The sequence below is a fragment of the Sciurus vulgaris genome, assembly GCF_902686455.1.
Source record: "Sciurus vulgaris genome assembly, chromosome: 16".
Classification (NCBI taxonomy): domain Eukaryota; kingdom Metazoa; phylum Chordata; class Mammalia; order Rodentia; family Sciuridae; genus Sciurus; species Sciurus vulgaris.
In genome coordinates, this window is record NC_136477.1 from 62,103,404 (window position 1) to 62,175,492 (window position 72,089).

A 72,089-nucleotide genomic window follows, 5' to 3' on the forward strand; every position below is an offset into this window, starting at 1 on the left:
GTCACACGCTGCTCTTGAGCTTACAGAATTCCCAGACTTTAGCCATTTCATACCACTGTTATGGCTCTACTATTGCTCAACGTGTGTAAGTTGATCAACTTAAAGGATAAAATTAATTTATTTTTAAAAGCAGCATCACATAGTTGCTGGTGGGATTAGTATAACCACTCTGGAAGTCGGTACGTGGGCTCCTCAGAAGACCAGTCCTGAACTAGGTACGACCCAGCTCTACCCTCCTTGGTGTTTATACTAAAGAACTGAAGTCTTCCTGCTACCTGATCCTTGCCAGGTTTATAGAAGCTCAATTAACAATAGCCAAACTAGAATGGATAAAGAAAATGTGGTACATATACAATGGAGTTTTATTCAACCATGAAGAAAAATGAAATCATGTTATTTGCAAGAAAATAGATGGAACTTACATTAAGCAAAGTAAGTGAAACTCAAAAGGTCAAGGGTCATATGTTTTCGCTCCTATGTGGAAACTAGAGAGTGTGGAGAGCAAATGAGCCCCGGGCATCAGCTGATCCTGCCACGTCAGCAAAGCCAAGCCGGGGACACATTCCTTGCCAAAGGCAAGGATGTTATTAGCCTTGACTCTGGGCTCTGACACTCACAGTGACCTGCATCCCGGGACAACGTGTCCTGGGGGTAGCAGGAGAATTGCAGAATGGTCTTCGCACTACAACACTGCTGGAAAATGTTTCTAGTTCTGAAAGTTTTTAGTGCACATGGAAGCCTCTGACAACTCACACGCCCTGAAGAATTCACAGTGCCCCTGTAATTTAACCTCCTGGTGATGAGACCCTAGACGTAAACTTGCAGAGCTAGTTCTGGGTCACTGCGACTCCCTCAGAGTGCAGGTTTTTCCACCTGACCCCAGTTTTTTGTGAAATCGTCTCTGTCTTCTTTGTCTCTGTATTTTTCCTTCACCTGCTGTTGCTGCTACTGGAGAATGCTTTGTGGATGCTGCAAGAGAGGAAAAAGGAAAAGGTGGGGGGAATCTCATGAAAGCCAAAGCCAGGGCGGGGGCTGGAGCTTGGTGGAAGAGCGCTTGCCTAGCATGTGTGGGGCACTGGGTTCGATTCTCAGCACCACGTGTAAATAAATAAAGCCCCATGGACAACTAAAAAATATTTTTTAAAAAATCAAAGAGAGATCAGTAGAATAGAGAAAAGGAACCAGGGGGAGGGAGGAAGGAAAAGGAAAATACTGAGGAATGATATTAGCCCATTAGTATTGTTATATTGCATTCATATATGGATATGTAATAGCAAATCCCACCATTATGTACAACTATAATGCACCAAGAAGAAATGTGGAATGTGGGCACGGTGGTGCACACCTGTAATCCCAGTAGCTCGGGAGGCTGAGACAGAAGGATTGGGAGTTCAAAGCCAGCCTCAGCAACAACAAGGAGATAAGCAACTCAGTGAGATCCTGTTTCTAAATAAAATACAAAATAGGGCTGAGGATGTGACTCTGGTTGAGTACCCCTGAGTTCAATCCCCAGTACCCCCCCAAAATGTGGGGAAAAAAACAGTGGCACTTCCAAAGGTTGAAGGTAATTATAAAAATAAATACATGCTGGGGATGTAGCTCAGTGGTGCTTGCCTGGCATGCATGAGACCCTAGGTTCCAACCTGTTATGGTTTGGATGTGAGGTGTCCCGGAAAAGCTCATGTGTGAGACACTGCAAGAAGGTTCAGAGGAGAAATGATTGGTCAATCAGTGAACGAATCAGTGAAGGAGTCCCTGATGGGATTAACTGAGTGGTGACTGGAGGCAGGTGGGTGTGGCTGGAGGAGGTGGGCGTGGCATTGGGGGCGTGGCTTTGGGGCGTGGCTTTGGGGTATATATCTGTATCTGGAGAGTGGAGTCTCTCTCTGCTTCCTGATCACCATGTGAGCTGCTTCCCTCCCCCACACTCTTCCGCCATGATGTTCAGCCTCACCTCCAGCCCTGAGGAATGGAGCCTGCTGTCTATGGACTGAGACCTCTGAAACCATGAGCCCCAAATAAACTTTTCCTCCTTTAAAATTATTCTGGTCAGATCTTTCAGTCATAGCAAAAAAAAAAGCTGATGAAAACACAACCCCAGTACCACAATAAACAAAGAAATATGAATCCTTTTGTTAAATAAATTTTTAAGAATACACTGAAAAGAGGACAGTTTCAGCACGCTTCAGTCGAGTGGGGCTGTGGGTCAGTGTTCTGCACCTGAGGCTCTCTCTGCTGAACTGGAAGTCAGCAGGCATCGGTGGTGTAGTAAAGTCATAATTAACACCAAAATGAGATGTGTCCCTTAAGTAAGAGGCAAGAATGGAAGGACTCTTTCAGTAATTCACTGTTATTTAATGCCAAAAAGTTACCTGAGCCAGTGGTGGTGCTTGTCCCATGCACTGGGAAGCACGACACAGTAGGTATCTTTGGCAGATGCTGTGTGCGGGTCCTCCTGGCCCAAGCTGGATATCATCTGAAATCCGTGCAGTTTGCTTGCATGCAGCTGGTTTCTGAACTTAGAGAGAGGGCCTTCTGTGCCCACGGGAGCCTGCTTGGCCTGCACACAGGAGCACCAGGTCTGAGCTATGAAGAGTTATTTCACCCAAGAACAAACATCAAACCAGAGTTGGTGGTCTGGTAACAGAGCAGAGGAAAGGGCTCTGGGGGAGGGAGGAGGGGAAGGAAGAGGTAGTATTGGGGATTGAAATGGAGAAAGCTGTGTTGCATTCGTTTACGAATATGTCAAAAGGAACCCCACTGTGTTGGTCAGCTTTACCTTGCTGTGACCAATATACCTGACAACAACATCTCAGAAAGAAAATATGTATTTTGACTCATGGTTTCAGAGTTTCGGTCCATGGATGGCCAAATCCATGGCTGGGGCCCAAGGTGAGGTGAAATTAGCCAGTCTCCAAAAACCAAAGGTTGGATGTTCTCTCTGATCTGAAATGCGGATGCTAACCCACAACCAGGGAGGGTAGGGAGGAGAAGAATAAAAGTTCATTAGATGAGACAAAGGGGAACGAAGGGAAGGGAGGGGGATGGGAACAGGAAAGACAGTGGAATGAATGGACGTCACTTTCCCATGTTCACATATGAACACACGACCAGTGAAACTCCACACCATGTCCAACCACAAGAATGGGATCCTAATTAGAATAAGTTACACGTCATACTCTACTGTCATGTATATCTAAAAACAGCAAATAGAAAAAGAAAAAAAAAAAAAAACAAAGAACATCATGGGGGAAAGGCCCAGTGGAAAAAAGCTACTTAGCTCCTGGTGGGGATCAGGAAGCAGAGAGACAGAGAGAGACACAGAGAGAGAGAGAGACAAAGAGAGAGAGCACTCTGCTCACCAGGGACAAAATATAAACCCCAAAGGCACACCCCCATTGACCTCCTTCCTTCTGCTACACCCTACCTGCCTACAGTTACCACCCTTTAATCCACTCAAATTATTAATCTATCCAACGGATCAATCCATTGATTAGATCTTCACTCTCATCATCTAATCATTTTTATCTCTGACCATTCCTGCATTGTCTCACACAAGAGTATTTTGAGGGCTGCCTCATACCTAAACCATAACATCCACTATTATATATAAATTAATGCACGAAAAATAAGATTAAAAAACCCAGGAGTGGGTGGATAAATACCCATGCTTCCTTATGCTAAAGCACAGGGCTCATTGCAAGGGTTGTTCTTTGCAGTCTCTCAAAAAGTCGCCAGCAAAATGGAACCTCAGTGCCCACAGCTGCAATTTGCTCACTCACATACCCTTTCTTCCGTTAGGGGGTCTCATTCCCCCACTTCCCTCTCTGTTCTGACTGGGATTTCCTCTTCCAATAAATTGCTCTCACTTAAATCCTTTTCTAAGGGTGAGCTTTTAGGGGACACCACCAAAGAATATGTCTTATGGTTCTGAATCTAAAAGTAAGCAAAACGAAAAAATAAGATAAAACAGGGCTACCTCTGCGCTATTATTTCCTGTTGTCAGATGCAGTCCCAGCCAACTCGCTGTTAGAATCCGCGGTGAATCCAGAGGCAGGCATGGACATGGGCTGACCCCTTGGAAACTTCTCATTAACCAAGAGATGGCAGACTCCTAGTACAAGCCTCGATCCCCAGCTTTGATGACTCGGTCTCATTAGGGAAATTTGAAATTCAACCGTCAATATGGCTTTAGCCATCACAGTGGGTATGGTGACATATGCTTTTCTTTCTGGTCTTCGGACAACTTGGGGAGTGGATGGGAATTCAATTATAACTTACCTTTCTTCCACACACGGAACTGGTTGTAAATAGGTTTTCTGATGATAAATTTAAAAGAAGGCCATCTGCCAGAAAAGTGGGAATAATCGATGATTCGATTTTGCCTAAAACCGAAGGGCTTGGCTGACAACGTGTAGACTTCAGAAAGCAATGTGAAAAGAATTCCATACATATTTTTAGAACATTCTCTGCAGAAGTTGTTCAACCAATGTCATACGAGATCCACAAATAAGACAACAGACCATACGGACTCCTTGAGGCTTCTGATTTTCATTAAGCTTTTAAAAAGTACATCAACAGAAAAGCCTAGAAAATGATCCATCGAGTGCCCATCAACCCCAGCAAAGTTTTTTGAAATCTTAACTCTTCACTGTAGCCACTTTTTTCCTTTTAAAGAAATAAAACATCACAAATATGCTCAAAATGCTGAGCACCTCTATTTCTCTTCTCCTTCTCCAGATGGATTTTATTTTTATCCTGGACTTTGTTTTTTATCATTCCCAAGGATGTTTTAATATTTTTACTACACAAGCAGTATCCTAAACTACATTATTGTTTCTGCATGTTTTTAAACTACAGCTTGATTTTTTTACTTAATGTCACCTTTTAGAGATTTGTCCATGTATACATATGGAATCTTACTCACAACGGCAATAAAACATCCCATTGTACGAATAAACTGCAATTTGTTTTTCCATTTTTCAGTTCATGAGCACTTAAGTTGTTTCCAGTTTTTTCACATAACAAATGATGTTTCTACAAATATTCTTGGATGTGGTTCTTTATACATATGTGCAAAAACTTCTTGTAAGATATAGGCTTGGAAGTGAAATGCTGGGTTATATACTATGGGTGTCTTCAATTTCATTAGAGATTGCCAGTCTGCTGTACAACAGACCCATTTAGCATTCCATCAGCATGTTTGAAATTTCTCTTTCTCCCACATTTGGTATGGATACACTAATATATTTTTCTGCTAACCCAAGGGCTGTGAAAAGTGTTTCATTCTGATTGAAATTTGCATTTTCCTAATTATTATAGAGATGGAAGTTTTTTTTTTTTTTTTTTTTTTGTTTTGTTTTTTGCGGTGCTGGGGATTTAACCCAGGGCCTTGTGCTATGTGAGGCAAGCACTCTACCAACTATAAAATAAAATATATTTTAAAAAATATATTTTAGATACTAATGTTTGGTGCGTTTATATACATTGCAAATATTTTCCTTAGTGATTTTCTTTGAACTTGATTTTTGGTGTTCTGAATTTTAATGTAGTCAATTTGATCGATCTTTTTCTTTACAGTTGTGTATTGCTTAAGAAATTCTTTCTTGTCCTGAAGTCATCCAGATATCTTCTTGCATTGTATTATCAGTTTTTAAATATATATATATATATATATATATTTAGATGTTGATAGACCTTTGTTTTATTCATTTATTTATGTGTGGTGCTGAGAATTGAACTCAGTGCCTCACCCATGCTAGGCAAGCGCTCTACCACTGAGCCACAACCCCAACCCATATTGTCAGTTTTATGGTGTTACCTACAGAAGTATAAAATCTACCTGGAGCTGAGTGTGGTGCCCCACACCTATAATCCCAGTAGCTGGGGAGTCTGAGGCAGGAGGATCACAAGTTCAAAGCCAGACTCAACAACTTAGTGAGGCCCTAAGCAACTCAGTGAGACCCTGTGTCTAGATAAAATATTAAAAAGGGCTGGGGATGTGGCTCAGTGGTTAAGCACCCCTGGGTTTAATCCCCAGTTCAAAAAAAAAAAAAACAAATCTACCTGGAAATAGAAGAAGGGCTGAGAGTTAATTTTTTCTCTATGAACACCCAAGTGTGCCAGCACCGTTTGTTGAAGAGACCATCATTTCTGCACTGCTGTAAATCAGCTGTATTTGTGAGGGCCTAACTTTGGATACTCCAGACTGTTTTGTTGGTCTATCTGACCAAGTATCAACTGCACAATATTTTAATGACTAAATATTTATAATCTTGCTATATCCCAATACAAATATCTCCCTACACATCCCACTTTATTCCTAATTACCTTGGCTTCTCAGAGGTGTTTCTTTTCTACATGAATTATAGGACCAGCTTGGCCAGTTCTAGGGAAAGTCTTGCATGTTACCATAGCAACTAAAATTTTTTGAATTTATTAATTTAGGGATAATTCATATGTTTGGACTTCGAGTTGTTCTTTTCATAAACATCCCTGTTTATTTTGGCTTCGTTTAAAGTGTTTTAACAACAGTTTATCTTTGCTTTCAAGGGGTGTTACACTTCTCAAGTTTCTCCCAAAGGGAGGAAAAGCAGACCCCTCCTCTGATTGGAAGGGACAAGGGTCTGGAAAAGTAGGTGGGAAAATAAATAGTGCCTTGGCTGTTTTCAGAAAGGGCACTTAGCTTTTGTCAACCTCTGGCAAAGATAATTCATATCCCTCTCACATGCAAAAGAGTCTTCCTATCCCCCTTCCCTGTCCTGTGGGCTCACGGCCCAGGGTCTTGTCCTGGGGATCCGTTTCACATGCAATGGAAGTTCCTTAGGTTTGCATCCTCAATAGAGTCTCATGAAACAGCTCCTACTATCTCAAGATCTGCCAACTCAAGTAACAGTTTGCCTTCTCCCTCCACAGGTCACAGGTAATGTTGGTCCAGGCAAAGGACAATGGCCATAGAACTATTTAGGGATATTTAAAAAAAGGAAAAAAAAAGGAACAGCGAGGTGCTAAGAAACTCAGCCTTGTCTCTAAAACACAAAATAGGGGGCTGGGGATGCAGCTCAGCTGATGGATGCTCGCCTCACAAGCACAAGACCCTGTGTTCAATCCCCAGCACAGTCAAAAAAAAAAAAAAAAAATCAAGTGTCCCTGAGTTCAATCCCTGGAACCCCCCCAAAAAATAGTAAAAATAAATAAATAAATAAATAAATAAATAAATAAATAAATAATTTTTAAAAATGGGGGGAGCAGGTAAAAGGAGGCACATAGGATAGGAATCCATAGCAATTTTGAAACTCAACGGTACCCTTTACCAGTTACTTGGTTCCACAATGAAAACAGACTCTACCTATTGGTGGGAAGTGACAACTTTTTGTAAGATCATGTGGGACTGAAAACCCTTCTGGAACATTCAGTTGGTATAGTGATGATGTCATATGACATGGTCAGTCAGTGGGACACACTGGCCCACATCTATAACCCCAGTGACTTGAGAGGCCAAGGCAGAAGGATCGCAGGTTCAAAGCCAGACTCAGCAACTTACTGAGGCCTTGCCTCAAAATAAAAAAACAAAAAAGGCTGGGGATATGGCTAAGTGGTTAAGTGTCCTTGGTTCAATCCCTGGTACTAAATAAATAAGTACATACATACATACATAAAATTTAGTTTCATTTTTTGGGGGGTACCGGGGATTGAACCACTGAGTCGCATCCCGAGCCCTACTTTGTATTTTATTTAGAGACTGAGTTGCATAGGGCCTCGCTAGGTGGCTGAGGCTGGCTTTGAACTGGAGATCCTCCTGCCTTGGCCTCCCCAGTGGCTGGGACTGTAATCTAGCCGCCACTGCACCTGGCTCATTGTTTTTCAAAGACAATTATTGCATAGTGTCTCTTGCTTGAACAAACTCACCTGCACAGAGCCCAGCACTGGTCAAAATAACTCCATAGTCAAGAATTGTTGAAGGAATGGCTACAGATTTCCCAAAAGAGACCAATTTCACATCTGGATTAAAATGGCAATCCTTTAATAGACTCTGAGGCAACCTCTTCTTATTCTCCAATAAAAGCCCTATGAAAAATTGAGGAAAATGTAAAAACTTCAACAATAGAAAGTCCAGTGGGAATAATGTAAGAACCACAAAACCACAATGGGACACGGAACTCACACAAGGGAGTTTATTAAGCAAACAGTGTGTCTCCCTGCAGGGTAAGAGAGAAAATGAGAGGAAAAGAGAAAGGGTGCGTGCGCAGGAGAGTGAAATACAGGAGACAGCATGAAAGCGAGGAGGAGAGAGAGAAGCATGAGAAAAGATGGCAGGATAGCTACTATGAAGCAGTTGAATTCCGCCGGACTAACAGGGAACCAATAAGGGAGAAGAATACTTGCAAGCTGACTGATGAACCAATAGCTAGCCAGGATGTTCGCAGATTGACAAGTGGTTGGGAGGCGGGGAAATGAATGCAGAGTAAAGGGCGGGGGCGCAGCTTTATATTAAATAATTCCCCAGAATGAACGGTGTAAGGAATCCCACAAAAACCACGCGGGACACGGGAAATCACATAATGGAGTTTATTAAGCAAACAGAGTGTCTCCCTGTAGGGTAAGAGAGAAAATGAGAGGAAAAGAAAGGGAATGAGAAAGGGCGTGTGCAAGAGAGAGTGGAAAAGTGAGGAGGAGAAAGTAAGCAAGTGTGTAGGAGAAAAAAGCAAGAGAAAAGATGGCAGGGTAGCCACCCTTAAGCAGTTGAATTCTGTGGGCTAACAGGGGACCAATAACGGAGAAGGATACTTGCAAGCTGACTGATGAACCAATAGCTAGCCAGGATGTTCACAGACTGACAGTAGTTGGGAGGCGGGGAAATGGCTGCAATGGAAAGGGTGGGGAGAGCAGCTTTGTACATCACAAACGGTACCAAGAAAAATCTATGCAAAATCTCCCTGGTGGCAAACTCAAGCTTGGTGATGGCCCAGAGTGGGCCGGAATGGAGGTGTGGATGGAGAGCTAAGAGCGGGTCCAGGCTGGGATGGCTCAGTGGTACAGCGCTTGCCTAGTGTGTGTGAGGCACTGGGTTCGGTCCTTAGCACCACATAAAAATAAAGTAAAGGCAAGCCGTCCATCTACAACTACAATTTTTTTTTTTAAAGAGCAGGTCCAAACCCTAGAGTGTGAGCTAAAACCAATGTTCCTCTTACTCTGGTGGTATAACCAATCAGATCAAAATTTGGTGCTGTCAAATGGTGGTAATCATTTGTTATGTCTTTGAATTTTTGTGGGCTAGGAATTCTTGCAGGGTGGAATTAATTAAGCTCAATTCTGTTCTACAGTGTCCAGTGCCTCAGATGGTAGACTCAAAAACCAGGGACTAGAATCATCTAAAGTCTGGTGATCAGTCCTGGTCCTTGATAGGAAGCCTCACTGGGATGGGCTTCCTTACAGCTGAATTTTGTTGTTTGTTGTTGTTGTTGATGTTGTCAGATATGCATGACAGTAGAGTGCATTCTGACACATCACACACACATGGAGTGTGACTTCCCATTCTTGTGGTTGGACATGGTGTGGAGTTTCACTGGTCGTGTGTTCATATATGAACATAGGAAAGTGACGTCCATTCATTCCACTGTCTTTCCTGTTTCCATCCCCTCCCTTCCCTTCATTCCCCTTTGTCTCATCCAGTGAACTTCTATTCTTCTCCTTCCTATCCTCCTTTATTGGGTGTTAGCATTCACATATCAGAGAAGACATTCTTTGGGTTCTTTGGTTGTTTGGGATTGGCTTATTTCACTTAGCATGATATTCTCCAGCTCCATCCATTTCCCAGCAAATACCACCCATCATTTCATTCTTCTTTACGACTGAATAATATTCTGCTGTGTATATAGACCATGTTTTCTTTATTTATCCATTAATCTATTGAAGGGCACTTAGGTTGGTTCCTTGCTTGGCTATTATGAGTTGAGCTGCCATAAACATTGACTTACAGCTGAATTCTAAGGGAATGTGCCCCATGAGAGAAAAAGAGCTGGACAGAAGTTGTACAGTCTTATACAGTCTGGCCTTGGAAGTCATAGGGTCGCTTTCTTCACATTCTTTTGGCCAAGACAGTTTTAAGTTTTATCCACTTTCAAGGAGAGGGACTGCAGATTCCCCAGCCATTGATGGAGGAGGGTCAACTACACTTCGTAAGAAATGCTATGGAGTGAGACATAAATTTTGCTACTGCACTATTTACAAGATACAACATGCCAGGATGGGTCCTCTGAGCTAGGCTAGAATTCATGCTGGGCTCCTCCCTAACTGGATAGTTGTGGGCTAGTAAATTATTTGAGCTCTCTGTACCTCGGTTTCCTCATGGGGTTGATGTGAAGATTCAGTGAGGTACTTATCAAGCAATTACAATAGTACTTGGTACATATTAAGTACTAAAAAATGTTAAGTCTTACTACATAACATAGCAGGAAGGGTGCTCTGTCCTAAGCCACCCACTTTCATTTTCCCTTCTCTAGTAGGATGGAATAATCTGTAGTATAATAACAATTTACAGGGTGAGAGATAAATAATATTGGCACAAGGGGATGAAGCTGTCAGTTTCATGTACTTCCTGGAGAATCTGAACCCCTTGACCTGGTGCTTGTTCATTAGAGATTTCCAGAAAACAGCTGACTGCAAAGAAAATCCAGTCTGCCACAGATAAGAGCTCCCAGGTTGGACCTTCTGGGTTAGAATTCAAGCTGTTTCCAACTAAGTCTATGTCAGCCGCAGTTTTCAGGATAAGTGAAATCGAGATCCTGTGAAGAAGGGGACAGAGAAAGGGAGAGAAATGGAAGGAAAGAAAGAAGGAAAGCAGGTAGGCAGGCCTCCCATAGCATTTCTGAAACTGATTTTGTGTGGCCCCGGAAAGTGAAATGATAGTGAGGCAGGGCCAAAGGACCTGTGGTCAGTGTAGATAATCAGGTTGGGAAGATGGGGGCCAATTCAAAGCAAAGGAAATGAGCTGGGCGTGGTGGCGCAGGCCTATAATCCCAGCGGGTTTAGGAGGCTGAGGAAGGAGGATCAGGAGTTCAAAGCCAGCCTCAGCAATTTAGCAAGGCTGAATTGCCTAAGCAACTCAGTGAGACCCTGTCTCTAAATAAAATACAAAATAGGGCTGGGGATGTGGTTCAGTGGTCGGGTGCCCCTGAGTTCAATCCCTGGTACCACCCCCCCCCCCAAAAAAAAAGGAAATGAAATTCTAACACCCCCAGAGCACTCTCTCTACTGCCGCCACCTCAACTGGTTACCAACATCTCCAGCAATCCTGCCAGCACAAGGGGGTTGTTAATGAAGACCCCACTAAGCCGCTCCTTTTCTGCCTTTTGGTCACATAGACTGGACAGAAAGAGAGGATCAAGGTCCATAAAAATGCAAGACATCTGTACTCCCAAGACACCAGCTCTGGCCCCCAGCTCCTCTCTGGAGCAGTCTATTATCTCTGCTCTCTCTCTTAAACAAAATGTCTTTTCTAGGCTTACCTCAACATTTCTTGGGTGTTTAATCTTCAACACCCGAGGGAACAGGACCTGACCCTGATTTCCAAGACCAGTATCAATAGGACACTACTACCAGCAAGATTATAAAAGAAAATACAGTTTCCGCCTATAACTGCTGCCCCCCTAATGCGAATTTTTTTTTTTTTTAAATGACCCTAGTGAATGTATTTGCCTGCAAGATTTTTTATGGACATAGGGAAGTTGTCTGTCCATCTACTTGTCTGGCCAGAGGAAACTAGTTTTCCTGGGTGGCGAGATTAAAAGGGACTTTTTACAAAGACTTTCCCAAATGTAGCATCATTTCATTATTCAAATCAATGTGTGTGTGTGTTGGGGGGGGGGGGAGCTCTGGATCCACCGTTGCTGAGCTTCCACTTTAATAATGCTGCTCAATATCAATTATCTAAACAGGCATCAGCATCTTCGTGGGAAGAAATGAGCCGAAGCCACCTCTGGAGCTCTCTGTCCTCAGGAGAATGGACAGTTGGCTGAGTTTCCCTAAAAGCTCAATCTGCAGAATCACCTCGATGGGGAAAGTGACAGAGGAATGAAGAGCTGCATTAAAAGGCCCAGGTAGGAGTGACCATTTCAAAACCCAACATACCTCTCCAGCACCTGTTGGAGTTGACGGAAGGATCCAATGGGTTTTCCAGTAACCCAGCTCCCTGAGACTTAAGCATGGTTTCTGCTAATTCAATGGAACCAGCTGTATCTCACCAAAAAACCGAGCTGGGGGAAGGGCACTTGACAGGCTGCAGATCCAGCCCTGTCTCCACCCTGCCTCTCCCCTCTCCGCTGCTCTAAAGACACACCCAGAGGTCCTGGGGGAGGAGAAGTACAATAAGAAAACACCTGTGAATTCCTTTTCTCTCTTATAGAAGTTTTCATTTGCACTCGCTGACCCCAGGGCACGTCCAGATGGATGAAGGCCTGGGGTGGCTTCTCGTTCTTGGCTGCGTTCCCTTTGCCTATCAATCACTGTCCCCCAGCCTGACAAGCTCCGTTCTTTGCTGCTGCTCATCCTTGGGTTGTTCTGGTGATGACTCTGAGGTCTTCCCCAGATGCAAGAATTTCTCAGTGTTTTTATTCTTCCCACCATCCCAAAGCATGTGCTGGCTGACTCCTGAAGGCCTGGGTTCCCATCCATAGCCAGCCGGTGAGCAGAAGGATCCTGGAGGATGCACTTGGCTCTGTGACCCACTCGCTTTGCCACTGTGGACACATCACGTGACCTCCCTAAGCGTCCAGATCCTTGGAAAGAACTTAATGGTGTCAAAGGACAAAAAGTTAGTAAGGACTGAGTTTAAAAAAGATCTTAATTGGCTTTATTTTCGATTCTAGAATTGGGAAACAAAGCTTCGCTCCGTTAATGAGGAGTAGTTCCAACAGGCTGAGCAGAAGGGCTTGGTTTTATAAACAGAACGGCTGAAAAACGCAGAAACCAAGAACACAGCATTTCTTATTAAGGCCAGTACAGGGAGACAGAATGATAGAAAAATAACGAATTGGTTAACATCATATTACTTCAGGTTACTTTTTGTTAGGATTAAAGGATTAAAGGATGTAAGGATTAAAGCAGAGGGAACTTCTTCATTGTCATGCAGCTTGATTGACTTGTTTGGGAAATTTAGCTGTCATCCCTACATTCTTGACCCAGGTTGGGGAGGAGGCAGGGAGGAGCTGGGTAGCCTACCTGTTCAAGACAGAGATTCCCAGGTCCTTCCCCAGGCCTAGGGAGTCAGAGGTGGCCCAGCGGACTTCTTCTGTCAGCTTTTCTTCAGATGTATTCTGGAAAATTCCAATGCACACTCACATCTGAGAACCCCTTGATGGAAGAAAACTGCATCTGTAATTATCATTAATTATCATTTTTTTGCAGAGGCGGGTACTGGGGATTGAACCCAGGGGCACTCGACCACTGAGTCACATCCCCAGCCCTATTTTGTATTTTATTTAGAGACAGGGCTTGCTGAGTTGCTTAGGGCCTTGCTTTTGCTGAGACTGGCTTTGAACTCTCAATCCTCCTGCCTCAGCCTCCAGAGCCACTGGGATGGGATGATCTTTTAGAAATTTCTTATCTTCTGATGATCCTATCTGATCTTAGAATTTTTTTTTTTTTTAATCTAAGATATCTGATCTTCTCACATCAAATGAACCCGAATCCATGCTCCAAGAGAGCGCTGTCATCTTCTCAATCTCAGTGAGGACAGAGGGAACATAACATCCCCATTCCAGTAGAACGTCCGTGTCGTCCTCAGCGAGCCACCACAGGGAGCCTTCCAGGAGTCACATACGCATGCTGGAGAGTCAGAAGAGTGACTCCAAATCTGAGCTATGCCAGGTGCCGAGGGTCAGTCGGGGGGAGAGCAGAAGGGAGCGAAGCCGGAAGTGAGGTAGACTGCTCTTTGAGAAGCCTCATTTCATTTTGTGACACTTTCCCTAATATGAAGAGCCTGTTCAGGGATCCGTCACTCACTAGGCACTCAGAACTTCCGGATTTCCTGGTTTCAGACACAGGGCAGGTGAGTCTAAAAGAAGATCAGACACAGGACAGCTCCTGAGGGAGGAGATGCCTGGCTCCTAGAATTCCATTTCTCAGGAGGAATTCCATTTCTCATTCCTCAGGAGTTTGGTGGAAGAAAAGAAGAGATTTTTCTCCTCCCAGAGAAAGATGGGGATGCCTTGTAATCCCAGTGGCTCGGGAGGCTGAGGCAGGAGGATGGAGAGTTCAAAAGGAGCCTCAGCAAGTTAGCGAGACCCTAAGCAACTTAGGGAGACCCTGTCTCTAAATAAAATACAAAAAAGGGCTGGGGATGTGGCTCAGTGGTTAAGTGCCCCAGGGTTCCATCCCAGTACCAAAGAAAGAAAGGAAGGAAGGAAGGAAGGAAGGAAGGAAGGAAGGAAGGAAGGAAGGAAGGAAGGAAGGAAGGGACAGAACAGGCATAAATGATCCCCATGAAGGGACCTGCTGACTTGAGGAGATGTCAGGGCAAATCACTTGTGTGTGGTTCATAGTGGGGACACAGCACAGTACTAGCCAGTCTGTTTCTCAAATGCCCATTCCTTGAAGATTTCAGCAGCCTTCTGGAAATGTTTGGCACCTTCTCCACGTGGCAAAACCTAGAGTTATTTTAAGGGGATGGTTCCAAAATCATTTCAAAGCTCTCGGTGCCGATGTTTACAGAACTTCTCCAGCTGCCAAAGATTGAAGCATGGCGGATATGCTCCATGTGGGAGGAGCGCAGGGCGCTGGGAGCGAGCTCTTTGTAGACATCTGATGTGCACCTAGCCTGGGTCCCACTTCCCTCTTCCCACCCTCGTCACCCCATTCTTTCTACTTGGAGGCCATCCTGTTTTGCAGACAGAGCCTAAGCAACTTTTTTTTTTTTTTGGTGGGAGAAGCAGGGACTCAATTTCTCCCATTTCCTTTAAACCCACACAGCTAGGCTCATTTCCCTGACTTCTTCTGCAGAACATGTGCTAAACACTTGGTTCCCTCACGTGGCCTGCTGCCTGGTTTCTGCTCACTTCGGGGGAGGGGCGGGGAATGGAGCCTGAATCAGGGGTAACAAGCTTTGACCCATGGGCCAAATCCTACGGCGGTCTGTTTTTACAGGGAAAAAAAAAAAAAAAGTTCACTGCAACACACCACTCCTTATTGACTTACTGTCCATGGCTGCCTTCAATCTCTAAAGGCAACAGAGACTGTGTGGCCCCGCTAAGATGAAAGTATTTTCTGTCCTGGAAAATGTTTTCCAACCCCTGGTTCAAACAAAGGAGATGTGGGTCTAAGTAGCAAAAAAAAAAAAAAAAAAAAAGGGGGGGGGGATTCAAGAGAAATAGCTGTTGTTTGCAACAGAACAACAGAATAAGGAACATGCATGGATGCTCTTTGACTTACAATGGAACCACCTGATAAGGTCATTGCAACTTGAAAATATCACTTGAAATGCGTTTAAATACATTTAACCTACTGAGCCTCACGGCCCAGCATCACAGTCCACTTAGGGTGATCGTCCTGCCAGGCTGCCTGGAGCTATGGCTGGCTGCCACTGCCCAACATCAAGACTTCCATGCTCCAGAATCACGCCTGGGTTCCAGTTCTCAACCTTACCAGTTGGATAGTAAGATTGGATATCCAGGTCAAGTGACTCCTGGGCCTCCATTTATTTATTTGTTTGTTTGTTTGTTTGTTTGTTTATTTATTTATTTATTTAGCTGTGCTAGGGATTGAACCCAGGGCCTTGTGCATGCAAAGCAAGCACTCTGCCAACTGAGCTGTATCTCTAGCCCTGGGCCTCCATTTTATTCAGCTAGCATCTGAACTGACTTGGGAAAAGATCCATATTCAAAGTACAGTTTCTGCTGAATGCATATCATTTTCATACTCTTGTAAAGTTGAAAAAACAGAGGTAGAACCGATTTAAACCAGTTCCCAAGTGCCGATCAGCTGTGCCAAGCACCTTAGTAACATCCTCTCTTCTTGACTCTCCAAGGGAGTTATTATCAGAGTTCCTATTTTATAGCTGAGGAGACTGAGACCCAATGTTGCTGAGTCCCTTGTCCTGGTCATCCAGCTAGTAAGGGATGGGGTGAGACCTGGAACGCAGAGCCCAAAGTCTTGACCATGAGGCCATCCCACTGACTGGCTCCGTGTCATCAGGGAACCTGGCAAAGGCTGCCTCCCCCATTCACCAGGTCAGTTGTGCCCAAAACCTTGGCACTGACTGACCGCAGCAGCAGTATGACTGGAAACTTGGGTTCTTTTGCTTTCAATGGGCCCAGGAGGCTGCATTTAAAATGCCTGGCTGTGGGTGGGTGGCAGCAGTCTTCTCTACTCTGCCACAATTGTTTTGCTTGGCTCCACGATTAGATTTTCAGAGGAGGCAAACCTAATATTGTCAGTCACATTGCTTTTTTTCAATTTTCAAAATTTGGGACAGGATGAAGTAGATGCATCCAAAATTTAACCCCACGACTGGCATAATAAATAACACTTTTCAATGTTTCTGCATTGGCCTTTCATCCAAAAATCTCAGGCGGCTTTATAAGCAGCTACTATTTACTGTTCTATGACACCCGGGGGACTGTAATGGAGTGTGGCTGCCTGGAGACCTGAAGAGTCCCTTGAAATGGTGTCATTTTCTCTGGTTACAGTGAGCACTTCATTACTAGTTGAAGAAGAAGAAGAAGAAAAAGCTGTGAACCAATTTCTCTCTTTGTTTAGGTTGGCATTTACCTAGATCAGTATTTCAGGCATAGCCTGGGTTCAGATGAGTCTTGCTTATGCTACTGGGCATAGATGAAAGAAAGAAAGGAAGAAAGAAAGGAAGAAAAGAAGAAAGAGGAAAGGAAGAAAGAATGGAAGAAAGAAAGAAAGGAAGGAAGGAAGGAAGGAAGGAAGGAAGAAATAAAGAAAGAAAAAAGAAAGGAAGAAAGGAAGGAAGAAAGAAACAAAGGAAGAAAGAGAAAGGAAGGAAGGAAGGAAGGAAGGAAGGAGGGAGGGAAGAGAGAGAGAACAAATGAACTTTAGGGTAAACTAAAAGCAACATAATCCTAATTCACATCTTCTTAGGATTGATGAGCTCATATGTAAGACTATTAGCACAGACCTGGCTACAAGGGTGGTGGTTCCATAATTAATTTTTCTTTTCTTTTCTTCTTTCTTTCTTTCTTTCTTTCTTTCTTTCTTTCTTTCTTTCTTTCTTTCTTTCTTTCTTTCTTTCTTTCTTTCTTTTTTAAATCCATATATGCGTAAACACTGAGCCATATCCCCAGCACTTGTTATTTTTTATTTTGAGACAGGGCCTCACTAGGTTGCTTAGTTTCCCTAAATTGCTGAGGCTGGCCTTGAACCTGCAATCCTCTGCCTCAACCTCTGGAGCCACTGGGATCACAAGTGTGTACCACAGCACCTAGCTAGTGTTCCTTTTTTTTCAGTTCTGGGGACTGAACCCAGGGCTTGGTGCATCTCTGGCATTTGAGTTACATCCCCAGCCTCAACTTTTCTTTAATAAGGAAGCTGGCCCCATCTTCTTCAGGTTTGTCAACCAACATAAGAAGGTGCATTCAATAAGCCCAACTCAGTACCAACTCTATAGGAGGCACTCTGTTAATGGGCTCCAGAGATAGAAGTGTGCAAGGCGAAACTTACAATTTACATTTATTTATTTATTCATTTACCAGGAATTGAACTGAGGGGCACTTTACCACTGAGTCACATCCCCAGCCCTATTTTGTCTTTTATTTAGAGACAGGGTCCCACTGAGTTGCTTAGCAACCCACTTTTGCTGAGGCTGGCTTTGAACTCACGATCCTTCTGCCTCAGCCTCCTGAGCTGCTGGGATGACAGGCCTACTATACCCAGCTTCACGTTTATTTTAAATCTCATCCTGTTAAACTATCCTTGGCTTTATAATGTACATATTTCATTAATACATGACAGCGCTTAACCACTGAGCCACATTCCCAGTCCTTTTTAAAATATTTTATTTAGAGACAGGGACTTGCTGAGTTACTTAGCACCTTGCTTTTGCTGAGGCTGGTTTTGAACTCTCAATCCTCCTGCCTCAGCCTCCCGGGCCATTAGGATTACAGGCATGCGGCACTGCACCTGGAAAAACTCACCATATTCTATTCCTTAATTCAGGGTGGCAAACTGGATTCCCCAGGGGGGACCATTCACCCTGGCCAAGGGTCTCCTTGTGAAAATGAGAACACAGTTTTGGCCCAATCTGTATGTTTTTGAAGATATGCTGAAAAGTTAACTATAAAGTTGAATGGTTTCTACTACATTTTAAAATTAAAGCTCCTGCAAAAGATATATATATATATTTTTTCTGTCTGATTGATATGATAAGAATTTTAGGATTCGGCCTTCACTCTTTGGTAGGATTTAAACAACTGTATTGGGTAGAAATATATCCAACGCCCTGGCTCCTTAAGCCACACAGGCGCTGAGGTCTCATTTTGTAGCCATGTGCTCCTCCCCTGGGGTGCCTTTGTGGATCCTCTTCCCCGGTCCTGCCCTGCCCTGCCTGTTCAGAACGCTCCTCTGGCTGCGTTGGCTCCTGCTTCCTCTGTGAACTCCATCACCTCTCTCCCCACCCAAACCCAGCCCTGGTTCAGCTACGACTTGGCCAGCTTGGCTCCCTCCACAGCTGCCCCAGCGGGAGCAGGTCAGGGCCTGGTGTGAACTGGGAGGAGATCTAGGAGGTCTTGCTGGGTATGACCTGGGCCCTGTAAGCAGGATAGGGTGGCTGGGGTGAGGTCAGAGATGAGCAGGGGTGAGGGAGGTCCGGATCACTACGGGTCCCTCTCACACCATTTGGACACCAGATGTAGAATGCGGCCTGCCATTTGGACAGCCTTGAGTGGAACCCCATTCCAGGAGGGAGGTATCCCTGCTGTGTCCTAAAGGCCCTACTGAGGCTGCCTCATCCCCAAAGAGGAATCCACCCCTCCCTTGGCAATCATTTCCAGGCTTAACGAACCACCCACCCTTCTTCAGCAGAAACTCTTCCTGTTGTGTTTCTTTTCAGTGGCTCAGGAGGGATGGGGATTGCTGACCTCGCTGGGATAAACAAGAGGGCAAAAGATGGAAGAGTTAAAAGACAGGATCAAGCTTGAGTCAAAGAACATTAACTGGCTATGCGATCTTGATCAAGTTACTTAACATTTCTGTACCTCAGTTTTTCATCTGGAAAATGGGGCAAAACAGTACCTTCAAGAGAAATGGAAGCTCCAAAACAAAAAAGCAATAAAAACCAAAACACTTGCACATGAAGGCTCATAGTATTAATCGTAGTAGCCCCCAAGTGGTAACAACTCAGATATCAATCAGGTGATCAATGGATAAGCTAAAAGCGGTATGTCCATATAGTGAATGAATATGCAACCTTAAAAATGATGAACTACTGATGCATGCTCTAACATGGATGAATTTCCAAAACATGTGCTCAGTGAAAGAAGCCAGGCACAAAGGACCACCTAGGACATGATAACATTAATCTGAAATGCCCCATACGGGCAGAAAGCAGATCATAGTTGGCCAGTGCTGGAGGGAGCGCTAGTACTAATGGGTGCAGGCTATCATTTTGGGGTGATGAAAAACTAAAATTGCAATGACTGGTGCACTTTGTGAACATACTGAAAGTCATTAGATGCATACTATAAGGGGGTCAACTGTATAGTTCGTGAATTATAGTCTCAAAGTAAAATTGAAAGTTTAGATAAGAAAAGGAAAAAAGCCACAACAGGATTTACATTAGGGGATTATTATGACAGCTAAACAATATAATATTCCTGAAGTGTTAGCCAGGTAAGGAATCAATAAATGTTCCATTCAACATATCAATGATAATAATAAATGCATAGTAATGTTGATATCATATGGTATGGTAGTAGGGATTGAACCCATGGGTGCTTAACCACTGAGCCACATCCCCAGCCTTTTTATGTTTTATTTAGAGACAGGGCCTCCCTAATCTGCTGAGGTTGGCTTTGAACTAGCGATCCTCCTACATCAGCCTGCTGAGTACCTGGGATTACAAGGGTGCGCCACTGTGCCAGGTTCATATGGTATCTTATAAAACAGTAATTTATGATACAGAAATATATGTTAAATATATACTATTATAAATAGCAATTATATTAATAGTAATTATTATTTTTTCCTCCCTCCTCTTAAAATTTTGACCTTGGAATGGTCTTCTTATTTTTTTAACATTGACAAAATTATTTTTGAACATTTTCACTATATTATGATCATGTATAGACAGTATATCTAATATACTCTTCTAACTATAATATATCTTTATGAGATTATTACTCTACATTGTTATATAATAATGTGTATTGCAGGCTCTAAGGTACATAATACATTAAATTACATGTGATATTACAGTTACTATGAAATATTATATTAGCAGTAGCATTCACCCTGTGACTGCTCTTTCCCTCTAACCTTTCTGAATTTGGAATGGTTTTTCCAATTCTTTGAACGTTTCCTGGACCCCGTTATATTTGGAAAGAAAATAGCTCTGAGTTTGGAGAAATCAAATTACAATAATGACTCTAATTCAACTGCCCCGCGTAGTTTCAGCCAGAAAACAGAAAAAAAATACCCAGGGCGCTCCTCCAGCTGGGCCGTGCTCCTGGGAGCCCCTGCGAGGGAGCAGAAAGGGGACTCTGACCGCGGGTGGGCACCGCGGGTGATTGGCAGCCGCCCAGGGTTCCCGGACGCGCCAAGGGTCTTGTCCTGGTGGTCTCAGGGGAGGAGGACGGGCTCTGCCCGGACAGATAAAGGGCTGTTTCTTCCCAGCCCCCTCTGGAACGCAGGCTGCCTTTTGTAAGGGTCCCAATGGGGACTGCCCTTTCCTCGCAGCCCTTGCAGGGAGCGCCAGGGCCTGCAGCGCAGGTGTCTCGTTTTCATGAAAATGGCAAATCCGAGAGCCTACTTGACCTGACAACAAAGACATCATTGAAACCAGGTGTCTGCCTTCCGCAGCCAAGCAGAGGACAAGACAACCACTTTCCAGGATGGTTTCCGCTGCCTGGCTTCCCCAGAGCTCCGCGCAGGTTTGTTCATGGGCAAATGCAGAACTTCTGAGAACCCCCAAGGGAGCCTAATTCTGTAGGCCAGCGTCAGAATTGGTGGCCCAAATGAGGGACCAGGCCTTCCAGCAAGGACCTCCTGCCTGAACCCCACAGATGGAGATAGTGTGGGTTTCTTAAATAGCTAAAGGGGCCTTTTCTGGAGAAATGAAACTCATCCCAAGTCTGTTTCCTTTAAGCCCTGCTAACCAGAGAGGAAGGAGATTATTATTATTATTTTTTTTTTAGTTTTAGGTGGACACAATACCTTCATTTATATGTTGTGCTGAGGATCCAACCCAGGGCCTCACGCATGCAAGGCAAGCCCTCTACCACTGAGTCACAACCCCAGCCCGGAATTATTATTAATTTTCCTTATTTTTGCCTTTTCCTACACAGACCTCCCCACTCCGTTGTCATATCCATTACTTATGGAGAAAAACAGAAGCAGTCTTATTTTGCAGTTATCTTTGGGGTGCTAGGGGTTTGGACCTACATGGTGATGACATTTCTACAATTAAATTTTATGTGCATGCATATTTAAGGAAAAAAGGATTAAAAGTATTTTTCCCCTACACAGCTCCTCATAGAGTCATTTAGAGGAAAAGGCTGAGCAAATTAAAAATCTCAGAATATTGAGCTGGATTATGCAAGGTATAGTGAGGGCCACAGTAGCCCAAGCTACTTGTCCATGTGAGTGGGGACACAATCATGTAGGCTGAGTGGAGGGTGGGCTGAACTTAGCTCCCTACTTGCCTCTTTGGTGGGGGTATTCTTGGAGGAAGGGTCTGCCCAAGAATCGAGGGAGTTGTGGGTGTGATTCCTCCCCTTCTAGAAATGAAGACTCTGAGACTCAGGGTTATAAAGTGATTTCATCCAAGTTCACACAGCCTGACAGTTACAAAGCTACTGTGGTCTGCCATTTCCTCAGCTGAACCCTGGCCCTTATTCCTCCTGGCCCCATAGAACTGTCTCTTTGCCCCTCCAGCCCATTGTCAACCTCTGCCCTCTTTGCCTCTGTACCCAGAAACACAGGCATAACCCTGTTTTTTGCTCTGCCAGAATTTTTATTTTTTTATTTTTTAATGTGGTGCTGAGGATCAAACCCAGTGTCTCATATGTGCTAGGCAAGCACTCTACCCCAGCCACCCTGCCACAGCATTTAATTGACACTTGGAAGTCCAGAACCTTCTATTCACTTGAATTGAGTGAGGGAAACTATAAAAAGAAAATGTATACATAGAGAAAAAAATTAACTAATATGTCAAATTATTTACTCTTCAGTTCTACATAGGGTTTGGCTGCCAGATAAGTCTAAAATTATTACTAAAGTCCCCAAGCCCCTCATTTTGCAAACCAGGACACTATGCTCAGAGAGACAATTTGATTCACATTGTAATGTAAAGGGGGGAGTTTCATGTGACTCCGATCGTATTTTATTTATTTTATTTTATTTTTATTTTATGGAATTGAACCCAGGGGTGCTCTACCACTGAGCCACATCCCCAGCCCTTTCTATATTTTATTTTGAGACAGGATCTTGCTAAGTTGCTTAGGGCCTCACTAAGTTAATGAGGCTGGCTTTGAACTTGTGATCCTCCTGACCCAGTCTCCCGAGCCACTGTTAGATAGATCACACTTTAAATATGTTTCTGTAGCTTATGTTTTTAAGCCAGTTCCTGGATAAAATGTGCTGTGAGCCTAAAAATAAAAAAATCTTTTTTTCCCAGATAAGCATCTCTCAATTTTATCTGCTTCGTGAGCTTGGATTTTGGCATAAAGAGTTTTCTTAGAGTAGGTTCAGCTGTGTTTCCTAAAGAATTATTTTTGTAGGATGCAACATGTGCTTGGAGGATCTTTTTTCCTCAATGTTCCCAGAAAGAAAACGTCTGCTAATGGTGCAAAAAGATACAGTTTTCTTTGGTGGTTTTACTACACAGATGCCTGCATCTCTCCATAATAAGATCACAATTCCTTCCACCCCGGCCCCTGCCCTAGCCCGGCATTCGATATCTGCACGTTCTGCAAGGAGTCATATTCAATTCACTTAGAGAACTGGTGCACTGAATGCAAAACATGGGCTTCTGCATGCTGGGAGTAGTGGTCAGCTTCCAGACTCTCGGATGCGAGCTTCCGCTGATCCCCACACCCTGAGACGACGGAAGCCCGGAGAGGCCTTGTGAGTGTCCATACCTTGTCCAAATGGACATTGGGAGCAGAGAATACTTCTCTCCTTGTCTTGAGGGGAGGGTAGAATTTCATGATGGGCTTCTGAAATCAAGGGAAAAGCAAGAGTAATAACAGATGATAGTAAGAGCAATTTTTTTTTTTGTTTGTTTACTGTGTTGAGGATTGAACCCAGGGCCTCACGCATGTCAGGCAAGTACTCTTCCGCTGAGCCTCATCCCCAGCCCCTAGGAACAGTCTCAGCATAGCATGAAGGCAAATCCAGACAAGCTACTTATTATGTAATTGTGGATACCTCTAGCAGGCCTGATACAACTAGTTTTCTATTGTGAGACTTTGATATAAAAATAATGATCCCGACTTTTATATGACGTACATTGGTAAAAGTGTGACCTTGTCCGTTCTCACAAGGACCTTGTGAAATAGGTACCGTGGTTATTCCCATTTTACAGATGAGGAAGCTTAGCACAGAGAAGTCAAACAGATTGCTTTCAATCACAGAGCAAAACCACTATTTGAACCCATATCTCTCTGACTATCCAGTCTTTAGTTTCACTTATTTATCCTTGTTGTACTGGGGATTGGACCCATGTGTGCTCTATAACTGAGCTACATTCCCAGCCCTTTTTAATTTTGAGATGGGGTCTTGCTAAGTTGCCCAGGCTAGCTTTGAACCTAAAATCTTCCTGCCTCAGTCTATCCAGTACCTGGGTTTACACGTGGGCATCACCACACCTACCTCAGGCCACCAGTCTCAGCCGCTGTGATGGTTCTTGTTAGGTACACCAGTGATCTTAACCACCACGTTGGTTAATTTTCTGTGTCAACGTGAACGGATCATGAGATGCTCAGATTTTTGGCTAACCATTATTTCTGTTTGGGGAAAGAGATTGGCATGGGAATCAATAGACTGAGGAAGCAACTGGCCTTCACCAATGTGGATGGGCATCATCCAATCTGCTGAAGGCCTGAATAGAACAAAGAGGTAGAAGAGGGGAGGGTTTTCTCTCTACCTGAACTAGAACATGGATCTTCTCCTGTCCTCACAATGGCTCTTAAATAAGTAATACTCCGAGTTCCCAAGCCTTTAGACTTGGACTGAATCTCCCCATCAGCCTTCCTGGGTCTCTAGTTTGTAGACTTCACACTGTAGAGATATTTCAGTCTCCATAATCACCTGATTCATTTCCTCTTAATATGCACAGACACACAAATATATACATATATATATATATGTATAATATACATCTCTCTATATATATCTAGACATAGCTACATATTTATAGATCTCTCTATATAGATATATAGATCTCTCTATACAGATTTTTATATATCTAGATATATACATCTATAGTATAGATCTAGAAAGCTATCTCCATCTATAATATATAAAATATATATTATGTAGATATATATCTAGATATATGCATACAGATCTATATATATCTATAATATAGATCTATATATCTAGATAAATATTTAGATATATAAGATTTAGGTCTATAGATCTATAGAGTTAGATCTATATATCTTATATAGATTTAGATCTAGATCGATCTGAATAGAAATGTATCTGTCTTCTGTTGCCTCTGTTTCTTTGCAGAACCCTGACTGATGGGATCCTGTGCTGGATGGCTACATGCTAGGTGTACTGAATCTCTCAGCAGAAAGAGGGTACATTTGCATCCTTCAGGTTAGAGAATATCTGAATGACAAATTCAATTGATGATAGAGTGAATATGATATTAAATGACCTCCTTGGAGTCCAAATTTAAATTAACAACGTGTGTCAATTTTCTTGGGGGCATTGCGAAAGAGAATTTCTCAATTCCATTTAATAGGAGTTTAAGTTTTCAAAACACCCCCTCAGGAATTCCTTTAATGACTTTCAACATCAACACATGAGATGATGTCCCAGAGAAGAGAGGGAAAGTTACAATTTGGGTGGTGAATGGAGAAAAGTATACTGATGACATCTACCCAGCACACCGGGGACACTGTCCACCCTGTATTAAAAACTAACGTGACATGTTTAGGGGATTTTCCTTCATTCATTCTTTCATTGATAGTCAATTTGTTACTAAGTCCTGATCACATTCCCACAAGGCCTTTCTAGGGGGAGGGAGGATACAGAGAATTGAGGTAACAGGTATCAAAATACAGTTAGAAGGAATAAATGCTAATGTTCTGTCACACAAAAGGGTATTTATAGCTTACCAAAATCTATTATATATTCACTAAGAGCTAGAAAAGAAGAATTTGAAGTTTCCCAACACAAAGCAATGGTATATGTTTAAAAAAATTGAGATGCTAATTACCCTGATTTGATCATGATACATTATATCCATATGTTGAATTATCACACTATACCCCATAAATGTGAGCAATTAAAAAAAATTATTTTTTTTAAAGAGGATGGACTCTAGATCCAGGCCACATGACTCTGCTATTGGGTGTCTGTAAGATCTTGGGCACATTATTGAATCATTTAATGTCTCAATCTTCTCATCAATAAAATGAGGATATACTGGGCATGGTGGCATGCCCTGTAGTCTCAGTGGCCTGGGAGGCTGAGGTAGGAGGATTGTAAATTTAAGACCAACATCAGCAACTTAGTGAGGCCCTAAGCAACTTAAGGAGACCCTGTCTCTAAATAAAAAAATTAAAAAGGGCTGGGAATGTGGTTCAGGGTTAAGCACTTCTGGGTTCAATACCCAGTACCTAAAATAAAATAAAATAAAATAAAATAAAATAAAATAAAATAAAATAAAATAAAATAATAAAATAAGGATAACTCTCCTTCCTACTCTCAACTGTCTAAACTATAGTGAGAATTAAATTAGTTACTATTTAATACATGTAAGTGGTTAAGAGTGGGCATGGTCCATTAATAGGCATCACTTTTGTCTTCCCTGTTATTATATAATAGAAAATGTGCTGCCAGTATGTACCCAGCTGCTGAGGTTAAAATCCTGGGAATATTCTTCCTTTTCCTTTAACTCCATGTGCCCATGTTATGGTTTAGATGTGGTGTCCTCTAAAAGCTCATGTGTGAGGCCATGCAAGAAGGTTCAGAGGAGAAATGACTGGGTTGTGAGAGCCTTAACCCAGTCAGTGAATGAATCCCTGATGGAATTAACTGAGTGGTGGCTGCAGGAGGTGGGTGCTTTGGGGCAGTGGCTTTGGGTACATATTTGTCTCTGGAGAGTGGAGTCTCTCTGCTTCCTGATCACCATGTGAGCTGCTTCCCTCCACCACACTCTTCCGCCATGATGTTCAGCCTCACCTCGAGCCCCAAGGAATGGAGCCTGCTGCCTCTGGACTAAGACCTCTGAAATCATGAGCTCCCAAATAAACTTTTCCTCCTCTACAGTTGTTCTGGTCTGGTCCTTTAGTCATAGCAGTGAGAAAGTTGTCTAAAGCATGCGCTAACACTTCCCAAGTCATGTGAGACTGGAAGTACTCTGCTAGTTACTTCATACAATTTACCTCATTTAAATCTCAAAATGACACTATGAGGGTGCTCCTGTTCTTGCCTGCATTTACTTATTTGTTTACTTATTTAAAATATTTTTTAGATGTTGATAGACCTTTATTTTGTTTATTTATTTATATGTGGTGCTGAGAATCGAACCCAGTGCCTCACACATGTGAGGCAAACGCTCTCCCACTGAGCCACAACTCCAGCCCCTCTCGCCTGCATTTAAACAGATGTCATCATCATTATCACCTTCATCATCACCATCATGGCCACCATAACTACTATCACTATCACCATCACCACCATCACAATCACCATCACCACAATTACCATCACCAACACCACCATCACCATCACCACCATAACAAACACCATCACCACCATCGCCATCACCATCACAAACACCATCACCACCATCACAATCACAATCACTATCACCACAATTACCATCACCAACACCACCATCACCATCACCATCATCACCACCACCATCACCATCACCACCATCACCATCATCATCACCATCACAAACACCATCACCATCATCACCATCACCATCATCACCATCACCACCATCACCATCATCACCATCACCACCACAAACACCATCACCACCATCGCCATCACCATCATCATCATCACCATCACAAACACCATCACCACCATCACCATCATCACCATCACCATCATCACCATCACAAACACCATCACCACCATCACCATCACCATCACCACCATCATCAGCATCACCATCATCCCCATCACCACCATCACAATCATCATCATCACCATTATCATCACCATCATCACCATCATCATAGTCACCATCATCATCCTCACCAAGGACATTGGAATGTGGAGCATTTGTCTCTTGGCTCCAAATCTTTCACACTCTGTCATGTGATGCTGGGGTCAGGACTCTGCAAATTCCATTTCTGTTTTGAACTCAGTTATCTGTTAGGGTCACCAATGAGGGGCACTAGAGGGAGCCTGCCAGATGGAGGAGAGTAGAGCCTCATTCCTCCTGGTTTTTCTTGCCATTGTCAGGATCTCATCTGTAAGTCCATTGGCAAGTCCCCTGGTCCCAGTAGCATGAGCTGGCTCCAAGTTGCAGTTTTAACCACTATCAGAACCAGGGTCATCCAACTCTGTCAGGGAGAGCAGCACCAGCAAGTCCTTCCTCCTCAAAACAACGGCCTCCTACACTGCGGGCTCCTTCCCCAGCCTCTTCTCCCTCCCTCCCTTCTCCTCCATCTCTCTTTTCAAATTTCCAGTTAAGTGTCAGAAATCCCAACCTCTTGGTTCCCTCAACATGTAGGGTGGTCACCACTTCTTGTCATCATTCCCTCTCTGATACTTCAGGGTCCCTTTTCGTCTTTTTGGTTTTCTAATACATGATGAATAATACTTGACATTAAGTTCTTTCTAAGGAAATAATTAGAATCTCAACCAAGCTCAGGTGATTGAGTACCGAGAATAAACAAATAGGAAACTGACAGCCTAGCAGGAGTAAGTTATTTACACAACCAGTTTCAGTAAAAGGAAGAAAGTCAGAAATGTCCCTAGAGAGGAACAAACAAAAGAAAAAGGACAGTTTGGCAGCATCTATTAAAAGTCATTGCAATGCACACCCAGAGAACAGGAACGCATTGTATGATTTTGGCAGGTTTTACTTTGAGCTGGAGTAGGACAATTCTTGGAAAAAGGATGTCAAAGAGACAATCCATTCCATGTCCACTTCATCATTTTTTAAGACCCAACCCAGTTATGGCTTCCTGCAGGTAACCTGCTATGGAGTACTCTTGGATGCTCCCCAGTACCCCCAAACTCCTTCTTCCTAGTCAGTGTTCTGTGAGAGAGAAAGAAGAAAAGTCAGAATACTTTCTGACTTTGATGTCCCTTGAGGAGGCATGGAGAGGGCTAGGACTTTTTTTTTTTTTTTTTTTTTAATTTAATTTTGATTCATTGCACACAAATGGGGTACAACTATCATTTCTGTGGTTGTACACAAAGTAGAGTCACACCATTTTCATAATCATACATGTACATAGGGTAATGATGTTTGCCTCATCCTATTTTTTTCCTTCCTCCCACCCCCTTTCCACTCCCTATTTTCCTCTATATAATCCATCCTTCGTCCATTCTTGCCTCCCTCCCACCCCCTGTTATGTATCATCCATTTGGCAGAGAAATCATTTGGTTTTTTGGGACTGACTTATTTCACTTACCATGATATTCTCCAACTCCATCCATTTACCCGCAAACCATAATATTATTCTTCTTTATGGCCGAATAACATTCCACTGTGTATATATACCACATTTTCTTTATCCATTCATCTGTTGAAGGGTTGGTTCCATAGCTTAGCTATTTTGAATTGAGCTGCTATAAACATTGATGTGGCTGTGTCACTGTAGTGTGCTGACTTTAAGTTCCTTGGGTATAGGCCAAGGAGTGGGATAGCTGAGTCAAATGGTGGTTCCATTCCAAGTTTTCTAAGGAATCTTCACACTGCTTTCCAGAGTGGCTGCACCAGTGTGCAGTCCCACCAGCAATGTCTGAGTGTGTCTTTTCCCCCACATCTTCGCCAACACCCACTGCTGCTTGTGAGGGCCAGAACTGATGGCCCAGTTTTTGCCAATGAAATAGAAGAGTAGGGTGGAGTATGCTCTGTAGTGGAACAGCCCCCACAGACACAGGCTCTGGGTTTGATCCAAACATACCACACAGAACACACCACACAAAAGCAAAATGGAAGAAGAAAGTTCTAGAGGAGGCATCTGATTGAGACAAAGTCTTTTCAGGGATACCAAGAGCATGACCCTCATTACCCACCCCCCTTTCATTCTGCTCTGGCTACTTCCTGTCCTTGAATATTCTTGAGATGCTTGAAGCTGTGGCTGCCATATTGAATGAAGAGGTGACAAACCCAAAGAGGAAGGATTACTGGGAAGGACGGAAAGAATCTATATTTGTCAGAACTCTCTAGAGAAACAGACCCACTGGAGCTATCGACCTATCTCCTAATCACAGGAGATCTTGGCCCATGTGATCATGGAGGAAAGGTCCCACCATCTGCCATCTGCAAGCCGGAGAATCACGAACACTGGTTATGTTGTTAGAAGGCCTGAGAGATGAAGGGCCAATGATGTAGATTCCAGCCGAAGCCCTGAGAACGGAGAGAGCCCAGGGAAGGAGAATTTCCATGTCCCAGCTCAAGCAGTGGAACAGAAGGAGGGTGAATCCAACCTTCTTCTGTCTTTTGTTCTATTCAGGACCTCGATGGACTGGATGATGCCCACACATGCTAGGGAAAGCCACCTGCTGGGCTTGTTCCAGCCATTCAAATGCTAATCTCTCCCTGATACACTGTGCAGGCACACCAAGAGATAATGTCTAGTTATACATCTGGGCATCCTGTGGTCCTATGAAGTTGACACATAAATCAACCATCACAAAACCTTTGTTCTCCAGGAGGCAGCTGAGTTACCTAACCAGGTTAGGAATAGCTAGCTTCAGAATTCTTGCCAAGAAATCAAACCTTCCTGTCATCCCAGTAGCTCAGGAGGCTGAGGCAGGAGGACTGTGAATTCAATGCCAGCCTCAGCAACTTAGGCCCTAAGCAACTCAGCCAGATCCTGACTCTAAGTAAAATAGAAAAAAAGGGCTGGGGATGTGGCTCAGTGATTAAGCACTCCTGGGTTCAACCCCTAGTACCAAAAAAAAAAAAAAAAAAAAAAAAAAAAAAAAAAAAAAAAAGACATTAAACCTTATGGTTGGATAATTTATTGGTTCATCTGTTTCTTGTACTAAATGCATTTTACCTGGTAGATCTTTCAGTCCCTTGGCTAGAAGTATTTCTCTCCTCTTGGTTTATCAATGTTCTTCTTAGTTTCCCTATAATTTTTTTTAGGGTGTGGTTTACTTCCTTTTGTATATTGAAAAGAGTTATTCAATCACCTTCTTTCCCCTGCTAGATATCCAATTATGAAGGCCAAGGACTCTAATGCTTCTGGATATTCCACAGAATACCTAATACATGGTAAGTACCTAATAAGTGCATACCATATCCTGTACCCATCTATGTGAGTTATAGCTACATCTCATATCATAGTCACTGTTTATAATTTGTTCTGTGAAAAGAATCTAAGTTAAAAGCACCAACTGTGGATTCACTTAGAACTGAGTTTACATGTTGGCTCGATCCCCTGAGAGCTAGGTGGCCTGGATAAATCCTGATCATCTTCCAAGTCCCCTTATAATGTGACCTCCTACCTAAAACTGCCTGGGCTCACTCCCCTCCAAATTTCAAAGCATGATTTCTCCCTTCTTAGCTCTTCACTCCTTATTCTGAAATGTAGACTTTTAAATTCATGTTTACACATACATGTGATCATTCTACATGAATTCTGTTGTTACTTGAGGTTCTTTTGTATTTTTTTAGTTCAACATAATATAGATCTGCCTTATCTGCATAGTATTTAGTAGTATAGATTAATCAAAATTCGATTACTCCATTATTAATGGACATTTTTTTGGGGGGTGCTGGGGATCGAACCCAGGGCCTGGTGCTTACAAGGCAAGCACTCTACCGACTGAGCTATCTCTCCAGCCCCAATGAACATTTTTTATTTCTACCTTATATACAGGATATAAATTCACAATTATTGTACATGCTTCTTTCCAAACAACATGCACGTGTCTCTAGGACAGACACTGAGCTGTGGAACAACTCGTAGCTGATAGACACGTTTAGCAAGTAAACAGACTGCACCTCTAAATAGGTTGTCACATTAATGGGAGTTGACCATCATTCAACTGCTCTTCCATTGACTTATCTTCTCAGATTCTAGAACAGAAGGAAGGGGCCTGTCAACTGCTCAGAACAGCTTGTTGCCTGGGGTTATTACCCATTTCATCTTCTACAGCCCTGTCCCCCTCTGCGGGGTGGTTTGGTAATGAGATGGAGGAGCATAGGCTTTGCAATCTACCAAACAGCTCTGCCACATTCTGAATTCATTTTTTGTTTACCTTTCCTTTCCTCCCTTTCTTTTTTTCTTTCTTTCCTTCCCTCTCTCCTTCTCCTCTCCTTTCTTCCTCCCTCCCTCCCTCCCTCCCTCCCTTCCTCCCTTCCTTTTTTCCTTCCTTCTTTCCTTCCTTCTTTCCTTCCTTCCTTCCTTCCTTCCTTCTTTCCTTCCTTCCTTCCTTCCTTCCTTCTTTCCTTCCTTCCTTCCTTCCTTCCCTCCCTCTTTCCTTCCCTCCCTCCTTCTCTTCCTCCCTCCCTCCCTTCCTTCCTTCCTTCCTTCCTTCTTTCCTTCTTTCCTTCCTTCCTTCCTTCCTTCCTTCTTTCCTTCCTTCTTTCCTTCCTTCCCTCCCTCCTTCCTTCCCTCCTTCCTTCCTTCCTTCCTTCTTTCCTTCCTTCCCTCCCTCTTTCCTTCCCTCCTTCCTTCCTTCCTTCCTTCCCTCCTTCCCTCTCTTCTTCTTTCCTTCCTTCCCTCCCTCTTTCCTTCCCTCCCTCCTTCCTTCCCTCCTTCCCTTCCTCCCTCCCTCCCTCCTTCCCTCTCTTCTCCTTTCTTCCTTCCTTCCTTTACTTTCAGTTGAACCCAGGGGCTCTTAGAGCCTCCCTAGGTGGAGGAGGCTGGGTTCAAACTTTAAATCCTCCTACCTCAGCCTCTGGGCTCTGGCAAATTCTGGTTGCATGGTCTGGGAAATGTGCCAGGCTTCTTTGAGCTTTGTTTCCTACTTTGTAAGATTGGGTGAGGAGATTTCCAGGATATGACAGTAACAGAAGGTGCTTAGCCAGCCTCTTTGCCTTACTAACTACTTCTCTGTGCTACCTTTCTTCCCTTATTCTTTCCTATCATCCTTCAGTCCTGGGAGGTCTTGGGAAATTCATTATATTTGTACTCCAGGTCCGTCAGGCAAATTGGTTTAGAATAAAGATGGGCGTTGATCTTCTATGTAGAATTTCATTCTCTGGGATGGTTTGCTTCTGAATGGGCCCATTCATATCTAAATCAGGACAACATTCTGATCATTCCCTAACCAGTTTTTTGTTTGTTTGTTTGTTTTGCTTTGTTTTGGTTTTGGTACCAGAGATTGAGCTCAAGGGTGCTTAACCACTGAGCCACATCCCCAGCCCTTTTTATTTATTATTTAGAGACAGGGTCTCACTGAGTCACTTAGGGCCTCAGTCAGTTGCTGAGGCTGGCTTTGAACTCACCATCCTCCTGCCTCAGCTTCCCAAGCTGCCAAGATTACAGGGTCCACCACCATGCCCAACCCTACCCATTATTAAGTCCCCAGCCAATTCCTGTTGAAGAGATGAGTTGATTCTCCTTCACAACAGTTCAGAGGTTTCTGAAACAAATAAAAGAAAAAGAGACCAATCTCTATTTGCCACTTTGACAATATGATAATTGAAGTGTCATCACTTCAACCCAAGCAGGCAAACTTCTCACCACAACAAAAGGAATTCTAAGAAGGGTGAAGGGGCACATGCCTGTAATTCTGCAGGCTTGGGAGAATGAGGCTGGAGGATCCTGTCGCTGCCCGTGACAATGTGTTACCGCCTGCAGCAACAATTGCACGGATATTTATCGGAGGTGGACTGGAAACTGAGCTACTTCTACTATCTTTCTCTTTAGTGGGCTGCTTTCTTGCTTGTTTGCTGTTTACAGGGGACAAAGGAAATGAGGCTTACTTGCTTTGAGAGGAGAGAGAGAGAGAGAGAGAGAGAGAGAGAGAGAGAGGCTTTGCCTAAAGAAAGAGACTTTGCTTAAGAGAGAGACTACACTTTCAGAGATCTATATATTCTTAGTTCTGCTGCTTCTTCTTAAAGGTGCATCCTACATCCTGCATCCTTCACTCTGCTATCTAGAGGTGTGGCTTTACTTCTCTGTTCTGCAATCTGCAACCTGCGTTCTGCCATCATTCAGAGGTGCTGCTTAACCGTTGCTTATCCTCTTTGCTAGCGCTTATCCGGTTATCCCCGGTGCTTCCTATAGGTGTGTCTTATATACCTAAGGCAGCCAATCAGCTTAGGATTAGCACAATTGAGGCACGCCCCTCAGTACCAATCAAGAAAGAATGAGGAATATCTGTTGACCACTAGCGCAGAGGAGACATTAACTAATCAGGCAAAAGTAGATCAGGTCGTGTTAACATTAATTATGCGCCACCTCTTGCCTCAACGCCAGCCGCCTTCTTAGGGTTTCCCAAACATGTCTTCTGCAGGATCCCAAGTTCAAAGCCTTAGCAACTTCGTGAGACCCTAAGCCACTTAGCGAGAACCTGTCTCTAAATAAAAAATGAAATATGCTGGGGATGTGGCTCAGTGGTTAAGTGCCCTTGGGTTCAATCCCGGGTACCAAAAAAAAAAAAAGTGTTGGGTGTCCTTCAGAAGAACCCTGTGGGATGCCACAGAGGTGGGGGAAAGTGTTGCAAAATCACCAGGCCATTGTATAGATTCAGGAATCAAACTCATGGATGGGTATGCTGAAGAAAAGCAGGCAGAGTCCTTTAGAAATGCAGCTAGAATAGAAAATCTGTCATGTGCCACACCAAGATGAAGGAGAGGGGTCTGGATAAGAGCAGGGCTTCACAGCTCTTGCGGCTCTGTGAACAGGGCGACATCCAGGCAAGCCCTGCACTGAAGCAGAAGAAATGCACAGATTCTTCATGGAAAAAGCCCGGCATAGAAGGAAGACCAGACTGGGGGTGTGGGGGTGAGGGGAGGGAGGGGAGGCAAAGGGGAAGAACTGGCAAATGAAGGTGATCAAATTATGCCAGATGCATGTATGAACATACCACAGTGCAGTCCAATTTGACACATAACCATAAGGCATCAATTAAAAAATAAATAAACAAATGGAAGGAAGACCAATAGAGTAGAGGAAGGTGATGGGGTGGGGGGAGGAAGAGAGGGAGCTGGGGCTCAAAATGGAGAAAACTATGTCATGTGCATTTGTCAATACGTCCAAATGAACCTCGCTATCACATACAACTATAATGCACTGAAAAAAGAAAAGACAAAAAAGGAAAGGAAAACAACATCTCAAGTGAAGATTATTGTTTGGATAGTGGTTAAAAATATAGCATGTTGGCTGGATGTGGTGGCACATGCCTATAATCCCAGCAGCTCGGGAGGCTGAAGCAGGAGGATCATGAGTTCAAAACCAGTCTCAGCAATTTAGTGAGGCCTTAAGCAACTTAGTGAGACCCTGTTTCTACATAAAATACAAAACAGGGCTGGGGATGTGGCTCAGTGGTCGAGTGCCCCTGGGTTCAATCCCTGGTACCAAAAGAAAAAAAAAAAAAATAAGGTAGCATATTATAAAAAATGTTTTGCTACTATTTTAATAAATTTTATATAAAAAATTGTTGCTTCCCCCAAAGGGAAACTTTTTAGGATAAAAAGGAATATATTTCTTAATAACAAACAAAAATTCAATCTCCTACATTGTAAAAACAAAACCAAAAACAACAACAAAAACCCTCTCCTGGTAGGGATTGGAATTGAATTTATAGATTGAGAGGCAATTAAATTTAATTAAACATTTATTTTATTAAGTATCATAATATTATATCTAACAATAAATATAGAATTTATAACATAATATATACAGAATATAATGTAACACATGGATATAATATATAGGATATGAAATATAAATCTAACAAAATAAAAGACATAAGATAATTTAATATTGTTATACTAAAAATAGCTGATATTTATAAAGTGCTTTCTAGGCACCCGGCTCTGTTTTAAGCATCAGAACAGAGAGGTGCTCTTAAGTGTACACGAGGGACCCAAGACTTAAAAGGGCTGTTAATCTGCCCAAGGTCATGCAGTTAGTGAGGGAAGATGCTGGAATTTTAACCAAGGTGATGTGACTAAAGAATCTACAGCCTTAACCGTTCCAGTATATGAATTTCTGTGCTGGGCATTATGATGCGGGCTGGAGATGAAGCTCAGCCGTCCTGAAAGATGTTACATCTAGCAAAGGAGGTAGAGGCTCCAATACCAGACGGAAGAGATCATGTGACAAGAAGAAATTCCGATGGCATGTAAGAGAAACTGGTTGAAGCAGCAAAGGAAGTTATGATAAAGACATTGATATTGTCAAAGAATAACTGGAGAGACTTATCATTCATATTAGAAAATGATCAGAGGTTAAGAGAGTCGGGTCTGAAAGCAGGATCATCTTTTAACCCAAACTAACTATATTGAATATTGAAAGGAAAAAAAGATAGAAATAAAAGATGTTCTTAGTTTATTAAACACATAGTACCCACAGGGTTAGCTTATGGGTTTTGAACTTTCTTAGCTCTCTAGTATGATTGTGAATAAAAAGGACTGAGAATAAAAAAAGAGTCTGATTGATATTCACGTGAGGGTATTAAGAGTTTGTATTTGTGAGGTCTTACTGTATCAAGGAACTGTCAGAATGGTCTGAATTCTGAAAAGCAAAAGGTTGGTGAAAAGGATCATCATATTTCCCAGCAAAATTTAAATCCCAATTAAAATTTTAATTAATCCCCCGGCCTTCTTAAACATATACCAAAGATCGCTATGCTAATTAGCTTTGTGTCACTATTACAAAATACTTGAGATAATTAACTTATAAAGAGAAAAGGTTTATCATGGTTTATGGTTTTAGAGGTCCCAATCTATGATTGGGCAGACACATTGCTTTTAGGTCTCTGGAGGGGGTGCCAGATGCCAAAGGTGGTGAGCGTGTGGTGGAGCAAATGCTCACCTCGTGTTCAGGAACTAAAAGAACAAGAGGGGTTGGGGGGGTCCCACAACTCTCTAGGGGCACATCCTCAGTAACCTGAGGGCCTCTCACTAGGCCCGCTTCTCGAAGGTTCCATCACCTCCCAGTAGTACCACCCTGGGAACCATGCTGTTATCACATGGATCTTTCGGGGCCATCTGATGTCCAAACCATAGTGATCTCACAATGAGGAGGATGGTAAGTGACAGAACAAAATCTTTTTGGAAGAGAAAAAGTTCTTCTTTCTTTTCAGAGAATATCGTGCCGCTGGGTCTGATGCTTACTAACTTTTAGAAGACGACCAGGGAAGAATGACAAGTGACAGTGGGTAAATGACTCTTCCTGACACCCTGGGCATCATGCGTTTTCTATGGGCCTACCAGCAGCACCTTTCTGCTCTTTCAAGAAGTAGAGAGATGAAATGAACTTCTCCTTCCTTGACTATAAGCAGATGGCTTATCAGCTCTAGGGTTTTGATTATACGTTCAAGTCCCTACCTGCCGTCTCTCAGAACATATCTAAAAATAATCACCCAAGCTGTGAGTCCAGCTTTTGAGCTCAGGAAATATTTGCTGATTTATGAACTGCACACGTTGTTATAACTGACAAAGCCCCATCTATCACTCAGCCTAGGCTGCTCCTCTCCAGCTCACCCCACCTCCCCTGCGTGGTTTAGAATCCCCATTTACAATGAGACTGAAACAACACAGCCTCATAACCTTAGCAGGCTTTCAGCTGGCACTGACCTCTGAGACCATCCAGGGAGGCTCATGCCAGCTGGACCCATTGATGAGATGCTTTCCTGAGCAGAAAGCCCCAACCTAAACTTCTTTTAGTGAAATTCCATTCCAGGCAGACACCTGGTTTCATCCCACTGATTGGGCCTGTGCAGATATTTGTCTATCTTCTGAGAATTATTCTTCAAATGCTGGGGAATGTCAAGGCTTCTGTAGCTCCAAATCCAAATGAAAAATGAGATCTGGCTTATGTGCTATGAATTGAAAAAAAAAATCTTACTACTTCTCATACCTGTGGGTCTCTCAGCAGAATGCTTCAATTTCCTCTGTCTCTTCTTCTGCTGCTTAACTTCAGATTGCTTCAAAGTTTCCAATACAATGGTATAACCAACTCAATTAGAATAACTTCTTCCTCCTCAGAGAGGGGGGGAAATTCCTCTGCTTCTCTAGAAGTATGTGAGGAGATGAATCCCCAAAGAAAGATAATCCTTGGTTATATTTTGCTGGCTTAAGAAAGAGCAGAGGCCAGGCATGGTGGCACACGCTGTAATCCCTGCAGCTTGGGAGGCTGAGGCAGGAGGATCACAAGTTCGAAGCCAACCTCAGCAACTTGGAGAGGCCCTAAGCAAATTAGCAAGACCCTGTCTCTAAGTAAAATATAAAAAAGGGTGGAGGATGTAGTTCAGTGGTAAAAGTGCCCCTGGGTTCAATCCGTGGTACCCCAAAAAAGAGTAGAACTAGACTGTGGGTCATATGATTTTGAAACCACTGCAATATGCTGCAATTGCAAATCCAATTGTCCACAGAAGCCAGGCAATAGAAAAAGTGGAGCAGGCCATATTTGTCTTATAGTGACACCCGTGGTGGAGAGGTTGCTGTTTACAAGATACTCTGTACTACCCTATATTTCCCAGCCTCCCCTATGGTTAGGTTAGGGCCACATGACTGGTTCTGACCAATGGGCTGTTAGTGGAAGACCTTTGTATCACTTCTGGGGCATGGGCGTTAACAGACAATGTGTCTTATCTCCTCCTCCTTCTTCTGGGTCACATCTTCTTTGCAGGAGAAAGATAGCTTGGGGTCTACATTTTTGCATCATGTGAAGTAGAAATAAATCTTCTATTTTTATTTTTTATTTTTTGGTACTGGGGATTGAACCTAGGGGTACTTTACCATTGAGCTACATTCTCGGACCTTTTAATTTTTTTTTTTTTTAAATTGGAGACAGGGTCTTGCTATGTTGCTTAGGGACTCCCTAAATTGCTGAGGCTGTCCTCAAACTTGTGATCCTCCTGCCTCAACCTCCCAAGTCACTGGGATTATAGGCCTGCACCACCACCCCCAGCAAGAATAGAAATAAATCTTTATTGTTAGGTTTCTGAAATTTTTTGTCTGTCAAGAGTGGCCTCTAATGTTAGTTACTCAAATACAGCCTCTTTAAGTTGTATATTTCAACACAAGACACTTTATCCAACATAAAGACACTGCACTGTCCTAAGAAAGCATGCTATTTTCTGCTTTCTTTAAAATCTTAACAGAGACAGTGGTCAATACTTATTTTATCTTCACCATGTCCCTTTATAATCCCCAGTTTACAAATGAGAACACTGAGGTACAGAGAAGCTAAGACACTTACCTTAGGCCACACAGCAAGCAGAAGTAGGGTTCCCAGACTTCACAAATAAAAAATACAGGAGTCATAATTATCATAAAAGATTATTCATTATTTATCTGAAATTCAAATTTAATAGGGTTTCCTATAGTTTATCTGTTAAGTCTATGTACAAGGAGCCACAGAATTTGACCCCCAGCAATCTGACTTCAGACTCCTCAAGCTTAATCTCTCAACTTTATACTTTTATTAAAAAAAATTATGCAAGGACTGGGCATATAGCTCAGTTGGTAGAGAGCCTGACTCGCATGCATAAGGCCCTGGGTTCAATCCTTAGCACTGCCAAAAAAAAAAAAAAAAAAAAAAAACTTATGCAAAGATGGATTAAAAACATTTTTTTCTCTCAAATCTATTCTTGAAAACAGGTGTGAACACAGCAAGCACATTGACAAATCACCACCACGTCGGAGCTACAACATCAGATATAAGATACGGGGCGGTGGGGACCCTGGAGAGGTGGAGACCATGTGTCAGCTGTCACTACTGAGCTATTGTGCATTTTTGCCACATGGGAATCTAGGATTCTTCTAAAAGAGGTCAGAAATTCAGATTTTTTTTTTTTTTATATGAAGTCTTGCCACTTTAAGAGGGTGATACATCATTTAAAAAAAATCAGAACCCTACATGGGTTCAAACCGTTCAAAACAAAGAATCAACCAGAGCTCTACAGAACCAACCTGCGGGTCACCAGGTTTTGGACTCCACCTTCACCTGAAGAACCTTCGCTAGCTGGTGCTGCACTCGTCTTAAGGTTCCTGGGAAGCCTCTGCTTCTGCTTAGCTTTCTTCCTTTGGAGGAGCCGGGCTCAGTCAGCACTGTGATGTGAAACTTGAAATCATGCTTACGTATCTATGCGATTTGGGTCGGTATCTAGTTGTAAAGCCTCTGCTAGGATCAGGCATTGCGCTGCAGACTGAAGGAGTGCAGACGTGAGCAAGTATCAGCGCGCTTCTTCTCTCCTCTCTCGTGAGGGTAAGCACAGTTCCACAGCAGGCTGGGCTGAGTGGTGAGGAGAGGGACAAAGGAGAGGCGACTGGCTGAGTCAGCCTGGAGGAGTTCAAAAAGGTGACACCAGCTGGGCATGGGGGGGTGCACACCTGTAATCTCAGCAGCTCCAGAGGCTGAAGCAGGAGGATCCCGAGTTCAAAGCCAGCCTCAGCACTAAGCAACTCAGCAAGACCCTGTCTCTTAATAAAAAATAAAAAGGGCTGGGGATGTGACTCAGTGGTTAAGCACCCTGGGTTCAATCCCTGGTACCCCATCCCTCTCTCCAAAATAGAAGGTGACCCTTAAGAAAGGTCATGGTGGGGCAGGATAGTAGCATGAGTGATGAGGAGACTCCACACCATTTTGCTTAACTGCAGCAGACAATGCTTGTAGAAAGTGGAGCAGTGTCAGGTTGGAAAAAGTAGGCCAAGGATTTCAAATGCTGGTGAAGGAAGATTAGCATCAAAACAGCACACTCTTCCTGATGTGCCTTGATTTAATTTTTTATGCTATGAGGGATCGAATCCAGGGCCTCACATGTGCTTGGCAAGTGCTTGACCACTGAGCTACATCCCGGCCTTCTTTATTTTATTTTCAGACAGGGCCTCTCTAAGTTGCCCAGACTGGCCTTGAATTTGGGATCTTCCTGCCTCAGCTTCCCAAGTAGATAGATTAGGTGTACACCATTGTGCATAGCTTCTCATAATGTATCTTTTTTGGTTTTATTTTGTTTTTGTGTCAGGGGATTGAACCCAGGAGCACTTAACCACTGAGCCACATCCCCAGCTATTTTTAATATTTCATTTACAGACAGGGTCTCACTGAGTTGCTCAGGGCCTTGCTAAGTTGCTGAGGCTGGCTTTGAACTCACGATTGTCCTGCCTCAGCCTCCCCAGCTGCTGGGATTACAGGTGTGCACCCCTGCGCCTAACTCAAGCCTGTATTTTGGATAGGTGATCTTGCTGCTTCCTTTTTATTTGGTTATGGATAAAAAGAAAAATTTAACCCTAGACTTTAAGTTTTAGATAGTAATATTCTTCTCAATGAGTTACAGGGCAAAGGCAAGGACGTTCTGTTCTTTTTTTGGGCTCCTTTTCCCTCATCCACCAGGCAAGCGCCAGCTTCTGAAATGCTCATTTGGGGATCTTGCAACCCTGGCTGAGGTGCTGAGAAGTCAAGACAAGCTCTGAGAGTGTAAGAGAAACTTGTTGATAAGTAGTAAGTGCGGTTGTTTTGAACTGTACCCTGTCCCCCACTGGGGCTGTATTAACTCTAGCCAAGCACACTAGCGCCACCTATCGGGAGAAATACGTGTTAAAAAAAAATAAAGTCTAGAGTTATAGAAAATTACCTCTCTAGATGGCAATTTCCCCTGCCAAAGAAAAACAAAGTTAAGCCAGCTCACTGAAGGAAACTTAGGTGATCTGTAGGTATTCTGTTTTGGAAAAAAATAAAGGGTGTTCATTTTTCAACTTGATAGCAAAGAAAATATTAATACTGAAATACTAGACCAATGGATATCATGGTTCAGGAAAGGACCTTCCTACACGTGGCCATGTGACCACCCTGATGGGGTGGGTGTAAGCACAGAGGGTCCTGCCAGTGGATTAGGTGACTTTCTCATGGAGTTCTGCTATAGAAGGACCCAGAAATCCAGAGAAGAGTCAGGAAACTATGAGGAAACTTCATTTATCCTTTTTTTTTTTTCTTTTTTTTGAAGCAGGGATTGAACCCAGAGGTGCCTTAACTACTGAGGTACATCCCCACCCCTTTTTTATATTTGACTAAGAGACAGGGTCTCACTGAGTTGCTTAGGGCCTCACTAAGTTGCTGAGGCTGGCTTTGAATTCTCCATCCTCCTGCCTCAGCCTCCTGAGCTGCTGGGGATTACAAGTGTGCATCATGGCACCCAACTCTTTATTTATCTTTTTATAGAGGGAGAAAAGTTTCCTCTTACTAATTGAGAACATAGTTTGATTATAAAGTATAAAAGTTTTGTGTGTGTATGTGTGTGTGTGTGTGTGCACGCTTTGGATTAAATCCAAGGTCTCACATATGCTAGGCAAGATTTCTACCACTGAGCTACAATCCCTTCCCTTTTAAAAATAGTTTGGAACAAGGTCTTCCTAAATTGTTGAGACTGGGCTTGAACTTGTGATTTTCTTGTCTCGGCCTCCCAAGCAGCTGGGATTACAGGCATGTGCCGCCCCACCCAGCCCACGGATGTGCGTTTAATGAAGTACTATGAAATCTGTACAGACATCCTGGTAGGGGGGATGGTGCAAAGAGTCTAACCAACTAATAAGGCAATACATATAGATATGTGATATGCATAAATTAAGAGGAGGAGGAGGAGGAGGTAGAAGCAGAGGAAAGGGAAGAAGCAGGGAAAGGAGAGAAGGAAGAGGAGGAGGGAGAGAAAGGGAAGACCATGAACTAATAGTGCTGGCAAACAGCATAAACATTTTCCTGAAAGGAGTAAACAAATCAAGCAAAAATCAGCAAAATCTATTACAGAAGTTACATTTAGGGAAAGGGAAGCAGAGAGGGAAGATTTCACTTTCCGGTTCATGTTTCTGTGTCTTTACATTTGCCTGGTCATACAGACCTGCATTTATTTGCTAAGTGAAGACAGAAATCGGCAAGGCAAAACTTTGAGAAGACTGTCCTCAGAGGTGGGGGGCCAAGGAGACCTCTTTCCAGGGCTGGGGACGTTTTCTCTTGATCTGGGAGCTGGTACCAACAACGAAGGTGCAAATCCCGCATGCTGTGTGCTTCCCATGTGCATACTTTTGGGTACATGAGAGAAGATGGAGTAAAAGTTTCAAAAATGATTTAAAGAGGACTTTGGGGGCGATTAAGATGATACACCATTTGTTTTCTTTCTATTTCCATGTATAAAACTAATACATATTATAAAAATAAGTGAAAATAAAATAAATCTAGTTTTTTTTTTTTTTTTTTTTTTGGGGGGGGGAGGCTACCAGGGATTGAACCCAGGGGCACTTAACCACTGAGCCACATCCCCAGCCCTATTTTGTATTTTATTTCGAGACAGGGTCTCACGGAGTTGCTCAGAGCCTCTCTAAATTGCTGAGGCTGGCTTTGAATTCGCGATCCTCTGGCCTCAGCCTCCCGAGCCGCTGGGATTACATGCGTGCCCCACCCCATCACAGCGCCTAGCAAAACCTAGTTTTGATCATTTTTTATTCTTCGAATGTATGTCGCGAGGACATTGGTTTACACATTGTCGGAATCCATAGAGTGGCATGTGCTGGAAGTTGCCTTTGCAAGAACAGGAGATGCACCCCTAGCTTGGGATGTAGCCTCACAGTGGCTCAGCGGAAGCCCAGTACCACATACGGGAACCTTCCATAACCATTGTAAAAGCCTGGTGTTCATTGATGGGAGCCTGACCAGCAGCCCCAGACCCAGCAGCCCCACTCTGAATCAGGGAAGCCTTTCCTCCTTCCCTGGCACGGGATCTCAATGGCTCCCTGTCTGCAGGAATCCACCTGTTCAGATGACCTGTTTACCAGCGAACATTTGATGGGCCGGCAGATACCATGGCAGATAAGTTTTCAAATGACCGTGCCTGCCGTGTCCTTTATTTGGAAGAGCCACAATATACCCTCGCAGCTGGCGAACAAGTGCTCTGAATTTCCTATGCGCTTCTGATAAGGCTGGGGGAGGCGCAGGAGCAGGTAGGGTTTCAAGGCAATCACGTGTTTGACCAACTTCTCGGTACCCCCAGGTTTTGCTTTCAGGGGATTAATAATTGCACTAAGTGCACAGGCCAGAGCTTTAATCTTGTTCCACTCAGATGGCAGATAAAGTTTTTGTGAAAGCTGCGAAGGAGTTTTTTTTGTTTTTGTTTTTTTTCTTTTAAAGAAAGGAATATTAGGAGCTAAACTCTTTGCTTTTGCAATTTTCACTGGTATCCTTTCCTTTTTAAAAACCAGCTGAGTTAAATTCTCACATGTACTGTTTTCCACGCAATGGACATTCCACAGTATGTTTATAGATTTGCATATTAAAACCCGAGACAGAAAAGAAAGAAGAAATCTAGAATTAAAAAAAAAAAAAAAAAATGATCCAGTTTCTGGCATGAATTCCTAATTTTCACTAGAAATTTACATGGAAAATGGACTTTATTTCATCAACAAAATGGAGTAACAGTAGTGACTGTAATGATAGTAATTATAGAAGCTGCCATTTATGGAACACCAACAGTGTCCCATGTGTTGAAGTTCAGCTTTGGAATGCATTAATTGATTTCCACCACATGTCACTCATGTGGTATGATATACAAGAGCCATATATAAGAGTCTTACGTAAGAGTCAAGTCCCAAGACATTTGACAACTGGCCCAGCTTCACACAGCATATGTGTGATGTGTACACAGGTCATGTATATGGAGGTGGGATGTGGTCTCAGAGGTTTGACTCTGACACCTGCTTTTTTTCCCATATGTTGTTCTGAGGTATTGCCGTGGGCCTTGCCACTCTCAAAGGATTTGCTGCTGAATGATTTAAGGCTAACAGTTGACCCTCACTTTTGGGAGACCCAGGAACTCATCACTTCACCGCCAACCCTTGGAAGGTCACAGATTAGGAGACACCATCTTTTACCTCTGATTCAAGGAGTGCAGGTGGGTCTTTGTGACAAAGTCATTCCAGAGTCTCATAGGCAGAAAAAGTTTGAAGAATGGCTGGGTGTGGTGGCGCACGCCTGGAGTCCTAGCAGCTGGGGAGGCCGAGGCAGGAGGATCGCAAGTTCAAAGCCAGCCTCAGCAATTTAGGGAGGCCCTAAGCAACTCAGTGAGACCCTGTATCTAAACAAAATATTTAAAAAGGGCTGCAGATGTGGCTCAGTGGTTAAGCACCCTGGGTTCAATCCCTGGTTAAAAAAAAAAGTCTGAAGAATGGGTCCTAAGAGTCTGGAGATCTTCTGGTGACTATGGTGAAAATTTGACTGGAAGAGCTGGCTCAAGTCATGCCAGAAATGCTCAGGGAACTATGTGATAAAGAGAATCCTTTTCTAGGGGCACTGGGAGGCAGTGATGGTGGTAAGAACCTACCTTATTTGTTTCTGGAGTTTGAACTTAGGGGCACTCTACCACTGAGCTATATTTGCAGTTCTTTTGATTTTTTTTTTTCTATTTTTAAAAATTCTTTTTAGTTATGATACAAGCACTTTTGATTTTTTATCTTGAGACAGGGTTTCGCTGAATTGCTTAGGGCCTTGCTAAGTTGCTGAGGCTGGCCTCAAATTTGCAATCCTCCTGCCTGAGCCTCCTTAGTTGTTGGGGTTGCAGGCGAGTGCCACTATACCTGGCCCTTATTTGCTTCTTAAATATCCAGTCTACAGACCCACAACCCCTGACCAAACTATCTATCTTCACCAGGAGAGTAAATTGATGCATATGTAAGAGAGATAGTCTGAAGAAGGATATTAATCTAGAAATGTTATATTTTTAGACTTGTGGTTGTATTTGATAGAGGCTGACTGTGTACAGGGCAGCAAATATAAAGGTGAAATTGGAAAACAGATCTTCATTCCACTTAACCAATTCTTAGGGAATGGAACTTGTGTATGTACATATTTTCTATATTTTAGCCTTCACTTGGCTTGGTGTTCAACCCTGTGGCAATGTGAACTTTGAGGTCAAGTGGTCATATGGTCCCAGAAGTGGCCATAGGAATATTGAAAATGACCATTTTCAGCAGCAGATCCCCCAATTGCAAGAGGTCACATGAGGCGGACTTTACAAAGTTTACATAACAAAGAGCAATTCTGTTAAGCAAAATGCTTCATTCCCGTTAGCACACATCAAACAGAGCTGTCACAAAACATGATTGTCTGGGTCCACATTGCAGAGTTAGGGTTTTTCACAAGTTTCATTTCCAATAACTCTTTTGATAAAGCCAGAGCTTTGTGTGTGGGGGTGGGGGGTGGGGGGGTGAGCAGACATTAATTTCCAGAAGAATCTCTGAATGGGAACCGAGTAGGCTGCTGTCTTAAGCGTGAGATGTGTGGCCCTGATGTGGCAGGAAAAAGACAACAGCCCTCTGAGGGATGGGGGCCTTCCAGGGATCTGGAGACTGGAGACAGATGCCCTGGCAGTACAAAGGGAGGATTGTCCTCTTCAGAGACAATGGGGTATTTAGAAGGCTGCCCGCATCAAAATTCTACCTCAGTCTTTCAAGACGTTTTCAAGTTTTATGTCTCACTGCTGCCAGTAAGCAGGGGAAAGTCCTGTTTTATGAGCGTTAACAGGAGGGAGACAGCCTGATTCTGAAGGTACTCTTTGCCCGCAAGCATGGTCATTCTTGATAGGTCTCGCCATTGGACAGGCCCATTTTCTGCTTCTTTAGAATGGAGTTGCAGGAATATGGAAAAATCACTGAGCTCCCACATCCAAAGGTCAGGATCTGAGTGTCACTTCTGCCTGTTATCCCGGTGACCTTCATTCTGACGCCTACGATTTCCTCATTGGTAGAGAATAACCACTGTCTCCAAGACTATTTTTCAGGGTTGCTAAGAAAATCAAAAGCAATAATGTATGCAAAGGTGGTTTAGTGCAGAGTTAAAAAATGCAGACAAGTGGTCATTATCATTAACAATCTCCCTTAGAAGACATGGAGTAGGGGGCAAATCCCTAGGCTGATTTGGACTTGCTCCCTTTTACTGATCCTATACTTAGGCTACCGAATCTCTTCAGCTTTCTGATCATTTGATTAAACTAGCAGTTCCCAAACGATTGCAATAATAGGAATAACAGTGAATCTTTTGGTAGAGGGGACTTGTCATCTCCACTGTCTGATTCTGAAATTATTTTCATTTTTTTCCCCAAAGACAATACATCCCACACTGATACGCTTTCTTTCTTTTTTTCTTTTTTTGCCCATTTAGTAAAAATGAATTGTCAGGAGTACTGTAACTTTCTACACAAAAAATGACCAGCACTGTCTTGAGCAATAAGGACCCAAGAACCCAGTTGCAAAAATAAAATTCTAAAGCTAGAAGAAGAATAACATGTAAACATTTAAAAACTGCAGTTGCAGATGACAAACTGCATTACATTTGGGTGCATAAGTCTTGATTTCATTCATTTACACAGCTTTGGGAGGGAAACAACAATTACCTACGAGTTCATCGTGGATTTCTTTTTCCTTCTTTGCTTTCTTTGGCTAGTGGACTATAAGAATCAAGTGGAAATATCACACCAGATCCCAGACATTTTAAGCAGAAATGTACCATCCATATATGGACAGTAAATGGGAAGAGAGTGTTCTATTGAGGATTTCTGAAACAGATGATCACAGGTTCCTGGGAGAGGTTAAATAAATTGTTCAATGCCCTTGCTGTAGCAGAAATGATCTTGGAAGTCACGTTGGCCAGTACTAGGAAGGCCCCAAAGGGGAGTTTACACCAATATTCATGAAAGGAAATATGAGAAAATGTTTCATATAAGGACCTTCCAGACCCCGGGGTGACTTTTGGAATGAGAGGTTGGGTGAAATTGTAAAAGCTGGTAGAAGTTTGGCCAGCTGGGACTGGGGGTTCCACAGCTAGCATCCAACCTAGGCTGAGGCTGAGCTTGGGGCTGGGGGATATTTTGCTATCAACGATCAGCTATAGGATATGCCACAGATCCTTTCTTCTGTCATCCAGATCCTCTCTTCTGCCCTGATTGTTGGAGGTGCTGCGCCCTGGTGGCTCTCGGATAGGAAGTGGAGGTGCTTGAAGACACAGCATCTGAGGATGGAGATGGGTACTTCCCAGGCTGAGGAAGTGGGTGGTGACGTGTTTATACACGTGCCTTCTCTAATGCTGGGATTTTTTTGAGACAGTTCTCACAGCAGCTGTTTTTAAATTCTCTTCTCTTTGAAATTCTGACCTAAGTTTTTCCCATCTTGAAGACATATTGCCCTGGTCACGCCTCTTGTTGTAGGTGAGCACAGATAGAATGACACCCAGCCTGGCTGAGGAAGGCATGTCTGTATCAGGAGTTGTGTCCTCCACACAGCCTGACATGGTTTTATTTTATTTTATTTTATTTTACTTTATTTTATTTTTTTGGTCCCAGGGATTGGGGTTGAACCCAGGGGCACTTAAACACTGAGCCACATCCCTCCCCCCCCGCTTTTTTTTTCATTTTAGTTACACATGACAGTAGAATGCATTTTGACACATCCTACATACATGGAGTGTGGCTTCCCATTCTTGTGGTTGGACATGGTGTGGAGTTTCACTGGTCGTGGGTTCATATGTGAACATGGGAAAGTGACGTCCATTCATTCCACTGTCTTTCCTATTCCCATCCCCTCCCTTGCCTTTGTTCCCCTTTGTCTAATCCAGTGAACTTCTATTCTTCCCTCCCACACCTTATCAGAGAGAACATTTGGCCTTTAGTTTTTTTGGGACTGGCTTATTTCACTTAGCATGATAGTCTCCAGTTCCATCGATTTACCAGCAAATGCCATCATTTCACTCTTCTTTATCGCTGAATAATATTCCCTTGTATCTATGTACCACATTTTCTTTACCCATTCATTTATTGAAGGGTATCTAGGTTGGTTCCATAGCTTGGCTATTGTGGACTGAACTGCTATAACCACTGATGGGGCTGTGTCATTGTAGTATCCTAATTTTATATTTTATGTAGAGACAGGGTCTTGCTAAGTGGCTTAGGGCCTTGCTAAGTTGCTGAGGCTGGTTTTGAACTCATGATCCTCCTACCTCAGCCTCCCGAGCCACTGGGATGACAGGCATGCACCATAGCACCTGACCCGACATGTGTTTTGGTGAAACAAAAATTTAAACTTGCCAAACTTTTGTGTTTCTTTTAATATAGTATTTACTAGGGGCTGGGGAGATAGCTCAGTTGGTAGAGTGCTTGCCTCACGAGCACAAGGCCCTGGGTTCAAACCCCAGCACCACACGCACACAAAGTAGTATTTACTAATGTGCTTTAAATGGTTCTTTGGGGTTTGGCTTAAAATATTCAGGTCTGTAGCCTTGCAGAGGGTACTATTTCATGTGTGTTTAACAGTGGAATCCGCTTCCTTTAAAAAAATGGAATCAATTATTAAACATATCACTTAGGAATCAATTCCTCCAAGTTCTCGGTCTGCTTGCCCTTCAGCTATGCCTTCCCGTGTCCATAGAAGTTGTTCTAAGCAGCACCGAGACCCACACAGATGAAAGATAAAGCACGTGCTTGGTCTACGACCTTGAGTGCAGCAGGGTTTGATGTGACGATATGGTTTCACCTCGGCTGACATTTGGCCACTGCCATGGGTGTGCTTTCAGGTCAGTAGAAAGTCATTTACGTGGGGCAAAACATCCCAGGAGTTAACACATGGGAGACTCAGCCTAAACCCAGCTCTCTTAGAAATCAAATGGCACAAGTGGCATGTGACAGACACGTAGCGTGGGGTCTGCTAGACGTAGTACATACTTATTTCAATCAAGCCAAAATGGTCAGCAAGTACTATGTGTAGGGCTCTCTTAGAGCCTGGATGAACTTTTTTTTTTTTTTTTAATTCTACACACGGCAATTTTAACAGGTTCCAATCAGTGTTTGTTTTCCATTCATTAAACACTGAAGGTTTTTTTTCAGTAGGCCATGTAATCATATCCAAGTATTTGCCCTTTTCTCGGTTTGACAAAACAGTTCAGACACACTCTATCGGGGAAGGAGGACTATACACACGTCTCCCTCTGATAATAGGGCTTGGTGGCGACTTCAGTGGCTCCAAGACCTGGGAAAGTTTCCACTGCCTCCCTGGTGCCCTCCTCCTCCTGGACTGCAGGGACATGAAGCAGCGCCAAAGGTGGAGACCAAGGTGACTGTCCTCGCCTTTCTAAATGGAACTTCTGGAAGGCCTTTGGGCCAGGGACCTGGAGGCAGGGGTTTTATGACCAGTTCCCTCCACTGTCCTCTGGGCCATTCCTTTTTTTAAAATTTGTTCTTCTCAGATATACATGACAGCAGAGTGTATTTTGACATGTAATACACACCAGGAGTATAACTTATTCTAGTTAGGATCTCATTCTTGTGGTTGTACATGGTGTGGAGTTTCACTGGTCGTGTGTTCACATATGAACATAGGAAAGTGACGTCCCCTTCATTCCACTGTCTTTCCTATTCCTTCCCCTCCCTTCCCTTCATTCCCCTTTGTCTGATCCAATGAATTTCTATCCTTATCTCCCTCCCCCTTATTGTATATTAGCATCAGCATATCAGAGAGAACAGTCAGCCTTTGGTTTTGGGGATTGGCTTATTTCACTTAGCATGATAGCCTCCAGTTCCATCTATTTTCTGGCAAATGCCATCATTTCATTCTTCTTTATGGCTGGGTAATATTCTATTGTGTATATATACCACATTTTCTTTATCCATTCATCTGTTTAAGGGTGCCTAGGTTGGTTCCATAGCTCAGCTATTGTGGACTGAGCTACTATAAACATTGATGTGCGCATGTCACTATAGTATGCTGATTTTAAGTCCTTTGGGTATATGCTGAGGAGTAGCTGGGTCAAATGGTGGTTCCATTCCAAGTTTTCTGAGGAATCTCCATAGTTCTTTCCAGAGAGGTTGCACCAATTTGCAGTACCACCAGCAATGTATGAGTGGACCTTGTCCCCACATCCTCGCCAACATTTATTGTTGCTTGTATTCTTGATAATTGCCATTCTGACTGGAGTGAGATAGAATCTCAGTGTAGTTTCAATTTGCATTTCTCAAATTGCTAGAGATGGTGAACATTTTTTCATATATTTGTTGAAATATTTCTTCTTTGGTTAAGTGTCTATTCAGCTCCTTTTTGGGCCATTGCTTTTGTATTATGGTGGACACCGAGGCCATGAGAGAAGGGATTTAGGGAAGTCACACTGCTGATCAATCACTGCTCCAGTAATGGAGCCCTGTCCCAGGATCCTGTCTCTATGTTCTGTTCTTTCCTTTAATTTAAATCACCTTCATCTTTCTGATTTCTGGATGAACCACACCCCTTCTCACCTCTGAGCTTTTGCACATGGTCTGTTTCCTCCATGTGCCACACGACCGTCTCCCCATATCACCCTTGAACCTTCAAGCAGTTGATTCATTACTCTAAAATCCTGGTTAAAACACCCCTTCCTCTAGGACACGCTTCCTGAGCCTCTGAGATGGAATTAGGTCCTTTCCAGTCAATTCTATAATTCTGCACTAAGGCCGATTCCAGTCCTTACCCTACAGTGCAACCATCCAGAGCTCTTGCACACTGCAGGCTCAGTAAGGACAGGGACCTGTGTCATCTTATGGATGCATTCCTGATTTGAGCATAGCATCTGGGATTCACTAAATGAATCATGAGTGGAGAAATGAATAACAAGCAATCGCTCTCTCTTGCCAAAGTGGAGGTCGAGGGAAGAATGTTAGTGATGGATCCAGGGGTGTGTTCTTGTTCTAATGCACTGGCCTGGCGCAGCTCAGGCAGGAAAGAGAAGAGAAGAATATTCTTGTGTTAACACATCCCAGGTGCCATGGATCTCCAAGTTATATCTTACACAAGGTACTCACTTCCCAGGGTGCCTCTTGGAGACAGCTCTCTTACACTGTAGTCCAAAGGAGCTTCCCTGGCAGAATTGCGTGTGTGGATTTAGAGAATATGGATTCCTGCTGTGCATGAAGCAGGTGCCTTATTCTGGAGATCAAGGACTGTGGGCTGTGATATCTGCAGAGTAACAAGGCTCTTGCTTCAGATGGACTTTGTAGCATTAGTTACTCTATGCAACACAGTGGTCTTCCTCAAAGCTCAATTCTCAGTTTGGACTATGGTGGGGCTCATAGTACTTTGCACACACACAAAAAAGTATTGTTCCTCCCCCTAATTAGGTGACCTCCCTGACCTTCCATCATCTGTTTTCATCATCTGTAAAAGGACAGATTTGAATGATCTCAAATCCATCAAAATCCATCTTACTTCTAAAATTCCTTGCTTTGATTCCCAGGGTCCTTAGTTCCTCTCTCAGAGCATTTTCTCCAACATGCCCCACCCATGAGGACATGCTTAAGAGACCCCAAAGGAGCAAGTCCTTCAAGCCCCAAAGTCCTGGCTATAGAGGTCTTGTCATCCTAGAGTGAATTTCTTGCTTTACAGTCCAAACAACCCAACCCGCGTCTTCACCCAGGATACCCTGCTTCCTGCAATTCGAGGCAACAAGTTTACCCCGTGGTTGATGCATGCTTTGAGCACTATTCTGTGCTCTTCTTTGCAGGTGGTGGCTTCCCTGCCATAGAGAATCTGACCTACTCCTCACCATGATCTGCTTCAAACAGATGTTCTCTGTTGGGGGCCATGTTGGGCCTCCATGCACCATGGCTGTGTAACAGCCTGGTGTAAATGGAAAAGGCTGACTCTTTGATTTCCCTTTGGGAGGATGCTCCCTTAGGAAGGCTGCAGGCATGGATTCTCATCTATTCCTTTGACCCAAAACTTAGGGAAAGGACCCTGCCAATATTTGTTAGTCCTGAACATGCATGCAGAGGGCTCCTCTGGGGATCATTATTCACTAGAATAATGATCAACGTGCTCTACCCAGAGTCTTTTTGTCCCACTGGTGATTGGGTTTGTTATTCAGTTTCTCGTTCCACTTGCCTCTTTGCTTTGAGGTAAGTCCTCTTGGAGAAAGATGATAAGCCCAGATTCAGTGTGGGGGCTCCTCATTAGTTTGCCAGGTACTCCCCAGCATATCTGGGTTCCAGCAATGAATAGGGGTCTGGAAAAGTTCAGGAGAGATCCTGGTTGCATAAAGACTTTTGACTTCTTACAGGGTGAGATGGTGCACGCCTGTCATCCCGGAAGCTTGGGAGGCTGAGGCAAGAGGGTCACAAGTTCAAAGCCAGCCTCAGCAATGTAGCAAGGCCCTAAGCAACTTAGGGAGACCCTGAATCTAAATAAAAAATAAAAACTGGCTGAGGATGTGGTTCAGTGGTTAAGTGCCCCTGGATTCAATCCCTGATACCAAAAAAAAAAAAAAAACTTTAGACCTCTTATCCTAACTCACTTGTTCTGCTTAGTGGTTTTCTTTCAGTAACTGATGGACCAAGAATGGGCCTCATTTGGCTTCAAGACTCAGTGGGTGCTGCTATGGTTTGTATATGGTTTAAGAGTGTAGTGCGTACTCCTGGGGCTGATACGTGGAATATTGGTGCTCAGCATACCACTGTAGAGGTGGTGGAACCTTTAAGAGGTGGAGCTTAGTGAGAGGTAATTAGGGCATTGGGAATGCCACTCTCAAAAGTGATTAATATAGTTCTTTGGAACCCCAACTAGTTCCTGCAAGAGTGAGTTTTTAGAAAAAGAGAAAACTTGGCTTCTGAATCTGCCAAGTGGTAATATAGTCAGAAGGGCCTCACCAGAACCAAGTGGATATTGGTAACACGCTCTTGAATCTCCAGACCTTGAAATAAATGCCTTTTACTTTATAAAGTACCCGGCCTCAGACATTTTGCTATAGCAACAGAAAACAGAACAAGACAGGTGCCCACAGGTAATACTCTGTGGGCCTTCAGAGAAGATCTTGAAAGCATTGCACCCACTCCAGAAGAGCCAGAAGGAGTGTGTGGAAGATGGTCCCAGGTTTCAGGAGGTTTGCCAGTTTTAGAAGAGAAGGGTAAAGAAGGGAATAGATGCAACTTCAAGGGACCAGCCACTGAGATGATCTGGAGTTAGGAGTCTTTACCTGTGATCATTGTTGAACTTTCTGCTTAATTCACTCTTTCAGGAAGTAGTTACTGAGTGCCCACTATGTGCTGATTGTGGTCTACAGTATGGCTGTAGGCATCAGGAATCGTGTTGAACAAGATGTCCAGACAAAAGCCAGAAAGCCAAATGGCCTCTGGGTCAGAGAAAGTCTTGCTGTTGGACCCCAGAGTCAGACAAATGGTAGAAAGAGTATTATTGGTGATGTTGGAAGGCCACTGATGTGCCAAATTTCACAGCTCCACCATTCCAGAACTGCAAACATGGTTGTTAAAAATGATTGCCTTGGGCGATCGTATATAACAGAGTGTCAGAGAGAGAGCTCTGACTGATGAGGAAGATGAGATAGCATCTTCTGGGTAGAGAGACTGGGAAATCACCTTTGTGGGGAATCCTGAAAAAGGAGTAGAAATCAGTCTTATCCTGCATCTCATGGTTGAGAAGTGTGGTCAGGGGAATGGGGGTGTTCTGCCACTGGTGACCAATGGCCTGGACTTAAATGATGAGGGTGAGGGGTAAAGTCTTGGCCACATGAGAAGATACATCCAAGTGACAGGAACAGAAATGAAATATAACCTGCAGCACATTCAGGATTGCTTATTGCAACCTCGAAGTGGGCTTTGCCCCAAAGAACTGCTCAAGAGGTGATAAGTGATTTTGAGTAAGGGAGACTGGAGGCTGAAGCAGAAGGATGGAAAGTTTGAGGCCGGCCTCAGCAACTTAGTGAGACCCTGTCTCAAAATAAAAAAAATCAAAAGGACTGGCTCGGTGTTAAGCACCCCTGGGTTCAATCCCCAGTACCAAAGAGAGAGAGAGAGAGGGACTTGGGGACAAATAAGCTTCAAAAATGCTTTGCTGATCAAAGTTTCTTTACCACAGGGCTCCTCAGAGTCTTTAATAAGAATATGTACGTTTTGAAGTCCTGGGGTGGGGGACAAGAGAGATAGTTTGCAGCAATTTGCAGACCTATTTGGGAACAGGGAACCCCTCCCTAGAGATGCCTCCATGGGGCCTGTGTCCTTGGAAACGCTTTGGGAAACAAGGGTTTTGGATGTTGTCATTAGGATGAGCTGACATTTAGCACAAGGGAAATGTTTGGCTTTTCTCTAAGACTTGTATTTTAATTTGAAGACGCTGATTTTCTTTAGCCTTCTAATATTTTTGAAACTGTCATGCTACCTATTAGGGGAAAAAAAAGCTTAAATCAAGCAAAACAATAAAAAAGCAAACATAAAAACAACAAATCCTTTAGTCCCCTGTATTTCAAAAATACATGTTTTTATTAAGCTTAATAAAAATCACCAAAAAGTCTTAGTTTTGCATAATGTACTTTTTTTATCTTTTAAAAAATTACTACCTGTTTTGAAAGAAATTTTAAAATGTTAGCTAGGTATAAAGATCTCTCTCTGCATCACCTATATTTATTATATGTCTCTATTATCTATCTATCCATCTATCTATCTATCTACCTATCTACCTATCTGTCATGTTTATATGATCCATCAGGTGAAGAGGTAAAGTGTGTTGGACGTGGTGGCACACGCCTGTCACCCCAGTCGCTTGGGAGGCTGAGGCAGGAGGATCACAAGTTCAAAGTCAGCCTCAGCAACTTAGTGGGGCTTGAAGCAACTCAGTAAAACTCAGTATCTAAATAAAATATAAAAAAGGGCTGAGGATGTGGCTCAGTGATTAAGCACTCCTGGGTTCAATCCCTAGTACCAAAAATAAATAAATACATACATACATACATAAAGGAAGGAAGGAAGGAAGGAAGGAAGGAAGAAAGAAAGAAAGAAAGAAAGAAAGAAAGAAAGAAAGAAAGAAAGAAAGAAAGAAAGAAAGAAAGAAAAAGAAAGCATCTAACCCTAGGAAAGAGCTAACAATAAAATACAGCTTTTATGGAGACAGGTAGAGACTTGAAATGGTAATAAGAAAGGAGGAAATAAAGTAAAAATCAATCTATTTAAAACACTTAAAATGATATTTAACCTGTATTATTAGTCTGTTATTAAGGATTTGGTAGGACTGCAGCAATTCCAAAACTTCCTGGAGGGTGGATTGGGCTTGTTATTCTCCAGGCCTCCACCCAGAGACTCGGAGTTGGCCTGGGAACCTGCATTGTTAATAGGCAGTACTGGTGATTCCAATGCATGGATCCTACTTTGAGAGAAGGTGAGTTGGAAGTTAAGAATCAATATTAGGTTTTGAGAAACATCAGACTAAAACTTTAGGTATGACGCAATGGACTATATGCAAATTTAAAGTAGCCAATATAATTCTGAAATAACATATGAAAACTATGTGTAATTATAATTAAATGTTCCCAGGCAGCTTGCGTTTTGGGGTGGGTGTCAGAGAGTTGGCGCGGACTCCTTCTCTACTGTTCCGCTCTACTGACAGATGATATGTTCTCATGTCCCAAGTTTATCTGCTTGGGGAGGAAACGAGATTGGTCAATATTTGCAATGGTAGAAGCATTTTGCATCTGCTTCATGTGTTGAATTTTGTGATATATAATGTTACAAAGTATTTTACTCCATAAATACAGTTAATAGGGCAGATTAGATTGGCCCTTCTGACAGATTAGATAGGTTTCCATCTCAGCCTTTGATTGAAGTGCAGCAAGAGCACAAGGGACACAGTTTTTTTTTAAAATGTCATCTGAATAAAAGTGTTCTGGGGTTAGCTCTTGGCTCCAGCCGCAGCCACAAGGCAGTGACTGAGAGCTCTCGGTCGCTGCTACTTTTCATGCAGAATGTCAGGGGAAGGACAATCCCTTTTCTCCTGAGTCAAGATGGTCATGGCCACCTTGTGCAAAGGTATTAAATGCCACGCCATTACCCCAAAAGGCAGATACTGGGTGAACTCTGAGGGTACTCACCACCACCCAGAATGAATCCCAGGTTGCCTTAATTAAAAAAAAAAAAAAAGAAAAGAAAAGAAAGAAAGAACAGAACTTCTAAAGGCAGCTTCTTTCCATGCAGTTATAGGCCATTGTTTTCCCCCACCACCTAAACATGGGGTTCTGAAATGAGTCAGTCCCCCAAAATCAAAGGCAGGACGTTCTCTCTGATATGTGGATGCTAACACACAATAAGGGGGGCGGGGAGGGGAAGAACAGAAGTCCAGTGGATTAGACAAAGGGGAATGAGGGGAAGGGAGGGGAGGGGAACAGGAAAGACAGTGGAATGAAGGGGACGTCACTTTCCTACGTTCATATATGAACACACGACCAGTGAGACTCCACACCATGTCCAACCACAAGAATGGAGAGTCACACTCCATGTATGATAATGTCAGAATACAGTCAATAACCAGGCACGGTGGCACATATCTGTAATCCCAGAGGCTCAGGAGGCTGAGGCAGGAGGATCATGAGTTCAAAGCCAGCCTCAACAACTTAGCGAGGCCCAAAGCAACTCAGTGAGACCCTGTCTGTAAGTCAAATATAAAAAAGGACTGGGGATGTGACTCAGTGGTTAAGTGCCGCTGAGTTCAATTCCTGATACAACAAAAAAAGCCCCCAAATAAAAAACACTCTACTGTATTTATAAAAAGAACTATTAAAATAAATGGGATTCTTAAATGTCAAGGGTCATAGACCCATTACTACTGTGCATGCGTTTGTGTTTTCCTATTTGTCTATTTGATTAGTGAAGGGAGATGGGCACATAGCGCCTTCCATGGCTGATGCCTTTTTCCTGGTATTTGCTACAAAATGTCAATCCTTACTACAGCCAGTTCTCTGGATGGGGAAACTGAGGCACAGAAAGGATAAGAAACTTGCCCAAAGTTCATAGAGCTACTTCATAATAAAAGTGGATTTGAACCCAGGTAGCCAGGTTCCAGAGTCTATCCTCTTATCCACTCTTCTGTGTTTCTCTGATGATATTAGGATTTGTAGCATAGTAAGTTTCATAGGGGTTCAGCAAGATCAGACTGGATGGACAAATCTATAAGAATCAAGATTTCACAGGTGTGAAGAGCAGTTCAACAGAGTTATTAATAAATGAATGTTCTTTAACTTCCAGCGTGTCTACCCTTGATTCCTCCTTCATTACAAAACTTTATTAGAATGAGTCCTAATTGGTCTCAGAAGAGGAAATGATAGTGGTGGCAATAAAGAACAGCAAATTAAGAGCAGCAGAGTAGAGATGGGACTAGTTATCACCAACACGTGTTGTATATTTGCTATCTCAGAGCCTCCATCCACACTCCACCTAGGGCATTTTGTATACATCATCTCCTTTAATCTTCTCAGTGAACCCATTTCACAGGTGAAGAAGTAAAGTTCAGAGAGAGCTGGTATAATGTGATTTTATGTAATTTGATCCTAAGTGTATCTTGACCCTGTTATTTGAAGATTTTGGTTTTGTTATTGCAGCAAAACTTAATCAACCCTGACTCCAGTCTCCACAATTAGGTATAACCTCAAAGACCACTGGATTCCTGGAAAGTAATCCTTGCCAGAAGTCTTTCATGAAAATGTTTCCTCTCATCATTTGAAGATCAAGGTGATTCTGGGGAGAGGGTGGTAATAGTCAATGTTTATATGTTTTTCTTTGCTTTTAGGTATTAGAAAACTGGTGTTATTTGAATCAGATTGGGGAGGACTCCTGACCAATGAATGCCCACAGAATTTGATAGTTAACAGATCTGATAATGATGTAAGAGGAGGTGGTAGTGGGAACATTAGAGGATTTGTTATGTAGAAGGTAAAAGAAAATGATTGTAATGCCAACGCTCCCCACAGGAGGTGAACAGTCAGAGTGATTTGTGTCATTTGCTCATCCTCACAGCAGGGCAAAATATTCCAAAGCAGGTCACGTGAGGAAAGATGTGTGCTTTCCCGGAATGGCCGGTGGGGTAATTTTGGTGGCGATTCTTCAAATGATGATCTATTTTGGAAATTTCTTTTCTTCCCCCTAAACCATTATCTCAGATTATTTTGATCAAGACTTAGTCTATCTCAGGACATGGAAACAACCTCTTTGAAGATATTACCATAAAATGTCAGCAAGTAAGTCAGCAAGTAAAAAACTTTATAAGTGTTTGAAGTCATATTTAAATTTCCATTGATTAACTAGGGGCTTCGTTTGAATTATTTTTTAAATCATTGGTGTCCATGTAATTTCAAAAGAAAATTATTATTACAGAAATTGAAGATTCACCCTTAGTTATAAGAAATCATAACCCTAGCAGCTTGGGAGGCTGAGACAGGAGAAGGCCAAGTTCGAAGCCAGCCTCAGCAACTTAGCAAGGACTTCAGCAATTTAGTGAGACCCTGTCTCAAAATAAAAAATAAAAAGGGCTGGGGATGTGGTTCAGTGATGAAGCACTCCTGGGTCCAATACCTGGTACCAATAAAAAAAAAAAAAGTATAGTAAACACACTTAGCTATAAGAAATAATACAAAGGCTGATTCCAAGTACCTTTCACCCAGTTTCCCCAATGTTGACATTTTACGAAACTCTAGTCCAGAGTCATGGCCAGCAAATTGACGTGGCTACAATGCACTAGTCCTATTCAGGACTTTACAGTTTTACTTGGCCTGGTTTGTCTCCTTGTGTGTGGTTAGTTCTACACAATCTCATCCCACACCTTGGTTCATAGATTCACCAGCAAGCTCAAGACAGCAGTATCACAAAGGTCACTCATTCTGCCCATTCACACCCACATCCATCGCCCTCCTGACTTTCTCCTCCTATCATGTATTGTTCCCAATCACCATGGCAACAGGTAATCTGTTCTCAGTTTCTAAAATTTTTGTCATTTCAAAAACATTTATATACCTGGAATCAGTCACCTATCTACAGTGTTTTGGGGACTTATTTATTATTATTTTTCATTTAACTCCCTGGAAAATTTTCCAAGTTGATGTGTGTATCGATGGTTGGCTCCTTTTGATGGCTGAATAGTATTTCCTGGTGTGTATGTGCTGCTGTTTGTTTAGACAGCTACTTGTTGAAGGACATCTGCGTTGGTTTCAAGACAAAGGCTGTTATGCATAAAGCTGCTATATACATTCATGTATAGGTTTTTCTGTGAAGATAACGTTTTTCTCTGCAATAAATGCCCAAAGCATGATTGCTGGGCTGCATGGTAACTTCATGTCTAGTTATAGAGGAAGCTGCCAAATTGTTTCTCAAAGTGAGTGTACCATTTTGCCTTGGTATCAGCAAGGTTTGATTGGTCCAGTTTTTCCTCACAACTCCCAGCATTTGGTGTTATTACTATTTTTGTTTTGTTTTATCTATTTCGATGTGTGTGTAGTGATAACTCATTCTGATTTTAATTAGCATTTCTCTAATGGCTGATGATGTCAAACATCTTGTTATATGCTATCTACATATCTTTTTCAAAGAAATGTAGATTCATGTCTCTTATCCATTTTTTGCATTATAGTATTTATTTTTTTTACTGTTGAGTTGTGAGCGGTCTTTATATATTCTCAATATCAATTCTTTTTATTTCCCAGTATTTAAGTGTTTTCTCACTCACTTTATATGGGCTTTTACAGAGCAAAATTTGCCTTATAACTTAAGGTATCTTTCTGAGGATTTGCAGTAACTAAGTATGCTTATGGTTTCTCATAGCAGTCTGTTATTTAAAGTTCTCTTTGCTTCTCTTTTTGACCTATAACTATGGAATAAAGACATTTTTTTTTTTTCCCATCATGAGAGATTATGGGGAAATAGTCTCAGAAGAGAATAAGCAATCATCTTGGGAGAACCAAACATCCTGTCTCATCTTTGGCAGAGCTGACAATGAAGATTCTTCCGATACCGAAGAAGAAAGAGGACACACACCATTTCAGAAGAGGAAGCACGTGAGTGTCTGGGGCTCTGACAGCGGGGTCCATGCGATCTGCGTGGAGGGAAGAGAACGTGCCAGGGTTCAAATGGGGCTTGCGAGGGAGAGAGGAATGGGTAGCCTGAAACAGCTGGTCAAGGGCTGGTTATTTGGAAGCTAGGGAACACAGTGCCTTAGCTCCATCACCGCTTGGAATGCAAACTGGTTCAAACGGAGCTCTGCCAGAAGCTAGACCTCCAGAGTACTTGAGCTGTGCTGCCCACAGCACATGTTTGCAGAGAGCTTGGTTCACTGATTCACATTTGGATTTCAGTTTTCTAACTGAACTTTAAAATCCTAACAAAATCGAATCTGCGATATCGTATGATCTTTCCCATACATTTTATGAAAATGTTAACATATTCACTTGTCCCTCAGTATCTGTGGGGGATTGTCTCCAGGATCCCTGCAGATACTGACCTCTGTGGATGCTCAAGTCCCATACATAAAATGGTGTACGGTTTGCACATAAGCTACACACATCTTCCTGTATTCTTTCCATCGTCTCTAGACTACTAATCTGAATATGATGTAAATGCAAGCAAATTGTTGGTATACTGTACTGCTTAGGTTATAATAAGAAAAAGAGCCTGTGTATGTTCAATTTAGACACAGTTTTTTTCCCCAAAATATTTTCAGTCCATGGTTGGTCCAATCATAGATTTGGCACCTGGAGATACAGAAGACCAGCTGCATACGATTTTAACTGCATTTGGAGGTGATCTTAATACTTCTGAGCTGCATTAGCAATGACGTTGTATAAAATATGTGGAGGTGATGCTAGCAGAATTTTCATCCTACTTAACACACTATCTAGCAGAGATGGTATTAGTGTCTTCTGGTCACTTTCTAGATAACTTTCCATTCTTTCTCAATGGGAAGAGTGACCTCTAGTGTTTCATTCTTTTAAGAATTAATAGTTGAAGTAGAATGATTTGGACATAATTTCCTATGCTCATATATGAATCCGCGACCCGTGTAACTCTACATCATGTATAACCACAAGAATGGAATGAAAACTGTAAAGGGTTGCAACCCACGTGGGTATAATATGTCAAAATACATGTATATCTAGAAACAACAAATCTAAAAATTTACTTAAAAAAAGAATTAATAGATGAATTAGAATGAAAGGGACGTAACTTTCCCATGTTCATATGTGAAGACAGTGGAAATTCCCATTCACAAGAATGGGATCCTAATCAGAATAAGTTATAGTGCATGCATGTATGTCAGAATGCACTCTACTGTCACGTATATCTAATAAGAACAACAAAAAAAAGATTTAATAGACGAAGTCTCACGGTGAGTGATGCTTGGGTACAAATTGTGTCCGAGAAGAGCGCCACAAATATCTACATCTATGAACCCTCGTGACTCAAATCTGCGGTATTCTATGACTGCTTTAAACTGAGCCTGTTCTGGAATGATCTCTTCGGCATTTACATTAATAAGTCTGAAAGACAACATAATGGATCCAACACTATAAAAATAAGGGCTGAGGGCTGGGGTTGTGGCTCAGTGGTAGAGCCCTGGCCGAGCACGTGTGAGGCACTGGGTTCAATCCCCAGCACCGGGCACAAAAAATAAACCTAAATAAAAATATTAAAAAATAAAATAAAATAAGGGCTGGCACATCACTAAATCAAATCAAGATATAGAGAAAGATCTGCACTATTCTGTTTATAAATTTAAAGTAGTTATTTCCTGAAACCCTTCCTCTTATAAACAAACCACTGTATTCGAGATTGGGTCTCAAGAAAAAAAAAAAAATCTTCAGAGGTATAATTTCCCAAAGACATCAAACCTTAATGTCATGGATGGTAGTGTTTCATGAAAACAACCCAAGAAACTTTTAAAACATTTCATCAGAGAAAACTGCAAACATTCACAGAAGTAGGGAGAATGGTATACTTAGCCTTCCATTATCCAGGCTCAGCCATTCCAGTATTCTGCCAACCTAATCTCATCTGTATCTACCTCTTCCCTATTGAGCCCCATCATTGAAAATGACATTTTAATCATTTTAAACCATTGCCATATTTTGAACATCAAAGTCTATCACTTCAGTGCTTAAAACCTAATCCATTGTACTTATCTCTATTTGCATGAGGGGAGGAAACTGAAGCTTTGGGGGAAAATAAAAATAAGGTGCAATAAGGTGGGCATGTTGGCACCTACCTGTAATCCCAGTAACTCAGGAGGCTGAGGCAGGAGGATCGTAAGTTTGAGGCCAGCCTCCACACTTAGATCCTAAGCAATTTAGCGAGACCCTGTCTCAAAATAAAAAATAAAAAGGGCTGGGGATGTTACTCAGTGTTTAAGTACCTCTGTATTCAATTCTTAGTACTTCCCTCACTTCCCGGAAAAAAAAAAAAAAAAAGTAAGGTGCTTTAAAGGTAACATAAAATTATCTTCGAACTATTAACTATGACTAAGGCAAGAAAAAATTATACCATCAAGAGAATAAAGAGCGAGCCAGGTGCGGTGGTGCACACCTGTAATCTCAGAGGGTCAGGAGGCTGAGGCAGGAGGATGGTGAGTTCAAAGCCAGCCTCAGCAAAAGTGAGGCTCTAAGCAACTCAGTGAGACCCTGTCTCTAAATAAAATATGACATAGGGCTGGGGATGTGGCTCAGTGGTGAGTTTAACCCCGGTACGACCCCCCACAAAAAGAAAAAGAATAAAGAAAGAAACGTATGGGGTGAGCAGGAGCAGAGAGGAAAAAGAAGCAAGAGAGAGAACTTACAGGAAGCTTCCTTGGAGCCCCCTCCACATGGTTGGAATTAACCACTCCTTTCTCAGCTTCATTTTTATTTCATTGTATTTTATTCTGCCTCATTTTAATTAAATTGCTGCAAATATCTGTTTCCACCAATAGTTACATACTTGTTGAGGCCAAGAATATATTTCTCTCTCCCTGTACAAGCTGAAAATCTGAAATTGGAAGTACTTCACACTCCAAAGCTTTTTGAGCACCTGCTTGGCGCCACAAGTAGAAGCTTCCATGGCTGACCTCATGTGACAGGTCGCAGTCAGAATGCAGGTACACTCGGACGGTTGCATACAGCTACCTTCAGGCTGTGTGTGTGAGGTGTATATGAACCGTAAAGGAACTTCGCTGTTTCGACTTGGGTCCCCTCTCCAAGACACCTCAGTATGCATATGCAAATATTTAAAAATCCAGAAACATCTGAAATCTTACACGCTCTGGTTTCAGGCATTTCAGATAAGGGCTGTTCAACCCTTCAACTAAGCCCGTTCTGGAATGATCTCTCCGGCATTTACATTATAACTCACCCCACAGCAGTCAGGGTGAATCTGTTGAAACCTGACTTGGATCACATCACTTGTTTATCTAAACCTTACACTTTTTTTTTTTTTTTTAATGGCATTACATTATTTTTTATGCCTCAAATTATTTTGTGTTTGTAACTACATGATTTCATGCGATTTTTCTAAACAATGACATAAAATAGATTTCCTGGTATATAAATAACTTACTCTCCATAAAGTAAATGCCACGTAGACTAAACCTAAAGTTCTTACGATGGTCTCAGACATTTCAGGTGTTCTCTGCTTTGGGCCCTTTGCACAGACCCACTTGCTTAATTCATTCACTTTTTTCAAGATTTTGCATTACCCACCCACCCTTTCTTTTTCTCTCTCTCTCTTTCTCTTTTTTGCTTTCTTTCTTCTTGAATGAACCAGTGAATGAATTCTCATCCACACTTGCTCCGAATAATCAAGTACCTAAGAAAAGTAGAAGAGACATATTCAAAAGTTAGACCAGTTGAAACTAAATTTTATTTTATTTTTTATCTTTTGGTAGTGGGGATTGATCCCAGGGGTGCTCAAACACTGAGCCACATCCCCAGCCCTTTTTATACTTTATTTAGAGACAGGGTCTCACTGAGTTGTTTAGGGCCTCGCTAAATTGCTGAAACTGCCTTTGAACTTGTGATCCTCCTGCCTCAGCCTCCAGAGCTGCTGGGATTGCAGGCGTGCACTGCAAACTAAATTTTAAACATGAAGAAAGACAGTGGCTCTATCAACTTGGAAAAATTTATCTGTGAATGCAGAGTATGAGCTGTAAGAAATCAAGTGACTTGTCATGTTTCAGTGCCCGCTTTTAATGCTAAATGCTGCATGGTGAGATTTGCCTTAAACATCAGGTCCTTTGAGATATTGGCAATCCCTGCTCACCCTAAAGCCAGTGTACCCTACGTTGGGTGCTTCAAAGTGAGCTTCTCCCTCCCTGGACATTTTCTGTTTAATTGTTTCTCATGTTAAGTGGCAACATAACCCTCTCAAAAAAAAAAAAAAAAAAAAAAAAAAAAAGTTCCTCTTGGTCACCCTGCAACCATATCCTTGGGAACAAAATAAAAAGTGTAGAAATATCAAGGGCAGAGCACAAAAGTCCTTCTGCAGTGGGTGGTCAGTATCACTTTAATTCTTCATTGTAATCCTTACAAACCCAAAGCCCTGTGAACTATTAAATTACGATGGGGATTTCCTCTGGGCTCCTTGCCCCAGCTGATCTCAGGATGTTCTCAGCAACAGGCAGTGTGGGTAATGTTCTCTGAACACCTGTCACCTGTTGCATACAATAATCTAAATAGAATGTGCATACAAAAGGCCTATTATCAATTATGCAAAGGCCAGTTTGGCTCAGGCTGCACATCTGTGGGGCCGCCTTTGGAACATGCTGACATTCCCTTAGCAGGCACATCAAAACATGGGCGACAAGAAAGGGCATGAAGAGATGGCTGCTAACTCAGTAGTTCCAGGTTCAGGCAAGGGAACTGGGTATATGGAGGGGATCAGTGGGTGGAGGCAGATATTTGTTTGAGGCTCAAGGTGTGATGGGCTGACGGATCTGGCTCCATGAGAGTGTGATAGGCCAGACTCTAAGGGAAATGACTAAACAGACTCCATTTTGCTCTGAGACTCCAGGTTATGTAGGAAATGAGTTTCTCCCATGGTAACACCCCGCTTCTGTGCCCAGCATCAGTTACTTGGTGTGACATGTTTAACAACACAGAACAACAATTCTTATGTAATGAAAAATTGCTCTCTTTTGATTCCTATTGCTCCTAAACAATGTACCATGTGAACAGTGATTGTGTGGATGTTAGTAACCATTCTTCAGTTTGTACCTAGGTAAAGGTCATTTTGACCCACTTCTCTCTCTGTTGATGATCTCATGATGTTAGTTTGTAATTTCGAATCATAGCAACAGAGACTTATGATTGATGTGATTTTTGGTATAAGAACCCCTACAACCCTGTGGTCAGGGCTGTTCTCCCGATAGCCATTTCTGGGGGCATTGTGTGAGACAATCAGCCGGCCAGCTTAATAAAGACTCTCAAATTTGGACTTCTCTCTGGTGATCGGTCTGTTCTTAAGTTGTGCTCCATAACAAAGGCAGGGCACCAGAGGAGGCTTGTGTTACCTAAACTCTAAAGTATGTATCCATCTGTCTGTCTGTCAATCCATCTGTCCCCTTTTGTGCATGTGTGTGTACACATACATGTGCATTTAGTGAAAAGTTTTTCTGTCTTTGTTATTACACCAATGATATTCAAACTCTTGGTATTAGAATCTTTTGGGAGGGGTGGTTACTGGGGATTGAACTCAGGGACGCTCGACCACGGAGCCACATCCCCAGCCCTATTTTGTATTTTATTTAGCAACAGGGTCTTGCTGGGTTGCTTAGGGCCTCACTAAGTTGCTGAGGCTGGCTTTGAACTCACGATCCTCCTGCCTCAGCCTCCCAAGCCGCTGGGATTACAGGGGTGTGCTAACGTCCCTGGCAGTATTACAATCTTGATTTCTTTTTGTCACCACATTTCTTTAATTGGTGCATAATGGTGGAATTTGATGTCACATATCCCTACATACACACAATATAACCCTGTAATTTGATGAGATCATTCTCAGTATTTCCTCTTTAGCTTCCCTCCCCCCTCCCCCGTCCCGTCCCTCTATTCTATAGCTCTCCCTTAGATTTTCACCTTTCTTGCCCTTTTTCCTCCCTAGTTTCCACATATGAGAGACAGCATACAACCCTTGACCTTCCAGGCTTGGCTTATCTCACTCACCATCGCATAGATCGCTGGCTTCTTACCTCCCTCGCCATCTTTACTTAATGCCCGTTATGTGCGGGGTAACCAAGGGCCCACCGTGCGGGACAGAGGGAGCATGGGGCTTTCAGGGCCCCGTGTGGGAACGTCCTGGGCAAACTCGGGCAAGCGGGTCACTTTGTGTCAGTACTCCAGATACGCCTGCATGGCATCTATCTTCAGTTCATCAGTATACACGCCATGGACCAATGACTCCAAGAGGAACTAAGATAAATAGTAAAGCTATTCAGAGAGCAAGAGCAGAGGAGGGGTAATCGTGGAGCCAGTCACATATGGAGGCCTGGGAGGCAGTGGGCACAGTTCCTCCAGCAGTACACCGTGAGGGGTTACAACATCTGCAGAGGATTTTAAAGCAATAGTAAAACCAATTACATGTAGTCTGCTTTCAATTATCAGCCTGTAGCAGTGAGTCATTGATGCAATGCTTCTGGCTGGTGCCGATGCCCTCAATCGAACCTTCCCCTTGGTGTCTACTGTCTGTTATCTGGAAGCGTCTCCTTTATTCAGGGCTCGTTATGGTTGCACTAAGCCCTTACATGATTTTGTCCCCCTCCACCCTCAGGGCATTGAACCCCAGAGGTACTCTATCACCAAGCTACATCCTCAGCTACATTTTTTAGTTTGAGACAGGGTCTCCCTAAATTGCCGAGGCCGGCCTCAATCTTGCAATCCTCCTGCCTCAGCCTCCCAAGTAGCTGGGATTATAGGGATGGCTACCCTGCACAGCCAGCATGGTTTTCTTATTCATGGTCTCATTAACTTTTCAGGGACATACTTTCACCTTACTTATTTCTGTAGATGAGGTACATTTTTCCATTGGTTGGGAGTTGCCTTCGAGTTGATCCAAGGAATTGAAACATGGAGGACCGACCTGGTTACCGTCTGCCATTCTCCTCTTTGGGCAAGATGCTTAATAATGATAGTAAAACCAACTGTAGGTAGTCTGCTTTCAATGAGCAGCCTGGGGCAGCAAGTCATTGATGCCGTACTTCTGGCTCCTGCTGATGCCCTCCATCGAACCCTCCCCTTGAGCTGGGCCAGGAAACACAAAAGTCTTCCTTCCCAGAATAGTTTCTGTTAGCTCATGATCCATCCCAGGACTGAGATTGCTTCCAAAGTTTTACTGCAGGCCATGAGGCCATCATTAATGGAATTCCCAAGAAGTCCCACCTCTTGCAAATCAATCTGACACTCAAGATTGATGCTCCCTGCATTTCCTTTGGACAGTCCGTTCTGAAGACTCTTCCATGATTTCAGGGATAGATTCTAAACTAAAGGCTGCATACTGATGTTCCATGGCCTTCATTTGGTTAGTAAACATATTCTGTTTGGCCTGCACAGTTACGAACCTTTTATTGGTTAGTTAATGCTTTAAAGAATAGAGAGATTTTGCATAAAATGTGCATTTCTGGCTTCCCCTGAAACACTGGAGAAGTTATATACCTACCTAGAGTGTGGGCTGAGTCCTTCAGGCTTGTATCTGTGCTGGCCACGTGTACCACCTGCCCTGTCATCTCAATCCAATTTATTTATTTATTTCTACATTTTTCATACTGCTGATTTAACCCAGGGGGGCTTTACCACTGAGCAACATCCCCAGCGCTTTTTGTTTCTTGAGACAGGGTCTTGCTAGGTTGCTTAGGGCCTCACTAAGTTGCTGAGGCTGGCTTTGAACTTGGGATCCTCCTGCCACAGCCTCCTGAGTTGCTGGGATTACAGGCGTGATCCACTGCAGGGCTCACTTCACTTATTCATGGGGCCTGCTTTCTCAAGGTACTGCAGCTTACAATCCTTGCATTAGGGTTACATTCTCCAATAGGTAGCCATGAGTCATATGTGACTAGTTACATTTATATTGAAATTCATTAAAATCAGTGAAATTTCAGATGGAGCTCCTCATTGGCATTAGCGACACTTCAAGTGATCCTTAACCAATGGCATGCTAGTGGCTAGGAACTTGGGCAGAGCAGATGAGCACATTTCTATCATCACAGGGAGACTGTGGGAAAATGCTGCTCTAGATGTTAACCGTTCTGGCCTCCTGGCCAGAACCTAGCATGCAATTCTCCCTACCTTATACCACTTACTACCTGCCCAGAAGATTTAATGTCCTGAGAAATGCTATTATGGAAAGAGGAGGAGGGGAAGGAGGAAGAGCCATTTAACCTCTATGCTAACACTATGGAAAGGACATCCCATAAATTGTCTCATTAATTTGTTCAAGTGATAAGGGAAATTGTAACTCCTTCTCATTCTCAAAATGAAGAAAGAAAGGTTTAAAAGTCAAAGTCAATAAAATGGCTGGGTGTGTGGTGCACACCTGTAATCCCAGTGTCTTGGAGGCTGAGGCAGGAGGATCACAAGTTCAAGGCCAGCCTCAGCAACTTAGTGAGGTCCTGTCTCAAAATAAAAAAATGAAAAGGGCCAAGGATGTGGCTCAATGGTTAAGCATCAAAAAAAAAAAAAAAAAAAAAAAAAAAAAATTTAGTTAAATCAAGAGGTCACAATGTTAGTATATGGCAGAGCCAGGATTTAAACCAAGGTCTCTTTGGTCCTAGAACTCATGGACCATTCAATGATGCAGGGTCCATAAAAATATATCCACAGTCTCAATTAACAATGATCTCCCTGGATAGCCAAAGGGAAAGGATTCCATGCCCTTGGTTCACTGGGTGAGAATTCACAACTGCCAATTGTTACCTAATTATAAATATGTTTAGCTACTTCATTTATTAAGAATTTACTTTCTCCCATAGTGTAGGCTCTCTCTTCAGGTAATTGATTGTTTCCTTTGCTGAGAAGAAGCTTTTTAGTTTGAATCCATCCCATTAATTGATTCTTGATTTTACTTCTTGAGTTTTAGGAATCTTGTTATGGAAGTTAGATCCTAAGCAGACATGATGAAGATCTGGGCCTACTTTTTCTTCTATTAGGCTCAGGGTCTCTGGTCTAGTACCTAAATCTTTGACCCACTTTCAGTTGAGTTCCGTGCAGGGTGAGAGACACCTCAGATACAGCATTAATCTTCAGGATGAAGAACTCAAAAAATTTAGCACCAGAAAACCAAATAACTCAACCACTAAATGGGCTAAAGAACTGAACAATTCACAAAGAAATACAATCAATAAACAAATATATGAAAAAATGTTCAACATCTGAAGCAATTAGAGAAATGCAAATGAAAACTACTCTAAGATTTTATCTCACCCCCAGTCAGAATGGCAATTATTAAGAATACAAACAACAATAAGTGTTGGCGAGGATGTGGGGAAAAAGGTACACTCATCCATTGCTGGTGGGGCTGCAAAGTGGTGCAACCACTCTGGAAAGCAGTATGGAGATTCCTCAGAAAACTTGGAATGAAACCACCATTTGATCCAGCTATCCCACTCCTTGGTTTATAGCCAAAGGACTTAAAATTAGCATATTACAGTGATGCAGTCACATCCAATATTTATAGCAGCTCAATTCATAATAATTAAGCTATGGGATCAACCTAGGTGCCTTACGACAGATGAGTGGAGGAAAAAAATGTGGTATATATACATAATGGAATATTGCTCAGCCTTAAAGATGAATGAAATCATGGCATTTGTTGGTAAATGGATGGAGCTGGAGAATATCATGCTAAGTGAAATAAGCCAATCCCAAAAAACCAAAAGCCAATGTTTTCTCTGAATGCAGATGCTAATTCACAATGGAGGGTGGCTAGGGAAGAACAGAGGTACTTTAGGTTAGGTAGAGAGGAGTGAAGGGAGGAAAGTGGATTTAGGGGTAGAAAGGATAGTAGAATAAATTGTTATGGAGCACAACTTAAGAACAGATCGATCACCAGAGAGAAGTCCAAATTTGAGAGTCTTTATTAAGCTGGCTGGCTGATTGTCTCATACAATGCCCCCCAAAATGGTTATTGGGAGAACAGCCCCGACCACAGGGTTGTAGGGGTTCTTATACCAAAAATCACATCAATCGTAAGTCTCTGTTGCTATGATTCGAAATTACAAACTAACATCATGAGATCATCGACAGAGGGGGAAGTGGGTCAAAATGACCTTTACCTAGGTACAAACTGAAGAATGGTTACTAACATCCACACCATCACTGTTCACATGGTACATTGTTTAGGAGCGATAGGAATCAAAAGAGAGCAACTTTTCATCACATAAGAATTGTCATTCTGTGTTGTTAAACATGTCACGCTAAGTAACTGATGATGGGCACAGAGGCGGGGTGTTCCCCTGGGAGAAGTTTATTTCCTACATAACCTGGAGTCTCAGAGCAAAATGGAGTCTGTTTCGTTATTCCCCATATAGCCTGGCCTATAACATTCCCACAGAGCCAGATCTGTCAGCCCATCACAAAATCAGACATTATTACCCTATGTACATATATAACTATACAAATGGCGGGATTCTACATCATGTATAACAAGAAGAATGAGAAATTATACTCCGTTATATATTATGTACCAAAGTACATTCTACTGTCATGTCGTAAAACAAATTTGAAAAATAAAAAAAAATTACCACCAAAAAAAGAATTTACTTTAACATTCAAATGGAAAGGCATTTTTCATTTTAAAAGAGGGTTTAGCCAGGCGTGGTGGCATTCCTTTCATCCCAGTAGCTCAGGAGACTGAGGCAGGAGGATCACAAGTTCAAAGCCAGCATCAGCAACTTAGCGAGGCCCTAAGCAACTTAGCAAGACCCTGTCTCAGGATTAAAAATAAAAACAGTTGAGGATGTGGCTCAGTAGTTAAATGCCTCTGGGTACAAAAAATTTAAATAAATAAAAATAAAGTTTTTTTCTTCTATTTTTTAGGTACTGGGAATTGAACTCAGGAGTACTTAGCCACTGAGCCACATCCCCAGCCCTATTTTGTATTTTTAAATTTAGAGACAGGGTCTCAGTTGCTTAGCGCCTTGCTTTTGCTGAGACTGGCTTTGAACTCACCATCCTCCTGCCTCAGCCTCCCGAGCTGCTGGGATTACAGAAGAGGGCTTATTTTTAAACATGTTGTTCTAGTCCTACTTAGAAGCATCATTTTCACAAATAACATTTACCTAAAATCATTACATATGCCCAGAATGGTTACAGATCACTTGGGAAGAGGGAGGATGTTAGATTAATTAATGTCATTGTGGATGGGAATTGTGATATTATTTTCTTGTCTTTGGGCAAAATAATTATCAGGGTCCATGAATGTGCATGAATGTGTGCTACATGAATGTAGTCTACAGATTCTTCTCGATTATTTTTCCTGATTTCTTTGTAATCCTTAACTATTGGATGTCTCTTTTTGTTCTCTCTCATTTCTCTCCATTTCCTTGCTTCCAAATTATGATTTTTCTTTAAAGAATGCAACACAAAAAT